Source organism: Hemibagrus wyckioides, linkage group LG02 (assembly GCF_019097595.1).
Source record: "Hemibagrus wyckioides isolate EC202008001 linkage group LG02, SWU_Hwy_1.0, whole genome shotgun sequence".
Lineage (NCBI taxonomy): Eukaryota > Metazoa > Chordata > Actinopteri > Siluriformes > Bagridae > Hemibagrus > Hemibagrus wyckioides.
Window position 1 is genome coordinate 10,713,764 of NC_080711.1, and position 72,089 is coordinate 10,785,852.

At 38.1% G+C, this 72,089-nt stretch overlaps 1 protein-coding gene across 2 annotated transcripts; it reads right to left on the reverse strand.

The window, feature by feature from the left end:
- Positions 1-9,814: 9,814 nt before the first annotated feature.
- nptx2a (neuronal pentraxin 2a) lies at positions 9,815-23,677 on the reverse strand. Of its 2 annotated transcripts, none has more exons than XM_058405330.1 (5): positions 22,801-23,677; positions 21,318-21,531; positions 20,457-20,701; positions 15,991-16,170; positions 9,815-12,319 (listed from the first exon to the last, which is right to left on the reverse strand). In XM_058405330.1, exons 1-5 carry the CDS (start codon positions 23,389-23,391, stop codon positions 12,092-12,094), a joined length of 1,458 nt encoding a protein of 485 aa, XP_058261313.1. In that variant the 5' UTR covers positions 23,392-23,677; the 3' UTR covers positions 9,815-12,091. The 2 variants fall into 2 exon arrangements, with proteins under 2 accessions (XP_058261313.1, XP_058261304.1); XM_058405321.1 differs by having other exon boundaries at positions 21,318-21,534.
- Positions 23,678-72,089: the final 48,412 nt, after the last annotated feature.

Genomic DNA, 72,089 nt, shown 5'->3' on the forward strand with positions numbered 1-72,089 from the left:
CTATAAACTGTCAGATAGTGGCACTGTATTTAGGACTGCTCCTTGCTTGTGCTGGAATCGAGATCGTGAGAAGGACAGTTCATGAAGCTGCCAGCCTCTGTTATAGATTGCTTCGTGTAGATGTCTTGCGTGGCAGGAAAATGTGTCTCCAGAGATGCAACAGGGATCTGAGAAGTCATTTCCATATCAGACTGTAATACTTACGCTTTGGTGAGTATCACCTGTTGCTGCTCTAGATGGTCCCAAATGAACACCCTAAATATTTACACTTCCACACACATCTACCACTTGTTTTAATGGATAAACTTGCAGAATACTGTTTATTTGTACATAAGCACTGTTGCTGCAATCATTGTGTCTTGCGCTCACCCTAGTATAGTAATCATCCTCAATATGCGCATTCTGAAAATCCTTTCATTGCTACATGTCAGTATGCTCTCTATAACACACCTATAGGAAGAGTTGAGTATGGATGTGCACATGCTGGCCCTCTTTAATCTTCTTCAGTAATGACGTGGTGTTGAGGCACCAGTTTGTGTGCTTCTCTCACAGTGCAGTTTTGTTCCACTGTCACATTTCCATCCTTTGATTGAGAGAAAAAAGGAGAGGGAGGGGAAGGGAAAGGACACTGCTTTTGTCATGGTGATGATGTGGAGATGTCAAAGTCTCAACAGACCTCTCCTGTTGATGTGCTTTGAAATATTCCCTTTGCAGTAGCAAAGGTGTCATTCAGGCTGTGCTAAAGACTGTGGGTTGCAGGTGAATCACGAAGCTGGAGTAGACAAGATCCCCAAACTAAAATTGCCCCTACACTTCCTAAGCCATTAATCCAGATTCCCATGTCTCCTCCATGTCTTTTTAATCTCACCTTCTTTTCCTCTAGCTTTCTCTCATGATATAAATGTCTATGAAAGCATGTTTACAGAGACACAGTCTCAGGAGAGCATGCTGCAACCGGAGCAGGAATGAGATCATTGGACTGCGATCCCATTGGCTGCCGGAAGGAAAGTGATTTCTCCACCCAAAGCCCTTACTTATTTGATTCTGTTCCTGTTCCTGAGACTGTGCATTAACAAATACAAGGCCATAGGCAAGGAACTGAGGAATGTGTGAGTGTAAGAAGGAAATGGTGCAGGCAAAAATGAAACTGTGAACTCATTTTATGAGCTATTTTTCATATTCCCGCATAATTGGAAGACAGTTTTTTTCTTTAGGCTGCACCCGTTAGGGGTGTCCACAGCGGATCACTGATCTTCATATTTTCATTTGGCACAGTTTTTTTTAAGCTGGATGCCCTCTTTGCCAGAACCGTCCCCAATTTATCTAGCAATGGGAATGCAATGCAATGTCTTTTCTAGCCCCGGTGGGGTTCCTAGCTGGAAATGGAACTCAGGCCATGGTGATGAACGCACCAAAGCATAACCACAAGTACTCCAGGGACCCACTTGGATGCCAGTTAAAAGAGGAACATAAACAAACCACCCATTAGAGACACCTGCACACCTGGACCTTTATGTAATGTTATGTAAAATTCACGTTGTGCACTGCATAGTCATGCACATACAAATCAAAAGCTTCAGTTTATGTTCACGTCTGAATGAGGTAAATAAAAGTGGCCTTTTATTTAAAAAAAAAAAAAACCACTTAGTAGAAGTTCTGCCATCTTGCTGATGAGAGAGGTCAGTGGTTTGAGTTGACAGGAAGACTATGGTAACTCAAATAGCCACTCTGGTGAGCAGAAAAGCATCTCACAAGCTGCAACAGTTGAAGACCACATCAGGTTCCACTCTTGTCAGCCAAGAACAGGAATCTGAAGCTGCAGTGGGCAAAGGGTTATTGTCAACTATTACAGGGCATGGGTTACTGTTGACAATTCATAACAAAAGTGGCCAGTGAGTGGAAACAGTGCTGAAAAGTTTCATTGCAGCACACAGCCTTCTCTGATCTGACCTTGAAACCCTAGGGAGGGTTTTAAGTGGCTCACTCACAGATCAGTCAAACGAGCCCTGGAACGAATGATCGATGAGTAGCACGGAAATCACTGCCAGTTTGCAGGCTCCCCTGACTCCTCCAGATGTGAAACTCATGGCCCGATTGACTGACCTTCAGCAGGTAACTTGGCTCGCTTTGGGCTACCCCTTTCTCTGCTGACCTGGAGCCAGTTTCGTTTGCTGAAAATGAATCCTTAGCCATTGAAAAGAGAAATGATTTTCTCCTAGCATGAAACACAAAGCACTGCAGTGGAATTCAATACCTGCCTGCTGTTCTGAGATGGGTATTAACCAGTGTATGTCACATGTTGAAAACACAGCGATACAACTAATGAAAATGCTTTTCTTTCAAAACACGAACAAGACTGTGAAGAAGAAAGAGGAATTGTGCAGCTTGGAGTGTTAAATTAGAGTTGTGGAGCATTTGTCTGAGCTCTAGCTTGTCAAACAACAAGCAGTGTACAAAGGAGGTGAATGATAAAGTCTGTCCAGTTATTCAGTTCATGATTTATTTACCATGTTTTTTCTCTTTGTGTGACAGCCTGCAAACACCCTGAGGGTTTTGACCAAAAATTGAGGTTTTCTACTAGTAATATACATCCCCATCCCCACTTCAAGAAAACCATTGTTTTTCATTTAGGGACATAACATTTCCTTGGTGCCTGCAAAGATCATGCCATGTGAAGATCCAGTTTAACAAATGCAGCCGTAAATGCAATCAATCCTCCTAAAGGCTGCCTTGATGACCAGGATAGATAGAATAGTTACATCTGGTAGTAAGCTAGACATAATCAATTCAGTTTGGCATCAGAATACTAACTCACCAAGTGGCCACAATGCTTCTGAGCCATCGCATAATCGAGAAAACAGAGAAAATTATGATACAGTGCAATCTGTGAAGATCCCGCTGGTCAAAAGATATAAATGTTTAAAATTTAGCCAACAGAATAGAACTAACTGAACTAATCAGTGATTTTCCACACTGATGTTAGCCGAAGCAGAGATCAGTCAAGAGAGGAGACGACTACGCAGCTTGTGTTTTAATGTTGGGAATGACTTTTACCTCAGGTGATGAGACAGAGACTGGAGGTGGACGATGCTCCTAATTACAGTGAGAACTCGTTTCCCATTGTAAACGTATTCATAAGATAAGATAGATAAGATAAGACAAGTCTCCACTGATCACAAGGGGAAATTAGTGCTCCAGCAGCATAAGAAAACAAGGCATAAATAAACATAAGAATTTGAGTAATAATAAACTAAAGATATTGTAAAAATACTTATTGAAATATTAAAAAAAAGAAAATAACATTTAAAGATAAAACATTACCATAAGGATAAACATTAAAAATATATACATCATGCATAGCACAGATAGAATAGTAGACCTATATAATATGTATCATACATCAATAGCCATGCCATTGTGCCTGAAGTACAGTACATTGTGTTGCAGTTCTATACAGTGTAATGGTTGTGTATACAATTTCATCCACATATGAGAACGTTATTTACTGGTGAATTAGTTACAACTGCTGTATTTTGTCCAGTGCATAGATCTCACAGTGATGCATGGATAAAAAAAATGGATTAGAGTACATAGTTGTACAATCTGAGTTGTGAGAAAATGTCAGAATTTGCCCGCATAGTCACCGAATGCGACATGTTTATCAGACTCAGTGCAATTAGAGAATGTTTTAAAATCATGCAAAGGGCTTATGTAACACACGGCGGCTTATGCAACAGCAAGTACTAGGGAAACGTGATACAACACAATAAGGCTTTCTTTTTTGTTCAACCTGTAGGCAAAAAAATAGACTTAACAAGCAGTTATTTTTAGTTACTGTTTTTGCACCACATAACTAAGTAGTATTCTGTCTTAATATGACTCTTTTCCCTTTCAGATCGAGATCCTTTATTTGAATGTTTTTCTACCTATAGGTTTGACTTACTAAAGATTTGAATGTGTTTTCAGTCTTGCAAGAGTTGTAAATGTCTTTCATGTTTGCCTCATATGGTTTTCTGTATTAAGTTGGATTTATGCTGAATTTATTGACATTTCTACTTGGATGTATCTTAGTCTTGGCCTTGAACAAGAGTTTGCACAAATAATGTTTCTCTAGTCTTTCATTTCACATACCCACATTTTGAAAAGGAATAATAATTCCATCTTCTAGAATGGAAGAAAAAAGAAAAACATAGTCTAATCCTGGCACAATGCACAAATGACGCCAACTAGTTACTTAGCATTGAAAAATAATTTGATGAGGTTTTCAATCTCAATCTTTCTTTGCGCTTTCATTTGGACTTGATCTTGACTTGACCCCTTAAGACTCTTATGTCTTGATCTCAGCTAGTCCTGTTCTTGAACTTGTCTACAGTTCTTGGACTTGCCTACAGCCCAAACATGACTTTACTGATCCCATGAGAGACATTCCTGTATATTGATCCCATGAGAGAAATTCCTGTTCCAGCTATAGTCATTAACAAAATACAACACACACAAATAAAGTATAAAATAAATAAAAACATTATTTTTTTTTAGTTCATTTAAATGATTTTCACCCTATTTCGAAGTAATGAGAGAGTTTCTCATTATGGCTTAACAATACATGTGGTGCTTGTACACCCCACTGATGCTTACAGCATTTAGAGAACATATTCCATATATAGTTTGATATATTGTACAGATTTCTGTCTTATCTATGCAACAATTGGTGGCAAACTGCCTTACAGCCTATAAACATAACCACCATTAACTCCAGTTCTTAACTGTCTACAAACATGTCTGCCTTGGATGTGCATGTTGTTCACAATCACGTTTACTCATGACATGCACATGGACCCATCACCACTCACCTCTACAGTATAAGCACTCACAGTCCCCACAGTAAGAGCAAGGTATCGTTTAATGTCTTTTACCTAACATACAAAGCCTGCTTGTTATTCTGGTTTGGATGTGACTTTGCTATTGTGCTTTGGTTTTGAGAGTCCGCCTCTCTGAGTGTATACAGTATTGTTTGCTGATCACATGACTTGTACCTGCTTTTGACACTGACCTTACCCTATGTTTTCGAATGGTTTACCAGCCTGCTTCTTTAAACTCTAATTTACAAACATGTTTTGCCCTTTGGGTCAGTTTGACCGCAGCAATTTAAACCTCCATAATATGATTTTTACCCATGTTTCTTTGTTGACTACCTCAATAGCTTTTTAAATAAAACATAACCCCGCCACCCCATTCTCCTAAACACCCAGAATTTCTATTTGGCGAGACTATAGAAAAATTTACAAAACCCCATAAAATCTCACTGATTGACCTCAAATTGGACAGATCTTTGTTTTTGTTTGTTTTTAATGGTTTTATTTTTTTTTATTTCTAAGTACATTTTTTTTGGTATTTATAATATTTGGAAAGTAGCACAATTTCTGTTTTCAAGGATGGTAACGTCTTTTCCTCGGGGTCTCTCAGAAATGATGTTTTCCTCTCCACCATGTTGTGTGAACTCTCTGTAGTTATCGCAATACCAAAGGTACGTTTATGTTAGGTTAGGGCCCTAAAGCAGAGGGATGTTCTTGAAGTTTATAAAATTGATAGTTATAGTGACCTCAATATTATCCAAAACAACCAATGCAGATGAATGTATTTTCAATGTGTTTTATACAGCTAAAACAGCCTGGGGTTAAATTGACCCCAATGATCACTGATGCCACAAAAAGTGTATTATCAAAATAATTTTGATTACCTGCTTGTCCCCATTAAATTAGGAAAAGTCATTAAATATGAGGCAAAAAAGTGTCAAACATATATTTAGAGACATTAAACACTGAATGGGGTCAAAATGACCCCAAGGACAGTAAGTATATATATAAATATAAATATAAATATATATATATATATATATATATATATATATATATATATACATACATATATATATATAATATAGATTTCTGTCATTCTATCATTCACAGAGACTTGTATAATAAACTCAGCCAATCGATTTTACTGTACCAAGACAACTAAAAAAACTTTTTTGCTCCCTAACTTTAAATTAAACTCTTGGGCGTTGGTGTGCCTCTGTTTAATTTTCATTCTCTAAGCACCCAAAGGCTTTGCTGATGTTGACCTGAATTTAGCAGTGTTTGCCATTTTGTGCCAAAATGCAAAAAAAATCTGCTAGCTGACGAAGGAAGTGACAGCTAGCTAGCTAGATTTATGCAAAATTTCCAGATTTGATTTGAATGCAGATAATCAAACAGAAGGTTATAACTACAGTGTATTTATAATATTTACAAATTACATCACTACTGCAGGCTCTGAGAGGCCAATGTTATTAAGTTTGAAATGTCATTTGCTTATGAGGTTCTGCCCCTTTGAGATCTCTACCAATCCTCATAAACCAAAATGCATCCAGGGCGGAGAAATAAACTGTCCAATAATTTTTTTCCCTGCCCGTTTTCCGACGAGTGTTAATTTTTCATCCTGTTATAACACAAACATGCAACAGACCTCGATAGATGCACAGGCTCCAGTGAATGTGTTAGCTTCAAAGGAGATTTTTAAGCCGTCTGCACTGTTCACCAGAAAGAGTCTGAGCTAAATGAGCAATCAACATTGCAGTGAGATTTGATCTCAACATTGCCAAAATATTGGATTCCACCAAGACGGATGAGTAATGTGGACGCTTAAACATTTTAAACATCTCAGTGCAGCATTTTAATGAACTCTTCAGGAAAGCTGGGCTTCCTGTGTAGAGCAATCGCAAACTCATCTCTGCTACTGAGAACAATTAGCACATGCAAAAACCTAATTTTCTCCTTTGACAATGTCATTTACACACTATTTATGGCTTAAAACAACCACACAAGCACACTGACTACACACACACATTTGGAATCTAAGTGAAGCAGAGCCATAATGTGCAACATGTCTGTGCAACATGACTGCAGACACTTAGCACTTATTTACATTCAGTTTAGCAGACAAGTTCATTTTTCATAGGTGGAAAGGTGTCATCTATTAAAAGCAGCATGAATCAAGGATATTGTGCTGTCTGCTGTTCTGTCAGCAGCGGGCTTCTCCCATCAGTGACCTCTGACTGCAGTGACACTGAAGTCCTTGATTCCTTGAGGCAAAGCTACAATCTTGGTGGCATGCCTGCCCAGCTTGCATCAAAACACAACATTTCAGAATGGATTTTGCACCAGATCACTCTGTGTTCCCAATGAAAGGCATGATGATGTGCAAATGCCAGGGCAGCGAGAGCATAATTACATGAACGAGGGGAAAGAGCACAAGCAAAACCCAGGGCCTATTTAATCTGTGCATTCTTTCCTGCCTCGGTCCCAGGAGAGAGGAGACAGGGCAGGGATGAAAAGCTCACATGGGTAATCCAGGTAATGCCCTTATCCGCTGCCATCAACATTTGATTAATTCTCCATGAGAAAATCACCTTGTGGTCACTCATCACATCTGGTGGGCGAGATTAATGTCAGCAGATATTTTAGCATTGACTGTAGCATTTTTTAACTGCGTGCCATTAATAGTTGCACTGGTGTTCTGGATTTATAGTTATGACAGAAACGCTCCTGCCCTTGTTGGCCAGTGGGAAATAACGAGAACAATGCTATACCAAAAGGGGCTTTCCTCAGTTTTTAAGCAGAAACTTGCTCAGTAAACAACTTTTGAAGTTCATGCACTCTGCTTAACTTTAAGGAAGTACATTATACACCTGTCTCTTTAAAATGCTAGATTTTTACACGGAGGCACAAAAAAACCCCCAGAGACCACATTTTTTTCAGGTCTTCTGACAACGTCTGGATTAAAGACCTGAATAAGGATGGCAGTAGGAATCAGTAGGTCTTTAAAAGAACACCCAAGGTGAACTGACTAGCTACATCAAAATCATACATGATGAAATGAGAGAAGATAAAAAGAAGAGGCTGGCGCATAAGGAGAGACTGGTTTGCAAAGAAAAGCACAGTGATATCTACAGGGAGGATCCAGTGCTCTGTGCTAGAACAAATTAAATGAGTGGTGTTTGGTTGAAGGGATATTTTGGTATGTAATTCTTCATGGAATTTCAAAAGCATATATAGAACTGCGTGAGCTTGAGGATGGTACACCTATTAGAGATCAGCACTGAGGTCAAGGCTCTATGTCTAACCATAATTGTGGTGCATGCATTTGACTTCTCAGCTTCGAAGCCTCACTTCCAAGAACATTCGGTCCAAAGGCAATGGGAAGACTGTGGCATTGAAATTCTTCCCTTAGAGAAAAATGGCCATCTGCTAATGAATAGATAGAGAAATCCTTGATATCTTTGTCCTATATGGGTACATTTACGCCATAGATTGAAATATCCTGTTCTTTCAAGTTCATTAAGTCCAAACGTATTAAAAGTAATTAAATACAAGCATCTCCTTGCTACGTGTTTAGAAATGCAGAATCAATATTTACAGTGTAGCAGAATCTTTAATCTAGATCTGTAGGTTTGAGGGAGTTGCAGTTTCATAACTCTTGTTGAGTTTATTTATATGGATATACAACAAATTGCCAGCGTTTCATCGAAACTAATTGCATGTCAAAGCAGTCGGGATCATCTTTCTCGAGGTAAATGTTTGCTAATTGAGATGAGCAGGGTTTAGGCGACAGAGCTAATTAAGTTATGAGTTGTGAGAAAGCAAATTCTGAAGAAATAACAGTGACAAGCTTGGTACAAATATAAATGAATGAATAAATGAACGGATAGATGAATGAATGAATGAACTAATGAATGAATGAAACAACTACAAGCAACACTAAATTTCTCTCTTACTCTTGGCCAGACTATTTTTTGATTTTGCACTTTTAGTAACATTTAGACCCAGGACAGTAATGAGAAGTCAAAATAAAAAGAAGTTAAGCAAAACCAGCTAAAGTGTGAAAATGTTTTTCATCATTCATTGTGGAAATCAGCATTGCTGTAACACGTACTGACTACATTGCTCTTTCCTGCATCTCAGACTTGTTCTACTATGTCTTGATCATACCATTCTTTATTTATTAGATAGGGCTTAGAAATGTTGATTGAGCATCATATATAACAACTATATTACTATATTTGAAGGCAGCAATGTCTCATGAAGCCCAAAAGCATTATAAAGCCTAAATTATAAACGTTTAACAGAATTCCTGATTCTGAATTGGTCAGAATTGATGAGTATTAATTCATTTTCAGCTTTGACAGCAGTGCCATCTGCAATGCTGATGAGGGAATAGCTGTTTATCAGAGCTTTAAGGTAAATGCAAACAGGAATTTAATTTAATGAATGGATGTCAAATGTAACTAAAAGCGGATAAAAAAAAGAATTATGATTATGTCGTTGTGCTATAAGAGGATTTAATGGAAGGATAGTCAACCGTCTGTAGAGAGAACGATCTTCCACTTCATATCAAGACGCATCACATCATCAACATGGTGATGTGATGCGTCTTGATATAATAAGTGGAAGATCCAAAAGCAGCATGTCTCAAGGTGTTTTAATCCTTACGGTATTTACAGATTTGTTTCGTTTCCCTTAGGACATTGCCAAGTTGAGGATTTATCACTCAGTAACAAAAGAGAACAACAACAAAAAAAAAAAGTAACCTAAACTTATATCTTATGCAATCTGAGTTGAGATTTGGAGATTTGTTGAACATGATAAAAGAAAAAGAAAAAACAAGCCCAGTACTGTCTGGAGTGTTTTGAAAGCTTGACAGCGGATCAAACACACTCTTTCCCCTTCAGATAAAAATATTGCAGTACTTTTACACATTTTTTAAATTATTTATTGGGTGCAAAAGGATATTCAACCACATTTCAACACTGAATTGTGTGTTGTTCCATATCAGGAAATAAAGACTGATCCTTGACAAAATCCTTGACAAAACTAAGAAAGCGGTGGTGCTCAGAAAAGGCCGTTCAGTTTTCCAGAAATAAAAAACAACAACAGCAACAAAAAAACAGATAATTAGTCAAAACAGATATAACATAAATGACATAAATCTTTACGTTTCATCATTTTTTCCATACACAGTGATAATAGCTTTGTTCACTGACAACAGAGTCAGTTGTTCAAATGAAAATGCTCACACATTCAGTAACCAAAAGAAAAAACATCTCCAAACCATCTGCATTATTTTATACCAGTATTCTCTCATTCTTAAAGGACACGGGCCAGCAAGTGGCAACAACAACAAAAAAAAAACTACTTTCTGCTTGCTTACCGCATAAGAAGCAAACGTGACGGCTTACTTTTTCGCTCTACAGCATATAAACACATCCACATCCAACCATCCTTCCTACATTTGAACACAGATCCATTAGAGGCCTGGCAGGTCCTAGTGGTGTAGTAGGCCACAAAAGCATGTAGAAAACCTGACAGAAAGCTCGGTATACATTAAACTCTCACACGGCGTAGCTATTGCACAGCTTTATTGAAGCATCACTGTACAGTTCAATAAATACTCTAAAACGAGCAAGCGTTAATGGACTCTGTACAAAAATAATGCATGGTGCTCTTTCAGCTTTTGAGGGGATAATGCATTCAACCTAGCTGTCGTCGTAAAGGAAGAGAATGCAAGCAACCTCTATTTCATTAAAATCCATCAATACTTCTTTTATATCACCACAAAAAAAGCTTATTGGATTTTTTTTCTTTTTTTTTCGGTGCTTTGTACATCATTAAACAAGTGTTTTTTATATCCACATCCATCTCCTCTAGCAGACTACCAGCTATGTTGAGTTGAGATTTCTCTTGCTTGCTCATTGTTTGGGGGTAAACAGAGACCCCAGTGCATTACTATTTCATAATGTAATAAAATAATAAGAATTTACAAATCAGCTCTTTATTTTCATCTAGTTTACTTTCTTTGCTCCCAATTAAGCCCCAGTATACAGAAAAATAATCAATGACTTAATCCTCTTATTTGCTGCAAAGTAGAAGTGCATATAGAGGTTCACGGAGGTGACGAAATCTGAAAATGATCATCAAACATAATTGTGAGACGTAGAAACGTAACGTTAAATAACATTAAATAAATGTAACGAAATTAAAATAAATACAAACATAAGCAACCCCCCCCCCCCAAAAAAAAACGTTCAATTTTAATGTAAATGTACAGAAAATCAAAGTTTGCCTTTAATTCTGATATAATTACGTTTCCATCTGACACAACCTTCTTATGTTTATCATCATAGCTATTTAAAGAGGGTCTGGAATTTCCGAAGACCACAAACAGAATTACGGGCTACACAGTTATTCTGGTTCAAGTCAGACTCATCTTCCTTGACAAAAACCCATTTATAAAAATGTATAAAAAGTTTCTGTGACAGTTTTATTCATAAAGCTAGTATTTTGAAAAACAATCGAAGGTGAACATTCTTTGAAATATTCTTCAACATCTCTCCCTTTCCATATCCTCCAGAGAACGCTCTAGAAAGCGTATGCACCCTTCCACTAAGCTCCTGATCGATTGTATCCTGTCACATTTGGGTGCGTAGAGAGCTTTGCATATTTGAACAGAATTTTTCATTCATGCATGTTATAAAGAGCGGAGTGCTTCCGCTCAAGCCCTGTTTACTGAAGGTGCATTAAATGCTTGTTTCTACAAATACAGGACATTAAAATGAATTCAAATGTAAGCCTTCATGCAGTTCGATCATACAGCAGCACTCCACTCTCCAGTGATTCCTCTGCTCAGAATAAATTCTATGCTTTTTTTTTTATACTTTTTTTTAAGTCGTGTGCAACACAAAAACATATCTAACATTGACAAGAAGCTTAAGCTTGTACATGTTCAAATATTTTTTAACTGGAATGTTCAGAATGTTTTTCTTTTCTTTTTCTTTTTTTTTTCACACATTTCACACACCACAATAACTTCGATCATTGACCTTGTTGACAACAAAAAGAAACAGCAAAACAGAGGAGAAGTCCACCAGAGAGAATGATATAAGCACAGTGAATACTGTTTCATAAAACGACTGTCTCTCCACAATGGTCCCAAAGCAGCATGGTGAGGTGTTTTACCTCTGAAAAATAATATTGGATCCATATAGGAAGGGTCAGTTTTATGAGTCAAAAAGACGGTCCTCGCATATCTCCAGTGCTGCTTTTGTAGCTCCTCCGAAGACCTCGACATTGGCGTCTATCCAGGGCACTACGTTGCCAGGCATGTAGGCCGAGCAGTTAGCCATGCCAGAGATGTCTGTGGGGCGGAGAACCCGATCCCACATGTTGAAGTGGCTTAGCTCTCCTACGAAAGCCTGTGTGGCATCAAACCTTCCCCCTACAATATCCTGTTAAGACAGAGAAATAGAGTTAACAGGTCACCAAACATCACAAACACTACAAATACTCTTGTGGAGTATATTAGGACAATGGTAGCGGAGTATATTAGGACAATGGTAGTGGAGTATATTAGGACAATGGTAGTGGAGTATATTAGGACAATGGTAGCGGAGTATATTAGGACAATGGTAGTGGAGTATATTAGGACAATGGTAGTGGAGTATATTAGGACAATGGTAGTGGAGTATATTAGGATAATGGTAGTGGAGTATATTAGGACAATGGTAGTGGAGTATATTAGGACAATGGTAGTGGAGTATATTAGGACAATGGTAGTGGAGTATATTAGGACAATGGTAGTGGAGTATATTAGGATAATGGTAGTGGAGTATATTAGGACAATGGTAGTGGAGTATATTAGGACAATGGTAGTGGAGTATATTAGGATAATGGTAGTGGAGTATATTAGGACAATGGTAGTGGAGTATATTAGGACAATGGTAGTGGAGTATATTAGGATAATGGTAGTGGAGTATATTAGGACAATGGTAGTGGAGTATATTAGGACAATGGTAGTGGAGTATATTAGGACAATGGTAGTGGAGTATATTAGGATAATGGTAGTGGAGTATATTAGGATAATGGTAGTGGAGTATATTAGGACAATGGTAGTGGAGTATATTAGGACAATGGTAGTGGAGTATATTAGGATAATGGTAGTGGAGTATATTAGGACAATGGTAGTGGAGTATATTAAGATAATGGTAGTGGAGTATATTAGGACAATGGTAGTGGAGTATATTAAGACAATGGTAGTGGAGTATATTAAGACAATGGTAGTGGAGTATATTAAGATAATGGTAGTGGAGTATATTAGGACAATGGTAGTGGAGTATATTAGGATAATGGTAGTGGAGTATATTAGGACAATGGTAGTGGAGTATATTAGGATAATGGTAGTGGAGTATATTAGGACAATGGTAGTGGAGTATATTAGGACAATGGTAGTGGAGTATATTAAGATAATGGTAGTGGAGTATATTAAGATAATGGTAGTGGAGTATATTAGGACAATGGTAGTGGAGTATATTAGGATAATGGTAGTGGAGTATATTAGGATAATGGTAGTGGAGTATATTAGGACAATGGTAGTGGAGTATATTAGGACAATGGTAGCGGAGTATATTAGGACAATGGTAGTGGAGTATATTAGGACAATGGTAGTGGAGTATATTAGGACAATGGTAGTGGAGTATATTAGGACAATGGTAGTGGAGTATATTAGGATAATGGTAGTGGAGTATATTAGGACAATGGTAGTGGAGTATATTAGGACAATGGTAGTGGAGTATATTATGATAATGGTAGTGGAGTATATTAGGATAATGGTAGTGGAGTATATTAGGACAATGGTAGTGGAGTATATTATGATAATGGTAGTGGAGTATATTAGGACAATGGTAGTGGAGTATATTATGATAATGGTAGTGGAGTATATTAGGACAATGGTAGTGGAGTATATTAAGACAATGGTAGTGGAGTATATTAGGACAATGGTAGTGGAGTATATTAAGACAATGGTAGTGGAGTATATTAGGATAATGGTAGTGGAGTATATTAGGACAATGGTAGTGGAGTATATTAGGACAATGGTAGTGGAGTATATTAAGACAATGGTAGTGGAGTATATTAGGATAATGGTAGTGGAGTATATTAGGATAATGGTAGTGGAGTATATTAAGACAATGGTAGTGGAGTATATTAGGACAATGGTAGTGGAGTATATTAAGACAATGGTAGTGGAGTATATTAGGATAATGGTAGTGGAGTATATTAGGACAATGGTAGTGGAGTATATTAAGACAATGGTAGTGGAGTATATTAGGATAATGGTAGTGGAGTATATTAGGACAATGGTAGTGGAGTATATTAGGACAATGGTAGTGGAGTATATTAAGACAATGGTAGTAGAGTATATTAGGACAATGGTAGGTCACTAGAAAGTCAGGAGTTCAAATCATTTTGCCACTGTTGGGCCTTTGAGCAAGGCTTAGCCTTAACCTTCACCCTTAGCCTTCAACTGTTCAGAAATGAGTAAAACAACAACAAAAAAAGCTAAAATTTATTCCGAATTTTTAGATTCCTGTAAAGCTGCAACAAGTGTTAAAGCAGTATACAAAAATGGAATTGATTTCAAATGAATAAAAGCTTAATTTAAAAAGTCTGTAAGCCCATACAAAGACAGCATGTACAAATCTTTTAATAATTTAATACCAAGACCCAATCAAAATAAAGCAATTTCCTGTAGAATGTCTATGCTGCAGGCTCCTGCATAGTCAGCAGTAGCAATGTCTGAGAAAGTGAAGACAGATGAGCATCCCAGTCCCAGTTTATTATGTATCTTATCAAGTTGCAGTTGCCTATTGTGTTACAACTGTCTAAACTTATTTTTCATAGATAATATGTAAGAGGCATCTATTTTAGAATGTCAACTATGTGGCAAGAGCTATAATTATTGATATGACAAGGCAGGTATCCAGCTAAAGTTCATATACTGATGATAACTGAGGTGGTTTTTATTTCTGCATAGAGAGTTAATTCATCTGAGGCCCAAAAAATGGAATTTGGGTCTGTTTTGTTGTGTCCATGTTCAGCATTGAATTTTCTTTGTCATGTCAGACTCCACAGTGATGGTTAATGGCTCGTATGAAAGTAGACACTCGAGGCTTTAAGAATTTGTAGTTTTTCATAAGTGTTTGTTTATATCTAGCCTACTAGGGGCAATAAATTTATAAAAAAAAGTTCCAAAAAACATTTTTTTTCCACACAAATGTTTATATCTTCAAAGTAAATGGTGATATCAAACCCGTTTCTACTCTCTGAGGCACCCCAGGTGTCTTTTCATAAGCATCTAAAATTTAAAGGTGTTTTATGCAGCCACTAAAAATTCTGTGTATCCCAACAGAACCAAAAAAACAAACATCTCACACTCAGACTTGTGGTGATAAAATAATTCATTTGTTTGTACTGATTGAAAATATTCCATCATTTTACCGCATCAGTCTGCTTCAGCGTGAGGAGTAACATTTGCCATTAAAATCTTTTCTTATTTGCCATCATCATTTTTGTAATGTTTATTTAATATTGAAAGCCTCTCTTCTCTGTTGCTTTTTACCTCAAGTCTTTCCTACTTCCCAAAATTGATTTATTGCTTCTTGGGGTAGGTAGCCAGCTTATTGATCATTTCAGTTTTATGTTTTGTTTTGTTGTGTTTTAGAAATTTGACCTAGCAACAGTAACCAAGTGTTGGGAAGAGCTTGAAATTGGTCAATAAAAAATATACGTTTTGAGGGAGCATCAGAAATATTAACTAAATATTCAGTGAATGAAATCTCTCTGCACTCTATGTGTACTGTACAGTCTAAAATCCATTTGGTTACCTAAAGCAATAGCTAAGTTCAGTGACCTCACTCCTGTCTTTGTGTACCATCCCTAAGGTATATACACACACATACATACACACACACACACACACACCACGTGGTATAGCAGTGGCATAGCAGCAGTATAGTAAATACAGCCAGATGACGTTTTCCACTCATCGCGTGTGAAGACTCACTCACTATTTATTTCCTGTCTGTCCCTTAAGGGAGGTTAAAAGTCTCTCTTTTGCTCGTACCTGTTCTTGGCCCAGTATGATCACACCTCCAGGTTTAATTGGGTGCCATGGGGCCAAGTTCTCCCCAGTGCCTAGCCTCTCGCCATCCTGATAGGCCTCCCAGAAGCCATCTCTGGTCGTCCAGGTAATACAGATATGATGCCATCGCCCGTCGCCTACTGATAAAGGCAGCTGAGCCACCTGAACAAGAGGATGTAGTATTAGTTGTATAGAGATGTATAGAATTATGCAGAAAGCACAATATTCACCACTAGCAAACATGACCAAATTTAAGTAACAAGGCACCATAAAAATTGCAGAGCCAGCATACTTTATATGCAATATATCATTGTTTAAGATAGTTGAGAGTTCATCGATTAGACATTTTTCTAGCTACTTCTATACCAGGAATTTATTTGTCAAAACATTCCCTCGTGTATGATTTGTCATACCCATTTAGTGGCACTGTGTTCTATTGTTCCTTTATACACTGTGCAGAGCACAGCAAGAGACTTAATGATGCTCTCACACTGTGACCCAGCTGTGGAACATGTTAAAAGGCAACATACAGTGACCTGCAACAAACTACAAACACAAGAGCATGCCGGAAAAAAGACAAGGACAAAACCGAATACACCAGGACAAATGTGAAAACACAACAGCATACTCAGAAACACAACAACAAGAAACCAAATGTGTGCTTCAGCAGCGAAGTAGGAAATACAACATCAACGTTAACACAAAATCATAGGCAACAGAATGTGCTTGCTGCTCATTGGCTTATAGCATGTGTCAGTCTATGAGAGTGTGTGTGTGTGTGTGTGTGTGGGGGGGGGGGGGGGGGTGGAGACTAAAGGAAGCCAGGTTCAGAAGAATGAATTACTCCTTATTATAATAACTTATGCAACTTAAAACTATATCATACTTGCTAGAATGATTCAATATCATAAAAAGTGCTGTTATGTATATACCTGTAACACAATCATTTTGAGAACTTTTTATATGAAAACCATGTAGTCAGATAATATTTCTCTCTCTCTCTCTCTCTCTCTCTCTCTGTCTCACACACACACACACACAAACTCACATGTATAATGCAGAGAGCTGAAAGCCAAGCTGCCTTTCTCAATAAACCAAGCACCAAACTGATGCAGCTGAGGAGTGGCATCATGGGAATTATTCAGGGAGCCAAGCTCACTCTCTCATTTTTCTCTCCCACTCTCTCAACCCTCAGGGTGTATTCAACAGGAGCCAGCTATACAGATATCTAACAAAGTCTAACGAATCCCAAACGTCTCATACAGAAAGTTAATAGTGGAGGTGGGAGGATTTCATGTTTGTAAAGGATTACGAGACAATAATAAGTAATAATAGTTTCTCGAACGATAAATAAAAATCACTGACTGATAGATATTTTATATAGGTAACATGGGATATAAGAGCCAGAGCAATTTAGACTTTAGCAAGTTCCTTTTAGACTTTAGTACAGCAGGCTTAGTTTATAGGTGAATGTTTCCCAGTATATGTTTCATCTTGGCGCCAACATCATTCTAAATGAATTGTTCAGCAGGCGTTATTTTTCACATAGCACGTAAAATGGACTTTGCAATCTCCTTGCTTCATTGTCTTGGATTTTTAATACTGTGACCAATGTCACGGCTAAGCAGAGTTAATATTTGCACCGACTGATTTGCGCCAACCGAACACTCGATATCAATGCTCTGGAATGTGCATGAAAGTTTCCATCAAATGCTCTGTATCAGATGTTCTGCTGCAACATACAGTTATTTAACCAAGTTAACCTCCACCACTATGCTCTTGGAATATCAATAACCTTATTTATTTTAGCATATTGTGCATTGCCCACATTTGTATTAGACTTACTGAGATGATGAATCTAATCCTCTCAGTGTAAACACAATCACGCTCGCAAATCACGTGTTAACATGCCACAGTAATGTGGTTATTTTAAAACTATGGAAAGTCTACTGTTTTCTCAGTAGGCTGAAGGATTTACCGGGAAAAACGATCCGCATTGTGAAAATACTTGCGTTGTCATACCCTATTACCCTTATGACTTAAAAGCCCGATTGTGTTTGCAGAGAAGAGGAGATGTTATTTCATGAGCCGAGTTAAAATTATTGAGTACATATCGATCTTTTTCCGACAGTGTAGTGGTAGAGGTAAGATTGGTTGAAGTATACTACAGCAGAAAGTCTCATAAAGAGCATTCAGTTAAAAACTTATCATACTTATTTAATATGTAGGAAGTGCTGCAAATACGTTAGATATGCACATTTTTCCGTGAGGCCGGATTAAACTGGGAATCATGGAAACACTGGTTGTGAAGTAGAAATTCACACTGCATATGACATCAACATCCACACCAATTTAAATCAGTCAATCCGCTCATCTGCATGTTTTTGGGAGTAAGCCCATGCAGATATTGGAAGAATTTGCTCAGACTTGAACCCAGGACCCTGGAGCAGTGCTACTATACATGACAGCTTAGTCAATTTTTTTTATTGTTAATGTAAACAAAAAAATAAAAATAAGGGCATTTTCACACTTGGTTTGAATACTCAAATCTGTACTCAAGATTAATTCTGGGCTTTGATGGGGGCAGGAAACACAATCACAGCTCTGCATTGACATCAAAGAATTCATTCCGAACCGTAGCTTGATTGCACAGACCATACGTCACTTTGTGCATGCAGCTTTGCAAAATGTTGTGCTCTAGGTTTATCCATATTTTGTTTTCATTTTCCTGTTGTACACACATTGAAGAAAAAAAATAAAAAATGCTTTTTTGGATGCAGGGCATGTCATCATGCAGGAATATCTGAAAACAAGGAGCTGATCTTTTATTCAGGCTGACACGAGACGTGCCTTTTTCACCGTGCTGTCAGTGCACCACAAAGGTGAGCTAATTAAAGTGCTATGAAACTATTGCAATCATCATAACAACCATTTCCCTGGAATCACAAAAGTAGAAACAGGAAATAATATTGCAAGGTAAAACAAATCAGCAATCACACCGGTACACGGCCCTGAGTGCAGAAAGCCTCCACACTTGATGTGAACTAAACCACGGTTCAGCTGAAGTGAATACCAGAACATAGTTTTTTAAGAGGATCAAATATCAGATCTCTGGACTGTTCCAGGGCTCAAGAACAGCGTTCACACTCCACTAATCATAACAAATTCACATGAAAACGCAGAAAAAGTCTGAACATGATTTTAGTCGCTTATTGAATTAGCCTAAATTAACCTAAAGGAATTTCCAAATGCATTAATTTCTCATGTTTTATCATCATAACACAGCTACTGTGTTTCTAAATCAATCTATTTCATTTTCTGCATGAAAATATCATTAATCAACATTTTTTCACAACCGAATGGACCAAATCTCTTTAATATGCAGTAGTTACATGTATAGTCTGTCCCTTAAAAACAAAGCATCTAGCAGCCACAACGAATTTTGATATCTTTCTTAATATATCCTAATTGGGCAGATTATCGCCAGAACAGTGCAGACATTACCGTTCTTAGTAAATTCCAATTAAATCTCAGACAGCCGCCCGATTTAGATATTGTTCAGTAGAAATCATTTTAAATTAAGTTTGTTATTTCGGAGTTTTTGACAGACTCATTAAAATGGCTCCTTGTTGATCTTCATTTCAAATGATGACTTTTTGCTGTGAAGGTAAAAAAAAAAAAGAAATGCCAATAAAAGTTTAATCTACTATAATGACCTATTCTGCGGTTGTGTTTCGACCAACAGATGGTGCACTGTGGAGCTGTTTACCAAATGCTCTCGAATCCCTCTTTGAATTCCCACCTCATTCTTTTGATCGCTACCTTTGTAATGCTGATTTCCTCGACTCTGTGTAGTTGGGGCTTGGCACTGCCTAATATCAAGTCTCATGCTGCTTCAAAGCCCTAATGGCAGATCAGGTTGGAAATATGTGCAGGCCACTGTGAATGTTGTGTCTGCACTTATAGCACAGAGAGACACCCTTGGGAATATGTTTCCATCTGCACTTACATTACCTAATTACTGTATACCACAGCACTGTTCTTTATTCTGATTGTCTACAAAGTGTTTTTTTTTTTGAGATTTATTTTCTATTACAGCAGCTCTGATTATAGTGCTGGCTTTAATTCAGATATGTTTATTTGAATAAACTCATTCTAATATGTTATCATTTCTATAGCAACAGCTCATTCACAGCTACTTATATGGTGGCCACGCTACGTAATCTTTCTTATTAATAAACAGATTTAGATGTGTTTCGTTATTTATTTATTAAAGTAGGCAACTTTACAATGGCTGGGTCCCTGGAACATCTGGTTAAATGCCTCATTCATGGTTCCAACCCATTGGCTGTTGTTTTGCATTGAACTGTACCACAGTCTGTATTAAACTCTCAGTGAGACAGTATAATATTCCAAGGAATGATATAAATATGTGAGAAATGACTAACCTTGTCATTGACAAGTAGCTCGATGGGATTGTTACCCCATTCTATTAGCACAATCTCATTAGCTTGCCCAGGGACTCCATAGGAGAATGGCGTTCCAATTCCAGGACTAGCGCTGGACTTGAGCCACATGCACATGGTGAAGGCGTACATTTCTGGTAGGCTCTTCTTGATGCGGCCATAGAGGTAGTTTGTGCGCAGGGGCAGGGAAACCTTGAAGTCCTCTGGGGATTTAAATGCGCTGTTACCTAAAGGGAGAAAAAAAGTGGATGAGGAAGGGATGAAAGGTAGAAATGTCATTTGGGTTTAACCTCACTGAATCACTTATGTCTAGTTCTGGCATTGGGCAGATGCCCTTATACAGAGTAACTTACTATCTATATAGCTGAACAATCAAGGGTTAAGGGACTTGCTCAGGGGCCCATCAGTGGCAGCTTGGTGGACCTGGGATTCAAGCTCACAACCTTCTGATCAGAAGTCCAACAGCTTAACCACTAAGCACAGCAGCTGCCCGTTCCTATCAGTAAATCTGCCATATTTGTGCTCTCAGTTATGAAAATAGATATTAGCCTAATGATGCCAGATCCTCACTCAGCAAGCCAGATGCTATATATATTTGCAAACATAAGGTTCTTTCATATGGAACTACCACCAGAAGAACCTCAGTTTCCTGCAGTATAACATTGCAGAATCTTGGTTTGAGCGTTGTCTTAAGATAACATTTAAAATATGAACTAATCTGAAAAATAATAAAAAATAAAACTAACAACAACAACAACAAAAAAGAAACTTCCTGGATCAATCTACATAGAAGCTCCATTCCTATTGTAATTCAGTCCAAGTAGGGATGTGAGTGTGCCGTACTTCTCTCCAGCTCTGTGATCCTCTCCAGCAGCGAGTTGAGTGTGTTCTCTGTGTGCTGCCGGTGGGCTATTGTCTCATTGTATAGCTGTGTCTTTTCCTCCTCAAGCTCTGCTACTCTTCTCAGCAATTGGCTCTCGAGGTCCCCCAGCCGCCGCTTTAGCAGGTCACGCAGCTCGTTGGGGAACGGCGCACCAGATGCATTGGCATGCAGCTGCTGCTGCAGGACGGGAAGGATACAGCTTTAATCATATTCTGCTGCATGATGGCTTTATAAGTGAATGTGAAGAGTCAGTGTGTCAAAAAATGTTTTCTCGCATCGTGCACAGGTGATGATGACTCAGACACTATGCAAATCTGAGTGTGCGTGCCTAGATGTTAAATTTCTATACACGTACATATGCTTGTGTTTGTGCACTTCTTTACTCTGGGGTCTCACGTATGGTTTAATTACATTGTGTGTGAGCATTTTGCTTCTCATGTTCTAAGATCACACAAAACAAAGCATTTTTGTGACATTTCTGTTCCTGCCCCAACAGGGTGGACCTCAACACAATCTACAATTTGTGTAGATGTGTGTAATATTCAGCTAATGATAATTTAGTTCCTCATTATAGCATGCTGTATTTTGTGCAACTACAAGTACTACAAGTATTTTGATCAATTCCCATCTGTGTTTAAGTCTCTGGTGAAACTATTAAATCAGTCTTGGGGAACCCTTGAAGGCTCCATGTAGAGTCATTCCCTATCACAAACTATTACAAATAAACCTTTTCAAGAAGCTATGAAACCTTAATTCTTCAATGAACCATTAAAAACACATTGCACATTGTGCAGGTGCCAGAAAACCACTCTAGCACTAATTCAGTAATGTCACTATGCAAACACTCAAACAGTGATTTTGCACCGAATAAAATCGAATCGTTAACAGAATCGTAAAATCGTATATACCGCATAAGGTAACATTGTTCTTTACTATACTTAAGTGGTGGAGCTCTAAGTCATACTTTTGTCGCGCAATTTGAAGAACTAGGCAGAGCACTGAACATATTGCATAAAGCAACAGGAAATAAAGATGTCCCATAGAGAAATAGAGAGAGAGAGACAGGGAGTGAGATTAATGGGAGCGTGCGCAGAATGATAATCATGATGTTTGCCAAGTGAAGAGATTTTCACATGGTAAAGCAAACGCTACGCATGTGCAGTCACACACCAAAATTTACTAAATTGTATCTGGGGTGGTACCATCGTGTATACACCTTTTGCACCTTTACCTATGCGCATAAAGCTTTGTATACAGGTACTTTAAATCTTGCAAAGGTGCACTACATATACATTTGCATGTAAAGCTATATAGCTATATAGGAGCAAAGGATAAGTCACGGCGAACAGTGCAGTTTAATTCCCCAATATCTGTAGCACAAATTTATTAAAACACAGTTGTTTTTTTCTTCCCAACAAACACATTAAGCGCATTTTTCCTCACCTCTAAGTTTTCCAGCCGGTCCTTCAGCCCTTGCATGGTCTTGCCCAGCTGCTCGATGGTTTCCACGGGGTCGCGCGGCAGATCGCCCATGGTGTTCTTACCGAAGTCCTTTCTGCGCGCGCCTCCACGCCACTTGCTGTCTCGCGCGTCTTGCGCCGCGGCCTCGCAGCGCGAAAGTTTGGAGTTGAGTTCCTTAATGGTGCCCTGCTGACTCGCAATGGTCCCCCTTTGCTGCAGCACGGTCTCCCGGAGCTGCACGATCGTGCTCCTGAACTCGTCCTCCTGCGGACTCGCGCTCTGCACGCGGTTATCCGTGTCCACCGGGCAACTGAGGTCGGCGCCCGCAGGCACGGCGGTGCACACGAAACGCTCGCCCTGAGGCTGGCCATCAGCAACCGCAAGGTTTCCAGCAGCCAGCGCGCGAGCGCACAGGAGCGCAGTAAAGAGCGCGATCATAGCTGCGGCGCGTGAGAAGCGGTTCAGTTTGTTTGTCACGAGCGCGTACGCTTGGAGTGTCCAAAAAGCCCTGCTTTTATTTTTTAAAAGAAAAAGTGCAAGAAAACGGTCTTCTTCATGAAAAGTCACTAACATCTAATTTGTGTCGCCTGTAAAAAAAAAGAAGCAATATATCAAAGAAGTACTTTAAAGCCAAACCAATAATGCCTCTTTTTGTACAGCGCTCAGCAAGTGTCGGTTTCTCAGCTGCAAACAAAACGTAAGAACGATTGCTTAATATGATCTGGAAAAAATATCCGAAGAGTGGAGTTATACAGTGATTACTTGGATAAATATTCCACCTCACAGTTACTTCCCAGTCTCTGATGCTGCAGAGAGACAGCTAGCCTCACCGCGGCTTTACGCATTAATATATGCTCGACTGATGGAGCGCGCGGATTGACTAAGCCTCATCGACGTCATCGAGCCACATCACAAAATATCGCCTTCTCCCTAGGTTAGCGCACTACACCACAAATGAAATAATGCCTTCCACACACTACGAAGTGCCCCATGTATCAGACTTGGTGACATTTAGGGTTCAACCTTTTTATCCCCAGATGGAGCGAGTCATAAATTACGGTCTGATTGCGCACGTGATCACAGCCGGAATACTCAGCATCACTTTTCTTTCTGCCAGATGTACCTTGAATGAGGTCACTTTTTTAAATGAAGTTATTTTTAAACATTAATCTCAGCTATCACGAGCGTCACGCTTGCGCAAATGGCATTGCTAACAATCGTCTATCTCTTCTTTATTAATGAAAAATATATTCATCATATTTTATTTATCTTTCTCCACATCAGTACTACAGTACTACTTCGTGTCCATCTGAACTTGGGTTGCAAACAGGTTACATATTTTTCCCCAAAAAAAATAACAGTAACAACAATAACCTGAAGTGACCTCACCCCCTAGAAAAAAGCAATATAACTCTAATATACTACTACTGCTACTACTACTATACTATACTATTATAGTGTATAGTGTATTAGTCTTTATAACACAGTGCACTTCACATCAACAACTCTCTCTCTCTCCCTCTCTCTCCCTCCTTCCTTCCTCTCTGCCGATCTCTTTCTCATATACATTCTCAGGTTGCTGAAATGATCCCCTTTTTTGCAAGCCAGCTTATCCTAATTGTGTTTTATTTGGAGAGATAAACATTTTTCCCATCATCAAAAGAACTAACGTGTTATAGAGGTTAGTATGACAATGACTAAATAAACTGTTAGAAAGCATGAGAACATTTATTTTTTGGCATTTTTTTAAATGATATATGTGGCAGTTTGCTTTGGTATAATGGGAATGAAACACTTTGAGATGTTCTCTTATAGGAAAATAATAATCCACTTTTTTTAATCGGCTTTTTATAGGCATATTTTCCAATAACAGCATGCCTATGTTTTATTCCTTAATTAACATAAACATATAATAAATAACCAAGAAATTGTAATTATGTAGTACCATGGTCAAGGCAATAGTAGATCCAGAGCCTTGAGCTTGGGAACACAACAAGCTGTGTCCCTAATATAGTAGGTGAAATTTAATGTCCAGATTCAGTATTTTTAAAACAGAAATACCTTGATGACCTACTGCTTCCACTGGGATTCTGTAGTATAGAGCCAGTTGGCCCTGTGCTATCCCATAGGGCATGAAAAAGCATGAAAAAGCATGAAAAAGCTATCAGAATCCCAAACAGGGGAAGGCAGTGCGCTAGCTCTGTTTTTGTATGCTATATATTTAACGTTGGTCCTTGCTGTGAAACCTACTTGTTTAACAACACCTGAGTAAATTGTTAACTTGTTGAAAGTTTAAACAAGAAAAAACAGGTTATTATGATCTTGTAGGTCACATGACAATGTCAACATGGTGGCTGTTGTGTGTACATTGTATTCGTATTACACACATTTATCAGTGTGTACTGTATCAACGGCTGAACTGATACAGTATGTGATTTTTTGACACATGCGATGTTAAGGGTGCTGGATTGGCATCCCAGCAGTCCATGCACACATACACACACTTAATAAAAATTCCATCTACTGGTATGTTTTGAGGCGAGGTGATGAAACCGATGTATCCAGAGGAAGCCCACACAGACACAAAGAGAACATGCAAAAGTGCTGCACCACGCAAATAAAATGAAAGTCGCTATAAACAAAGTATTGCTAAATGTCAATTTGGGGGTTAATTCGGATGTCTGTCGAGTCCAGTCACTGTTTTACAAACACGTTGCGCACGTGTGTATTGTCACAACCCGTGATCACAACTCAAGACTGACAGCAGTGCTATGAGTCAGTGCTCTGACACACGCCCACCCATCCGCCCATCTCACACTCATCCACACGCTCTTCATTTCAGCACACACCCCCTTAGTGCCCCAAGCCCTCTCTCAAACAACCAAATGAGAATCCTGAGCTATTACGAGGTGTATGGATGCATATATACTGGCAACTTTCTGGTCAACAATGCTGGCTAACCCTTGACACTGTTCATGTGTTTTATCTTATGCATCGTCTGTATGTTTTTGCAATGGATTGCTGTGCTTAAGTTCCAGCCCTGCTCTAGATCAATGGAAAGCTTTGAATTAGAGACTCATGTGGCTTAACAAAGCTATGATGCAATCCTTTTAGACCTAACATGTAAGAGCTGGAAAAAAGCAGCAGGCAAATTCTGTCTGTATTTGTGTTGAAATGTTTTTTAGAGACGTTTCAGATATTTAATATGAAAAATTTAATATGGTTACATTTAGGCTCAACCCTAAAATTTGATCATTTTGGCCTGAAGCTGTGCTAAAGACATTTATACTTCTGTGCTCTCTCCACACGTTATTAAAATGATTAAAATTATTATTAATAATAAAGATTTATAGCTTTTTATAGAGTTATTTAAGAAGTTTTATAGAGCAGCCTGGACTCATTTCACGGCCAGAAATGTTTAATGTGTTGAGTATGAATACCTCCTCCAGCACACAAGTATTAGAAAATATGGGGTATCAAATCATAGCAGTTATAATGCGACTTTAGTTCGCATCATTCTCCATTATTATGGAATTGGGAAGATTATCACAAAATTTCCGAGGATTTGTCTTGATAACTTTGGGATACATTATGTTGAAATTTTCTTGTTTTGGTAGTCAGTGGTAATCTGTATTTCATAAGAAATTGTAAGGGGTTTATGGACACAGGAAGTGGTAGCAATAAACAAACTTTAAAGTGGAGCATTTTAAGTAGTTCTTCAGATTGTATCTTAGCGCACAAGAGCATCTTTTGAGTGCTGCCATCAACACGAGGTAAGATGATGTTTAATTACTGCTGTCATACAGCATTTTCTTTTATGTCTAGGTTATTTAACTATTTACAAGATGTGTGGGTTTGTTTATAGCTCTGAAATTTACAAGCTCTGCATCCTCACTACTCACTTTGTTTTAATTGTACCAATATAATACATCATTCTAATCATCATGCTGTAGTCAAGTCAATGGAAATGATCTGACTATCACTTGGGTGTGATGTCCTAACACCTGACACTCTCCAGCACCCACAGTGTAGAGGTTCTTCCTGCAAGCCTGTATTGTTACATAATTTAAAATTCTGGGAAACAGAGTTTGTGGGAGATTTTTTTGAGGCTGGCAGTGATGTTACAGTTAACATCATAACCTTTGCTGGCTCAGCTCACACCAAATATTTTGCTGAATGAATGATTTCATACGGTTAAATTTCATAAAAATGCAAAAATCCAGGCAAGAAGGAAAAGAAAAAAAAACAAATGAAAAAGGGAGAAAGGTGGCTTTCATAAGGAACTAATATGACATTTTGTGAGATATTCTGAGCTCAGCATTGATTAATTTGACGAAAAATGTTGAAAAATGCTGAAATTGCAATCCATTTTTTTTTTGTTGCTGCGTTTCTTTTTTTTTTCGTTTCGTTTTTTTGTTGTCTTCATTTCTCAGAGTACCGAAAAGCATGGTGAAGGCAGTTCATGCACTTACTGAAAACTGTGGTTTGAAAAAGCATGTGAAGGTGAAGACCTTAACTAAAGAAAGAAGCAACATTATAACTATCATTCTTGGTATTCACGTGGTACATCGCTGTTGGGAAAAAAATATATATAATGCTTGTGTAAGAATCTGAAACATGTAGCACTAGCACAATATTGTAATAAAACTGTCAAAATGCAGCTTTTTTAAACCAATAGTCATTTTTTTTTCATCTTAAATTCAATATGCCGGGAACAAAATTTGCTAAAACATAAATTGCACTGTAAAATTCTACTACCCAATATTATTACTCAGTCTCTTCAGGAATTCATTTAACACAGGAATTTAACACAAAATCAAGGCTTTAAATTTTTCAAAATTACTACAGATTATCCACAGACCTGAGCTATGTGAATGTCATCACAACACACACATAGCCAATTCATGTGTGTTGAACATGAGAACAGTAATTACATATCTGTCTTCATGGGTGATTCAAAGTAAGCAGTTTTTCACAAAAATGCACAATGCACTCAAGTTGAATTGTGAATTTTTAAAAGTAAATCACAGCAAACCTAAGCATTAAGACGCAACAATTCTAAACACAGTGCATTTGATCACACTGAGTCACACTGAGAGGCAAATATTATTATTAATTATTATAAATGTTATTATTGTTAACACAGATTCAAAGCCTGGTCTGATTCCTATATGCAGTCGTCATACATTGTTTAACAAATGCTTAACCTTTAGAGAAACTTTAAGCACTATATAAAATGATGTGTCATATGCCTTCCTTGGAAGAAACTTGGTGCTTGAAGCACGCAAATATAACAGCACATCTAATTACACTACGTTATTGCTGGTTGTATGTAAGCTTCCCACACAACACAAGGCTCACCATCAGGGTGCAAGCTGGAGAGTGGACTAAAACAATGTAGGCGTTCACAATTGATCATTATTGTACAGTCAAACTGTGTGAAGTGTGATAACATTACTCACCGACTTATCCAAACGCATGCACGACAACAAATATATCTGAGGATGCATGCACATGTCCAGGGAGTGTGAGAGGCCTGAAGTGCTAGTAGTATTCCTGAGGAGATTCAACTTCCTGAACTCAACTCCCAGCTGTACCGTGTAACCCTGGAAAAGAATTAATTCAGTTCATTTTTATTTGAGTTTTAGCAATAGGTGTTGTCAGAAAGCAGCTTTACAGAAATTACATTTAGATTCCTCTTGAGTAAGCCAGAGGCTACAGTGGCAATTAAAAATTTAACTTTATTTTATTTTAAAAAAACATGTCATGAGAAAGAAATCTTGAGAGGAAACAGACCCAAAAGGTAATACATTCTTCTCTGCATGAGACTAGTGGAATTATATATTCTTCTTTTTCTTCTTCTTCTGCAAATGTATACTGCAAATTTAAACAGTAATTAGGATGGTGAAAGGATCTTTGGTGTGAGCCTATCTGTTAGATTATAGAAAATTCTCCCCTTTGAATCTTAGGAAGATTGAACCATATTGAAGGGGTTTTTATTGAAGCTTCATACATATAGAATTTCTGTCTCTCATTCTCCACCAACACTTCTTCCTCACCCACTGTAACTTCCCTGAATGCCTCATTACAACCCCCATTCCTACCCCCTGAGCCTGGGTGCATAAGGTCATGTATGGTCTGGAAGTTTCAGCTTCTACTAGGAAACTACAGCAATCCTTTAGCTAGGCAGTACCTAAAATTAGCTTACAGAGATCCTTCAAGGTATAAGCTATTGACTATATTTGAAAAACAAACAAACAAACAAAACATAATCTTCATCACATACACTTTACGGTGTTTGTTGAACACCCCATTCCACCAGATTGTTGGTATAATAACCTGGTATAATAACCCATTGCTGTTAATAATAACCTCCACTCTTCTGGGATTTACTCATTCAGCCACAAGAGCATTAGTTAGATCAGTCATTGATGTTGGATGAGGAGGTCTGGGGTTCGATGAGCATTCCAGCTCATCTCAAAGGTGTTCACTGGGGTTGAGGTTAATCTCTGTATGAGCCACCTGAGTCTGACCTCACTATTTGCACAGGGTCATTGTCATATTTGAGCATATTTGGACCCTTTGGAGGAGTGAAATTGTAATGCAATGACATACAAAGACACCGTACACAATTATGTGCTTCTAAATTTATGACAGCAATATAGCTGTTAAGCCGTTAAGTGTAGTCTTTATTATTACAACAGCAGTTCTTAGGCACAAGTCTATATCATCCAGGTGAAATAAGCCACTGGAACTAGGGTGAGATTTTGGCATAATCTATTTGTTAGGAAGTACAAATCTTTAGGGTATCCATGTGGGACCATCTACAGCGGCAGAAAGTGAGTCATAAGTGCAGAAAGCTCCAAGCAGTGGAAGAGCATTAAGATAAATTAGTCAGGTCCAGAGGACGAGTGGATTTGCAGCAGCAGCAGAAGTGTGTCAGAATACAAAAGAAAAACCAACAATGTTTTGCACTAATCAGTTCTAAGGTGGTTATATTACACACTACTGTCATTTCTACAGGGATGTCATCATGTTACATGGATATTTGTGTTGGATTTGAGCTTTCTGCAAGTGTAATATTCAGAAGAAAACCAAAGTGTTCACAACAACAATACAAATCCAATCTAAATAAACGAAGGTAGGAATGAATAAAAATAGCTCAGTGAATGTGGTGGCGCTTTTAGATGTATTTTAAGAAATGTGTAATGATGCATAATGAGCAACAAGAAACGACTACATTAGTGTCACTTCGTCACATTAATGGAAGAGGGAACAGGCTCCTGCTAATGCAGCTGATCACAAAAAAAATCCAGGGATATGACAAATATCTGAAACAACAGGTCTGTGCATGAAAACCTTTTTATCTGTATGATCGATCTGTTAGAGGATAGCTTCTTTTGTCCATTTTGCATTGTGTTTCTCTGTCCTGATAATGTAGAGAGTAGAGCACATTTGTTTTTAATTAAGATCCACTCCCTGAAGAAATAAAGGCTTCCTGGCTGTTCTGATGAATCATTATTGAGCATAATTTTCTCTTTCAGGAATCAGACATGCCTTCGGGTTTAAATGATGCCATGGACACAGCGAAATTTTCTTGTCCAAATGCAAGAGTGTGTTTGTATTAACGGTGGATTTTTTTGAATGTAGCATTCAGAAATCTCACTCATTTTGTCCTGCTCAAGCTCATAGCGGCTCCGGAGTTGATCTCAAGAACATGAGCACAAGGTGAGAGAATTCACCTCCGGGTTGGATGCCAGGGCACAAACTCATTCACACCTTTGGGCAGGTTAGTGTAACTAATTCACCTACTGACATTTATTAGACAAACTCAGAGAAAACATGAACAGAAGCTCTACACAGTCATTAACCTGAGGATCACACACTGCTGCTTCACTGTGCTGCCAATACAATAAACCTGACATAAAAAATTCTAAAGCCTTATTAACCCTTTTTACCAGTACACTAGCATTTCAATCCACCAGCAGAATGTAGACTTTTTCTATCAGTACAAAGAAATATATATATATATATATATATATATTTGCCACAAGTCTGATATAAAATATGTCAGGCTTTCAGTGCGAGACTTTTATTTTTCCCTCTGTTGAGATTTGGGATAACCTTACACAGACTTTTAGTGGTTGAAGATAACACCTTCAGATTTTAGATGCTGATGAACAAGCACGCAGGGCGTCTAAGAGAACAGAAATGGGTTTGATATCACCATTTACAGACATTTGTGTGAAAATAAAACATTTGGTTTGATGTTTTTTTCTATGAACTCTATGGAACTACGGAAAATGTCTAGGAATATATTGCCCCTTATAGGCTAGGTAAAAACAGAAATACTACAAATTGTCAAAGTACAAATTCTCAAAGTTCTGAGCAACTTCTTTCATATGAGTCATTAACCACTACTGTGGAGTGTGACATGACAAAAAAAAATTCAATGCGGAACATGGGCACCACAAAACAGACATAAAAAAAAAAGTTTGGCTTACGTTAAAAGAGTTTTCAGATTTCAGCTCTCATTAAGTCAAGTCAAGAAGATTTGGAGGAGTTTCTTCAACCATATATAGCTAATGCAATACATAGTGTATTGAAATAACGTTCCTCCAGGACCATGGTGCTACATGAAACAACATTTTTTAAGTTTATGTTACATTTTTGTTCTGCAGTGTCCTGACATGGGCATAAAAACCTGATGATAACCCTTTCATAGAAATCACCTCCATTTCACGTAAATAATCTAAAGGTTAAAGTACATTTCCAAAATGTTATGCCCTGTAGAACAAATGCAAACACAAGTAAATGCAAGGCATCATGTGAAAAGAAAAATGAAGCCACATAGAAATGAAAATAGAAATAAATGAAAAACAAACCCACATGCACTGCAAGTGAAACATTCATTTATTCCTTCGTTCATGCACTCATCTTCAGTAAACACTTTCTCTTGGTCAGAGTGGCAGGGGAAGTAGACCCTATCTTAGGAATTATTTGGGAGGAAGGAGACCTTTGAGGAAAAACTCATTCTGATATGGGCAGAGCCTGCAGAGAAACTTCACACAGGCAGTAATCTGAGCTCAGAATCGAATCATCAGCGACCCTTCAGCTGTGAGAGAGGAATGTTACCTGTGGCATCACCACTATATCACCTATTTTCTTGTTTTGAATTTATCGATGTAGTAAACAAAGAATAGATATGTGTAATCTCTAAATGGCTGTAGTGTGTGAATGGGTGTGTAAGTGGGTGTCTGTTGACAGACTGGCATCCTGATCAGGGTGTACACTGCCTTCTGCCCCGAGTCTGCTGGGATAGACTTCAGGTTCCCTCTGACCCAGTAGACTAAGCGGTGTAGAGAATGGATGGATGGATAGATACATATGCATGCGTGTTGTACATAAACAAAAATCTGAAAATGGCCCAATATTCTTTTTCATTTTAATTGGATTTATTTATATTTACTGATCAGATTTAAGACTAGTCTTACCCTTAAGCCTGTTGGTCTCAGTATACTCCCTGAGCAATTTGGAAATCCGACTCTTTATTGGCGCTGAATCAGAAAGAATGGGATTCTTCCTGTCCATGAACTGGGCTGATCTTTTCAGCACACTCATCCTTTCTACCCTGAAGACTGACAGATTATAGTATCAAAATAACAACTTTGTTCAAAAATAAATAGCTGATATGAAAGAGAGAATGTGGTGCTGCACTTTGCTCTGGTTTATGTGGCAACACAAAACCATGCCAAGAGAAGCAGCTGCTACTAGGATTGAATGCTGCTGTGTAGCGTATTGGAGGATCTGGGGCAAGTATACAGCTAATGAAGCCAGGGGCCTCGGGGCTGACGTTAATAACTAGTTAGAACTAGTCTTTCTCCTTCTTCAGTCCTTCTTTGGTGACATCATAGACCTATAGTGTTTGAGTGATTAAAGGCTTGGTGGTGTAAAAGAGAACGTTTGGGACAAGCCCCAAGACATCATCACATTTTCGTTGCTTGTTGTATTCAGAACGTTACTTACATCTGTTGATTGTTTCACTGATTGATAAATAATTATTAGCACTGCGGCGCTCTGTATACAATTGTGTGGAGGAAGGCATCAACTGGGAATCAGCCAAATTTATGAATTAGGTAATTATACTTGGATGAATCAATTATTATATTTAATTTATAAATAATAATAACAATTAGTTTGTTTTTCATTAGTTCTAACTCCGCTGCTGTGTAATGAGAATAATGCAAGATCATTTCAGACATTTCTGGGACATTTCCTCTCCCTTAATCTCCCTTAAAGAACCACAAGACTGTAAGTGTGCCTTTAGAAGCAGGACATGTAAGTATATTCATAAATTTATCCCTATTTTCATTGCTAATGCTCTCAATATGGCTGAAGATGGATGAGTGGATTTTTAAATTATACTTATAAATATTCCCAAACTCTACTGCTTACTATACCCAGCTAACAAGCACAAGTTAACGATTACAGGATGTCTACGAGAAAATTTGATTCATATTTAAAAAAAATGTTCCCAATCTTTACCACTTACTAACAAGCATGAGCCAACCTGACGTAAATTCGGTGAGGATTTCTGAATCTAAATGATCCGAAATCCTGCTTACTATAGCTAGCTAACTAGCCTAACAGAAACGGACAGGATTTCTGATATTAAATGTTCCCAATTTTCCTGCTCACAGTAGCCAGCTGACTAGCAAGACCTAAAGAAAGAATTCCTGAAAGTGTCACGAACGCAGACTCTTGGAGAACGGATGACGAAAACAGGAACAGCTCACAAAATGAGAAGCGAATAATCCAAGAAGACATTAGGCAAAAGCAGAGGCAGGCAGGGACAGGTTGATCGATGTTGAAACCGGTTCAGACAGGCTAAGAAAAATGTGGTCAAGAGCAGAAAATGCACTAGTAATAAAGAAAAAGGTTAATCAAAAGCAGAAAGGCTGATTTGATTAAACTGAACATAATCTTCGCAAAGAAATAACTGAGACAAAGGTGCATTTAAACAGTGCTAAACAGGACATATTAAAAAAACCCAAGCTGAAAACAATTTGAAGGATGGTGACTGGGAATGAGGGAGTGTAGGAGTGTGAGTCCACTGCGGCCATGTTTGTAGAATGCAGTGAGGCTGTGATGTCTGCAGATATGACAGGAAGGGATTTTATTTAAAGCATTTACATTAGTATTCATAATCTTTACTGCTAAGCCAGGTCAGCTAGATGAATTGCGTTCCATATGCATAAATGTTTTAAGTTTCCATTAATACTAACTACAGGATATTATATCACTATATTTTAAAAGCTTTGTGTATAAACCTATAAGCACACCTACTCAGAAACATTTAAAGTTGTAACTCATGGCCCCCTAATGTTATAGCCGCTGACATATTTTACAAATGCATACAAGTAAGTCTGTCTATATACAGAACAGGAAAGATTAGTAGCTCAACACCTTAATATGTGGCTTATTACTTGTAGTTAAAACTTTGAGTAAGTTTTATTTATTTTTTTCCCATTTGCAGTTTTACTTGTTTTTCAGACAGCTTGATTCTTTGTTTTCTGTAGCTGCACCAACACGAAGACTCGCAGCATGAACCTTTAGCATGAGCACATAAGTCTTTGCCCCCCCCTCCTTTCCCCCCACACAGCAAACCCTATGAGTTTCTAATTAATCGAATGAATTAAATATTAAACCATGAAAGACAGATGTTCATTCTAAGAGTACACACATAATTGATTGTGAGTCGCAACATTTCATCTCGCACTAATTGCCTTGGTAAACGTCCCAACAGTTTGCGAGTATCCAGAACAGATTGTAGTGATGTTGAAAAGCACAGCAAGTGATGTAATTGACTGTTGGGTTTGTGGACACATGATGCAAGACGAAGAGAATCAAGACATGAATAACTGATACATTTCTTGCTGAGGGAAATGCAGAGAAATGTCAAAAGATCTAGGAACAACCTGGTAAATATTTCTGAAAACCTTCAGCTCCATTTTAAATTTCAGTGGAAAATTCGCAGACGGATAAATAAACCCAAGCCAAGCTCTGAGCAACAAATCTTCAAGTCTGATATAAAGTTTGCTTCCTTGGAGCTAAGTCAATTGCCCAGAAGTTTGAGTCATTTGCAACTCATTGTGAAATTATATAAAAAAAAATAGCTGTCATCTTGGCCTCACCAGGTGGCCAGTTTTGACTTATATATCCCGGCAGTGCAACTATCCTGTTTGTGAAAAGGGCATCAGAGCTCCGGCTTTTTTGTGCCACCTGGAGAGAGGGAGTGTACGGAAATTGAGAAGCGCTAAGAGTCAGCTCTCGGTATGCTAGTCCTGTTTAGCGGAGCTCTGCAGATTGCGTGCGACAGATTGGCCGCCCCCGGTGTTGCTGCAGCAGAGGATGACTGTAAAGCGCTCTTGTTCCCAGCCTGCCATTGCGTGCTCACAGCTAAATGTAAACAGCAGCTGGGAGAGTGACAGCGACGGTGACTGTTATGCAACCAGGCTGTGCCTTTGACCAAAATACCAGGGTTATGGACAGAGCCTGATTATCATAATTACAGAGGCAGAGGTCTGTTGTGCCATTTATCAAATAAGCCCACATGGCATCTCCACCTACAGTTCTGTCAAAGAATCAGGCAAACCCAGGTCTGAGATCCAGTGTTAACCATCACTCATCGCTGTTATATCCTGTGTTCATTTCCTCCGGGTTTGGATAATCTCCTTGTCATCGCTGATGCTAAACATCCTGTTTTTAGCCGAGAATATTAGGACTTAGGACAATCTCTCAGCAAGCCTGCTTCTGACATCAGCAAGCGAGATCCTGAGAATGACAGTGTGCTGTTACAGAAAATTAATCGACAGCAGGGTGGAATGATGCGGTCTGAAGTGAAGCTGATACCACCAAAGTTACAGATACTATTCTCTTGATTATTTAACAATAACACCACATCCTATACCGCTTACATTACAGCAATTTACCAAAAGGAACAACACTGCATACTTTTAACCTTATAGTTACTTTCAATGTCATATAACAACTATCCTATCACCAAATACTCTGTTTTTGTTCTCTTTTGAAGTTAATAAGACCAAAAAATCCACAACACTTAATGCCTCATGTTACTGAGTAAATGGAAATCATAGCCATCTCTCCTGAAGACTCAGGAGAAAAACCTGCTGCTACTGGAGACTCCTTCCTTTAATAATTATTAAAAATGTCTGTATACAGTAGACAGCTAAACAATATCAACAACTTGATGTTGTTCTTTGTAAAATAACAGCATGTTGTTCAATCCGTTTATTATTAAACTTAGATAATAGATCATGTTGGATCAGTGGTTCGCATAATTGCCTCACACTTCCTCAGTTCCCACCTCTGCCCTGTGTATTGAGTTTGCATGTTCTCATTGTGCTTTGTGTGTTTTCTCCAGGTACACTGGTTTCCTTCTCCAGTCCATAGACAGGTAATATGGCTGACTGGCATCTCTAAACTGTCAGCAACTGTCTAAACTGTGGGGCAGTGGTGGTTCAAGTGGTTAAGGCTCTGGGTTGTTGATCAAAGGATCAGGATTCAAGCTCCAGCACCACCAAGTTGGACAACTGAGCAAGGCCTTTAACCCTCCCTGCTCCCGGGGCACGTTATCATAGCTGCCCCTGCCCTTGGACCGCAACTTCCTCAGCTGGGATATGCTAAGTAAACAATTCCACTGTGCTGTAATGGATGTGTGGCAATAATAAAGGCTTCTTGTCCACAGTTCTGAATGTGAATGAGTGTGTGTGTGGGATTGTGACCCAAAGGACTGGCACCCTGTCCAGGGCCCCTGCCCTGAGGTCAGTGTCAGAGGCTCCAGGTTCTCTGTAACTCTGTGTAGTAATTTCAGGACAGAACATGAATGGATGGATGAATTATGGAGCCTCTGCATACATGACAACAGAATGAGCGCATTCAGATTTAAATGATTTAAATTGCAGCCAGAAACACTGTCAGAGCTGCTGTTATAGAAAAACAAATCAGCATGTTTTGGTAAGAATTTAACAATGGAATACCTAGTTGCCTTATAAACACTGAGCTTCAGTATAAAAGTTCAGGATGCTTTACAGGTGTTGGGGTTCTCAGGTTTGGTTTCCTCATCAGTCTTTCATCAGCTTGGCCACAGCAGCTCACTGCCTGCGGCACACTGCCTGGCTGAGCTCGAGCTGTGGATTTTAACACGATATGCTTTTCACATCCCACCAGGCCACAGCTCCACAGTTCTCTAATGCTCTTGGCAATGACCAGCACGGCCAATACGGGCACTGCAGCTCTCTGAAATCTGAGCTACTGAAATCTGGCACCGTCACTGTCTGAGTCACCAAGCTAGCCAAATACAACATCCTTATCACTCCAGTACAGCAATTTAATATTGTTTTTTCTTGGTTACGATACTAAAAACGCTGTCGAAATTGAGTTGTTGATGTCTGCAAGATTTCTGCATGGCTTGCTCCCTTTGAGGTCTTCAGGGCAAATTTAATATACCATTCACGTTAAAATCATGGTAGATTTCTGAAGGGAAAATCTCAAAACACGGTCAAGCCCAGCTTGGAAATGGGGGTGAAATTCATAATGCATGGGTTTGGCATGCCCTTTCTGCAAGCTGGTCTCTCTGGAGCTGGTCCCTTTTCGCACAATGCATGACAATGGTGTGTGTGTGTGTGTGTGTAGAGCATATTGCAGTGAGCTTCAAAAACCCAGAAGTCCAGTTGCAGTCATATCTCATTCCTATCTGTTGGTACTCTTCCAGATTGCTCTCAAAGGCAGACAATAAAAGACCATGTCAAATGGATTGAGCTTGTTGCACACAGACAAACACACACACACACTCACACACACACACTCACATACACTATACTTGCTGTACCTCATACACTGTCAAACACATTCACACAAATGCATGCACCTGTATTTTTCTTTTTCTCTGCAGCACTAGTACCCCAGGGTTTCTGTTTTCCCAGCAGCCTTTTCATCTCTATTTTTGCCTCACCTCAGAGCCCTGGAGCACTGCTGCAATGATGGATTGTCTGTTTTGATGAGAAATCGGTGACGTTTTTATCCATTCCGAAAAACCAGTGACGCACGTGAATCTGTTTTCCAGCTGACAGTATTGTGCACCTTATGAGGCAAAAAAGACCAGTGGATGAATTCAGCTTGGGCTCTGTCATGTACAAATGATTGGTCTAACACATAACTTAATAAACTCTCAACCACCCAGCACTTCATGGGTTTATTACAGCTTATTTGAACGTAAGAGAGCAGAACATCTCTCAGATTCAGCCCTCATTGATCTGAATCTTACGTCATGTGGTTTCTAAGGGGAATTTTGATCCCATATAAAATGCAGAGGATTATTTTAAATAGGCCGTCTGCGAAACGTTCCCTCGCTCCATATGTGACAAAACTTGCAGTGACTGTGTGTTACTAGAGGAGCAATGATCTGTTGAGTGACTGAGAAGTTGATGAGCTTTCAGAGCTTCTCTCCTCTTTTTAATGAAGAGGGGATTGTAGAGTCTGACCTGCGATGAACCCAAACACATTTTTCGATTCCTCCAGGATGCTCTGCATCTCTGTTTGTTTCTGTTCTTTCCTGTGAGAGCTCACTAACATTTCCATGAGCATACCTCTGATCATGACAGACATCTTTGTTTGATTATCTTGAGCTTTGCTTCATGGAAAAAGAAGGCACTTGGAGGTAGTGTTGTCAAAAACACATTTTAAGAAAATGTATTTTGAAACATACTCGCTTTGATCTAGACATGATTCACCAAGCACCGTGATCGAATATATGATCAGGGTAGAAATTATGGAGTATTTTAATGCTAACAAAATGCATTGTTATCCCTGGCATCACTGGTGCATCTTTGGTACTTATTGGGAAAGGCTTCGCATAGATAGTTCGATTGAGGAAGTATTTTCTATATTATTTAAAGCAGCACCAACATGGAGGAAATCCATTAAAACAAACATTTCAGAAGCAGCGTACAGGCTGCCTCCCTCACTCATATGCCTGCTTGCTATCGCTCTGCTTTGTTGCATTATTAATCTCCATGGAGAGGCAGAGAGCTGAGAGTTTCTACATCTCCAGTTGTGCTCATTCTAGCAATTTAGCTTTGAATTTTTTAAAAAAAGGGTAGCCTCTTTTTACCACATTGCATGTATCCACACAGTTCCCATAACATTAACCGTATTTTGTAATGGATAATGTAAAGATAAGTAAACTGAATCTTCTTTAGTGGAATTGGATGCACATTAGTTTCAGAGTGGTAGCCATTTGAACATCTTGAACTTGCAAATTTTTTTTAGCTTATTTAGAAATACACTTACAAATCATTAAGATATAGTTTCTCCTCACAACCTTTATGGTTAAATAAATAAATTCCTGGTCTTGGCAGCTGTATTTCAGCTGTCCTTCACTTTTGGCTTACTATTTAGCAATTTGTCTTAAAGTGTGATTTGGTAACTTCTAGGAATTATTTAGTAACTGCGTTAAAACTTAAAGTAAATGTGTGAAGTAAAAAGAGTGTGAAATATATATGCCCGAACCTGCCAAATAGTTGGGGGAGTTTCATGTAGTTAATGAAGACAATGCTTTGTTTTGGTTGTTGAAAATAAGTGAGCATGCATTTAAATTAGGTAGGACACCAAAAATAAGTAGCCAAACAATAAGAAAATGTGGAGAAAATACGAGGAAAGGCCACAGTCACTACACAGCAATTCTCTCAGTGATGAATGAGCACTTACACTGTTCATTTGTGTTTAGCTGGATTTCCAAAACAATGCATTGCGTGATGGAGCAACATGAGTCATTTCATTTGTGTTCATTTATACAAAATGGTTTTCTTTCAAATGGAAACATTCTCAAAACTCTCTCTCTCTCTCTCTCTCTGCCTGTGTGTTCTAATTTTCATTACCTGTACTAGTTTGTTCCATGTTCAGTGAAAGAAACAGAGAAAGAAAGAAGGAACATCTTGTCATAGAATATCTCTATGTGGTGACCAGAACATAAAAAGACCTTTGAAATCAGCTTCATTTTAAGCCAAAAGAAATCCTATCATTCACTTTAATTCTAATGATTCATTCTCTCAGTTCATTCAAGATATAAAGCAGGAGCATCAGTCAGAGAACACCAACCTATTTGTCAATCGACACACAAGCACATTTCCTTTACATTAAAAAAAAAAAAAAAAAACTATTTTGGAATTCCAGGCAGGAATTAGTGTGAGTATTGAAGTCCTGAGATGGCAGAACTGAACTGTAGCTCTGAAGCTACTTTCTCCTTTTTACTGTCAATTTCTTCAGCTACCTGCTCCGGAGGCAGCTACACTTCGGAGATGGGAGTAGCGTGCAATCAAAAATTGATGAGCACGGTTATCAAAGTGGCTTCTGAAGGCACCAAAACAAATAAAGACTATCAAATTACTCAGCCTGAAGAGATGCTCTAATGGTGTAGAAAAACAGGTTAGTTATGGAAAAAAGAGAAATCCTTTATTTGCTAATTTGCATTGATTATTGATTTTCTATCTTTGTGCAACGTTTCACATCATATATCAAAACATTATTTCAGCCACTTTTTCTTTATGGAAGATAGTAATAGTAAAGGTGCAGCTTGGAATTCTTCATTCCCTCAGTAAAAATAGCCAAATAGCCTTCTCAGCTTGCAATTTCATTCAGTCAACTTGGGGCAGTCTTCTCCACGACCACATCCATCCTCTTTTACAGAGTGACTTCGACTAAACATGGCTGCACACACTTAAAACGGTGTTCCGTTCCCCTTTGTTATTTTTTAATTATCTTAAAGCAGTATTGACTTTAACTTAGTTAATATACAGACAAAGTACTTGGTTAAATCTATAACATTGACATTACTAATGACTGTTCTGAAACAGCAAAAAAGTGATAATTACTAACATTACCCGGCTAGCTTGTTTCTACGCTACTCACTGCGGTCCGCTGTCTTGCATACTGCCGATGCTATTTGTTATTTTCTGCAGTTGTTGTGCTGCAATTTCAGTCCAAATGACAGGGGATATAACACTAACATCACCTAATAACTATTTAGCCTATGCCGGAATTTCAATTTTTTTTTAATTTTCAACTTGTGTTTGCTAACAAGAAAATATAATTCTTTGCCAAATTATTGTATTTAAAAAATAAATAAATAAATAAAATAATAAAAATGAGTAAATGTAAACAGTTTCCAGTTTACATAGTATTGATAAAATGGATTTTTTTTATACCCCTTTATTTCTAAGCTTGCAGCTTAATATCAGTACTTTCTGTAAGAAAGGCAGTGTTTCAAATAAAAATGTAACCGATTTGGCCTCTGGCACATTTGGAATCTGGCACATTTACAGGAATGATTATTAATGTGCCCTCTCCCTGTTAAATAAACCGATAAATAAATAAAAACAAAATAAAAAAAAAATTGAGCTCTCTTTAAGCCTTGTTAAAAATCTAAGTTTAACAAGGATATTATATGCTACTAAACACAGGAAGAGAGAGAGAGAGAGAGAGAGCAAAAAGTAAAAAGATTAGGTCTAATGGAGGTTAATAATCAAGAAGAAAGCGAGTGGGAGTTGTTTAAGGTGCATACATCTATTACTCATACAAGGCATAAGCTAAATGATTTTATGATCTTTCACTATGACTGAGTGATTGTGTCACGTAGGTTATTAAACATGTAAGCGCTATATTATAAAGCAAGATCGCATGTTTTCTGATTGCTCCACGTAAGTTTGTTCAAATCTGTAGTTTGTGTATTAGAACATGCAAATTATAAGCTTGACTTTAATGCCTTTGCTTGATCTATGTCTGCTTGAAGCAGATGGATAGCATTTCCATGTGATCTACCTATGATCACCATTCCATGTGATCTACCTACCTACCGCTTCTCCTCTCAGCTAGCCATATTGATTTAAAAAAAAAAAATCAATTTTCACCTGTTGCTAGTCATTATGGACAGAGATTCTGGGCTATTAAAATTTTTTCCCTGAGGTAGACTGTCCCCAGATCTCCCTAGTAACAGCTTAGCCCCACAATACATCTCATTAAATCTTCGGGCGGTGCAAGCCATAAAAACCAAAACAAAACAACAAAGAAAAAATAAAAAAACAAAAAGCAAAATTTTCTTGCTAATCAATGTCTATCACATATCATCAAACTGAAATCAATGGTTTGCAGGCAAGAATTCCCTTTCCCTCATTATAAGCTGGATCTATTTCTGGAAAAATAAAGAAACTCTATAACTTAATCAGGCAAAGTGAAATTAGAAACATTTTCAGTTGGGTCTGCTTTTTAGTTTTTAGACATCTTCATAATTACTCCTTGTTGGCTACATAATTGCCCTGATGGTGATTCTCTCATTTCTCATTACCCAAAGAAATTCACTTCTAGCGTCTGTTATTAGGCACAATCCCTTGGGACACACCCACTCCACATCAGGAAAAGCTCTTTTCATTCTCTTGGTGTGAAACTGAAATTGAAAGATATTTAGGTTTGATATTCCACACAAGTAGCTGAGGAGTCAGTTTTAAGCCACACTATATATATATATATATATATATATATATATATATATATATATATATATATATATATTTTCAAAGGAAGACAGGGAAGATAAATATTTTGTAAACTATAATAACTATAGTGTAGTTATTTTATATCTGTACTTTTGTGGGTCACCAACAGCCTGAACCAAATTCCATGAGTGTGTAAAAAAACATACTTGGCCAATAAACCCGATTCTGATTCTAATTTTAGCTGTAATATATTATAATATTATCTCGCAACAAGCTGGTGGAAGCATTATTATGTCAGGTTTGTCCGTCCATCTGTCTGTTCATCCGTCCAAGATTCCTGCTAGAGCAATATCTTAAGGACTTGAACTGAATTATCATTCTAACCAGCGAGGTGAACCTGATTTTTTTTTTTTTTTTTAAATCAATCCAAACAAATTCAAGGTCACAACAAGGAAATAGAAATAGATTTTTTTCTGAAATATGTCTGAAATAGATTTTCTTCGGTAGCTGCCTTCCAATTTGAAGTATATTTTAGGTATGTTTCTATATATTGGCAGTACTTGTACGCCAACAAGGCATACTTGTTGCTTACGTATTTTCTTTTTGTTACACAATCCAGACCAAAATACAGGTAGAATAGAAGAATAATGGGAGAATTATTAAGCTGAGATCCGTAGATAAGACAGATAGATAGATAGATAGATAGATAGATAGATAGATAGATAGATAGATAGATAGATAGATAGATAGATAGATAGATAGATAGATAGATAGATAGATCCGGACGGACGGATAGATAGATTTCAAAGAACCCCAAAAGTAGTGTTTAGAAGCAAAATTTTTCAGAGTAATAGCAATAATAAATGCATTGATGCAGGTGTAGGCTTTACAATAAATATGTCCAAAATTTCCATCAATATTATCACTCTTTCCCCAATACCTTAGAAAGTTGTATTAATCTCTTAGAGACCACACTCTCAGCAGAGAGGCATATATCCTTACATATTTTAGCCAAGAACAGAATCTTTACATATATATATATATATATATATATATATATATATATATATATATATATATATATATATATATATATATATATATATATTATTATTATTTTTTTTTTCTTTACTTATTCTAGGAGAGTAGGTTCACTATGCAGGGTCAGTCATTCTGGTGTTCCTGGAACTATGAGAATGTGTCTTGTACAACCAAGGTGAGACGGGACAAGGGCACTGGTAACCCCAGCTCTAGGTGCTGGGTCTTAAATAGCTTTAAAATTTATTTGAATACAGGCTCAGACAAGTTCTTAAACACCTGCATTAAAATTGAAATCCTTGTAGCTAGTTGTTCTTTCCTGATTGCTATTTAGTCCTTTTTTCTAGCCTTAATTTAACTGGATTAAAAGTGAGTCAGATGTAACCTTGACCTGCTGGTTATTAACATATAAATGATATACCTTATATAGTGTATACACACTTTTAGTGATGTTGTAGCACAATTTACAACAATTTAAACTTTTCAAAATGCATAACTCTGTGCACTGAGCTGTGACTAGTAAAAGCATGATGTTAAGCTAAACAGTTAACAAATGTTATTAATCATTCATTTCAATTTTTAAGTAACTGATAGGTTGAACAAATTGGTTCATAGAACTGAGGTCTTGTGAACAGAATTATGGGATTTTCTACACCCAGAAGGATACTTACAGTGCTGCCTTCACACTTGGCCAAAATTAAATACCTCATTGGATAATTGCTTAGCAACTAGGGCAGTGCTTATCTTGGGGCTAAATAGTTTGCAAAAGTGCTGACGATCTAGGAAGCTGCCTTATGATAGGAACCAGTGGCAGTTTTTTAAAAAAGGAAAGCATAGATCTCTCCTACTGATGTAGAAAAAGCGTGTGTGTGTGTGTGTGTGTGTGTGTGTGTGTTCTTTTTTATCTGTTCAATCTGTTAGTTTGGACTTCTGTTTAATCTTCATAAGTTCAAGCATCAGAATTTTCATAAAGACAGGTTGTCAAAATTAGTAGTACCTATAATGTTGCACTAAAAAAACATCAGCTATCTAGCTGCTGATATTTCACTGAAGAAAATAATGAAAGCTAGCTACCGTCATGCCAATGCCAGAATCGGCGTCCAACTGTACCACACAGAACACAACGTGGCCTACAAACATGTCGGTTACGGATACACACAATACCCATGATAGATTCCAACTCTCACACTCATTTAGGCTTTTCACACTGCGCTTAACCCCGGGTTATCATCGTTCTGGTTTCGGGTAAAGAAATGTCTGTGTAGAAAGCTAAGTGATAGGTAGATCTATAAATAAACAAAATCTTACCAACATGAATGCAAATATATTGACAATATGGACCAATTGCAAAAATTATAATAACAAGCTAGACTATTTGTTTAACATTGTTATGATTTAGTCTACTGACCCATACTGCAGCTCTGAGCACTCTGTGAGTCTGACTGGTGCCTATGTGTTTAAGTTCAAGTTTGAGATGTCAGACATGCTCACTACATTTACATTCATTTGCATTTGGATGACACCCTTAACCAGAAAAGTTCTTTGAAGCCTCTATCAATAAATTCATCCTGATACTGGTTCACTAGGTCATGGACTAAGAACTTGATTGCCTGATTGCCTGTTGCAATCAGACCAGCACTCCTGTAGTTCCATAGCTAAAACAGAGAGTCTCAAGAGGAGCTTCTTCCCTCAGGCCACTAGACTTCTCAACATGGACATGTCCATCTTACAGATCCCTTAGGAGTCCATTTTATGGAGTAACGTCTTGTTTACTCCGTTGTTATTCTGCACGCTGCACTTTTACATGTAACTCAATTAAACAATTAGTACATCAATTTCCATTCTGTACTATTTGCACATTCTGTTACTAAAAATGCAAATCATACTTCTAGTACTTCTTCATATTTCTTCATATTTCTATTCTTTATATTTTGAAACATTTGCAGTCTAAATAACTTTGTTGTTGAGGTAGTATAGTGTTCATAAGCCTAGATCCAACAGAGTCAGGTAGACACAAAGAGCTGTTCTTTACCAGTACAGAATAAATCCAAGAGAGAAGAACTTTTATTAGTGTTTCAATGATTGGCAGCTGGTTATGAGTCTTTGAGAGCTCTCCCAATCATCATATGGGCAGGACAGGTATAGAGTGTGCTGTCTAATAAATATTCAGATTTCTTTTAAATGCTAAAACCTACACGCCCATACATAATTGTCTCCCATTGAAGCAGTAAGTCCGGGCGGGACTCAAAGTGACATATTAAAATCCTGCTTTCTAATGAGTATTAATCTTTGCCATTAAACAAATAGTCTCCTTGAATTTGGCATAGGATCCCAGTGAAGCCGTGTGTCAATGAATTCCTACAGATGGGCTTCAAAAGAATCTTTCACACCGGCTGTGCTGTCCATCGAAACAGTTTGCGATGAATGAACAAACAGAGCGATATTGCAGTGAGATTTTGATATTTTGATTTTCTAAAGTATTCAAATGCACCAAGAGTGATGAATAACATAAACACTTTGGTAAACATTTCACTGATGCATTTTAATGAACTTTTAGGGGAGGCCATGCTTCCCATGAAGAATTAGCTGTGATAGAAACTCCCTGACAATGTGGATATTCCCGGTCATGTAATTTGTGCACTACATAACGTAAATCACTAGTTTAGTGTGTAAATCATGTTTTAAAAAAAAATCCCCATCGTTTGTCTGGCAAGCAAGCTACCTACAGATGACGCACCAACTCTACCTCATACTGAGCTATTCATCAGCTTTTAATAGCTTACTGATAAATGTGTGTGGATTTTTAAAAAAATTGGCACCACACAAGCATATTAAGTTGGCACTTGGCTTGTCACGCTAAAAGTGTTTCATCCAGCAACGGCGGCGTTATTAAAGCAGATCGGGAAGGACTGATGAGCCTACGATGAGGAGCTCCAGAGGGACACATAAAAGTCAAGGCGGATTAATCATTCATGCTAAAGGTGCCGTGGAAGGCGCCAGTGCCACTACAGTGGGTCTTAATGAGCCAGCCCCGTTCTGTTTCTCTAACTGGCCGCGCTGGGGCCACTACATTCCCAGCATGCACTGTGCTTAAATATTGATTGCTTCTCCCTTTTACCCAGGGCAGCCGGTACCAAGAAGTCCTTCTTGGGCAGTTGATAAATCAAATTGTTGTATTTCAGCAGTGGGTAGGGAACTGGGTGATACCACAGAGGAGATATTACTGAAAAACAGTGCAACAATGGCTTGAGAGCAGAGCTGTAGCCTTTTAAAATGTAATATATTAAATATTAATTATTGCATTCAATTAAAAGTTATAGGATATATTACACTATCACCAATCTACATGCCAAGTGGTATTATATTACCTTGTAATTACTGTCACAAAACACCCTCAAATGAAGCACAAATGGATTTGGCAGAGTATCAAATGGAAACCCATAAATGGCTCAGTAGAGTATAGCATTAGGGCTGCTGCAGCGCTATTAGCATTAGAAATTTTGAAAAATCAAGTAGAAGTGCAAATGCCAAACAAACATCATTATCATTTCATGTGTGTGCATGGATTTGTAAAACATAAAAAAAAAGAAAAACTAAAATATTATATTACTTTGGTGGATTATATTGTTACTGATATTCCTCATGAAATGAGATGAAATTAGATTATTTGAAAACAATGTCTTGGGTCTTGTCTAGTGTTTCATAGTGGTAGGGTTCATCTTATCTTGTTGTTGTTGTTGTCTTTTGGCTGGGGTCACCACAGCAGATCATCCGATCTGCATATTAGATTTTTGCACAAGTTTAATGCCAGATGCCCTTCCTGACGTAAACCTCCCATTTTATCCCAGCTTGGGACCAGCACTGAGAGTTAACCGTGGTGGTGAGAGCACAGGATCCTGCCACTGGGGCCACCAGGGAAATGGTAGGGTTCATATTTAATTTAAAAAATATATGAACAAACAAACAACCCAGAAAATTTAGGCCACACACACTTCATACTTTGTGACCAAATCCTAATGCATATAGATACAAATACTGGCACAGATATAGATAATGACACACCTAATCTAGGAAGATTGTTTATTTAGGGCAGACTACCGGGTTTGTACTAGATATTCTAAAGCCATTTTGACTGATCTACAGCAAATTGTGCTTGTTGTACTAAATTAGCTAAACAGAACAAAACTTTTACATCTATTACTCAATCCATTTGTTTTTTCAATTCAGTTCATCTTTCACAAATACCGCTAACGTAAAGAAAGAGCTCACACAAAATAATAAACACCCATGATCTTAAGCACACTGCACAGCCACCCGTAGATACTTGGCAGTTTAAAAATTCATTTGGTTGCCCCTACTGACATTGTTCCATTAATATTCATTCAGCTCTTTAAATGATATTCAGCACAGAATGAATGTTTGAGAAATGTCCTGCATATGCCTGGTTCTGCTGAGAATGTACATGTAATATGCATGCAGAGTTTCAACTCAGTTCGATTCTGATGGAAGAGACTGTGGAAGAGTTGTCTCTGACAGCAAAGGTTTTTGCCGAGTTGCCTAAAGCTGGAGTTAAAAAATATGTTGCATATACCAAGTATTTTATGTGACCATCATCACACAGTGACACAGCCATGCTGAAACACAGTGATCGCAAACAAAAACAAGTCATGCAGAAGGCTGAAAGAAACGCTGTGAGATGAAGACAAGCTGTATCTTCAGGCACCTCAAACAAACACACACACACACACACAGACACGCTTCTTCATCCTGGCAAATGGCACCTTCATGCAAATAATGCATGAGATAGGTAAGTATGTACAGTAAGCGTGACAGTCAGCCTTTTAGTCTCAATACAGCACATGAGATCAGCTTGTTAATAATGTGCTATGCTTCAGGGGGAAAAAATATTAAAGAAGTAAATGCTTTTGTACTTCCTGCTGGTGGAAAGTAATTGGTGATGAGAAGGTGTAAAAGCAATTTACAATGGGCTCTGCCTCGGCAACGGTCCTCGCAGAGCTGTTTAATGTGCTGTTCTTTGAAATAAATGAGCTTTAATGCCACATTCCCAGGTACCTGTTTCAGTGAGACATGTTGCTTTACACAGTGTAGCAGGCACTTATCTCTGTGACAGAGTGCATATACTTACTTTTCCTGTAGAACAATAGAAGCCAAGGACAAAAGAGTTAAACCAACACCTTTGTGACATACTATATATGAGATATATGAGGCTTGTGCAGCTCATGAGGAATCATCTGAAACAGTCTATTTCTCAGGAACTGCGTTTGAAATCACACAGATGCGGGTCAGAAGGTTTAGGTAATATTGGCATCAATAGGAGAAAACATGTGATCTCAGTGACTGTGGCATGGTTGTTGATGGTTTGAATATTTCAGAAGCTGCAGACCACAGATATTTTCAAGCACAGCAATGAGGAAAGTGTGAGGAGACTGGTTCAGCTGACAGAAAGGATACAGTAACTTACTACTACAACTCTTTACAGGGCCCAACAGTGGCAACTTGAACCCCCAATCTTCCAGTCAACAACCCAGAGCCTTAACCACTTGAGCCACCACCATGGGGAATGTTTTCTTGTCACACTTTGGACCCCTTACTAGCAATTGAGGATCGTTTGAATGCCACAGCATTTGCTATCCGAGCATTGTTACTGACCCTGTGTATATCTTTGTGGCTATTTCTAGAATGATGTCTCAAAGAACAAGCCACCTCAAACTGGTTCAATGAATTGAGTGTATTTGCATAATGGTATTTCCTGATCTGAATCCAACAGCTCATGTTTGGGATGTGGTAAAATGGAAGATCTGCAAATTATAATAAATATATTTAGCTAAATTGATTTTTTCCCCCAGAAATAATGTGCTTTGAAAACATGATATGGATTACTTTGTAAATCTTCTGTCTGCCTGTAAAAATCCATCATATAAGAAGCCAGTTTAACAAATGTGGTTATAAGAAACGATCTGTGAAAGAACATCCTTGTTAGCTAAATGTCTCATACATAGAAACGATACAAAAATGAATACTGACTATTAAAAAGTCCACAGTGCCCCTTTTGCCAAAACAGATTGCTTACACCTTCTGTATAGATGATAGCAGATAAACTTTTCAATCTATAAATTATGTAACAAAGAAATTCAATCAACAAAACAGAACTGACCAAATGAATCAGTGATTTTCAACCGCCAATGTTAGCACAACCATCGATCAGTCCTCACGCCTTTATTTTTTTAACTCAGGTGTAGAGAGAGAGAGAGAGACAGATGTGGATTATGCTGATTATCAAATTTCACTTTCAAATGCTGTAACTTTGTTTTCGGCTAAGAAATATGCAAACGAGAAAGATGTTTCAGAAAATCCCGTAATTTTTAGAACCTATATATAATTGAAAGTGTAATTTGAAGGCATTTAGTATTTTTTCCCAGGATGCTATGCAAATGTAGTGTTAGCATTCAGCTCAGCAAATGCTGCACTAAATAATAATCCTGCTTTATAAACCCATATTTTCAAAATGCATTTTATTTTAGCCTATTTAAAATAACTTTTTGCTAACAATTCGGTTTTGAAAGTTATTATTTTCTTTTATAAACTAAGATATTTGATGTGTATAGTTTCTGGCCCAGCATAGGGCCAGATGCAACAATATTCTGTTGTGTTAATCTGAACCAGTTCTAAATCTGTTTTGGCACAGAGCCATAAATCCGTTTAGTTCTGGTATTAACAGGCATTATCAGGAAAGTCCAGATGAGGATATGCTATATATATGTTATGTGGGTTCATTCAAATAATTAGAAAAAATAAATAAATAAATAAATAAATAAATAAATAAATAAATAAATAGTAATCATCATCATCAACATCAACAGCAACATAATACCAACATAATGAACAATAAACATTAGTATAACCCTTGCTTGGGTTTCAGCAAACTAGCTAACTAACTAGTTAGCCTACAACTCAAACTAGCTTTTTTAAAACCTTTTTTAAACCTTTACCACTCCTATTAGAATTAACTAGCGGAGGATATACTACCTGTTTGTTGAGCTCAGACAAAGCAGCCACATAAGTAATAAGCAATCAATATTAGCCTACATGACTCCTGCTTGTGAAGCAATAAACAAAGCCAGAATGATCTATGACTTAAAGTCAATTTATAATAAATAAAACTGCACCCCAGGATTCTGATAGAAGTATTTAGTATAAAGTTGTATACTTTCATTATTTAACCAGGGATAATTAATCATTTATCTGGTACTTAAAGGGATTTTTTTTCTTCATATGTCAACATTGTTTAAAGCTAATTAGATTCAGAGTTGATCACCAATGCCATGTTCTCTGAGCCTGCTGCAGATTTGCCAGGGCTGCAAAGGTACTGAGAAATTATTCTGAAGGAAAGATTTGTCAAAATCTTCTCTTATGCATTAAAAAGTAAAAGTTAAATGTTAAAATGTTGTGTTTTTATGTGAGAAGTAATGTTTCTTATTTATTTAAACATGTTTTGAAGATAAATTAAGTAACAGTCCAAGTATTCAGTAACACACAGGTGTCAAAAAAAAGAAAGAAAGGAAATTTAATTTAATTTTAATTTAACATTTTGGGAAATGTAAAAGAGCTGGGGTTACCAGTGCCCTTGTCCTGTCTCACCTTGGTTGAACAAGACACATTCTCATAGTTCCAGGAACACCAGAATGACTGACCCTGCATACTGAACCTACTCTTCTAGGATAAGTAAAAAAAAATGTAGTAAAGATTCTGTTCTTGGCTAAAATATGTAAGGATATATGCCTCTCTGCTGGGAGTGTGGTCTCTAAGAGATTAATACAACTTTCTAAGGTATTGGGGAAAGAGTGATAATATTGATGGAAATTTTGGACTTATAGTAATATCATATTTATTGTAAAGCCTACACCTGTATCAATGCATTTATTTTTGCTATTACTCTGAAAACTTTTGCTTCTAAACACTGCTTTTGGGGTTCTTTGATATCTATCTATCTATCTATCTATCTATCTATCTATCTATCTATCTATCTATCTATCTATCTATCTATCTATCTATCTATCTATCTATCTATCTATCTATCTATCTATCTATCTGAAGGAATAATTAATCATCACATTATAACACCAAGTCAGTTCGGCTTCAGGAATATCAATCTGTCCAGTGAGGAAGCATAAGTGACTGTGAATCAGATTCCCCTGATTTGGTGAGAATGTTATCGACAACATATTAGAGACAACAGCAAGACAACCCCCAAAAGCACCCCATTGTTGAAAATGCAGGTGTTGGCCACAGACAATTGCTGTCTCTTAATCCTTCCTGATTGATTTGTCTCTTGTTTTGTGTTTTGTGTCACTACTAGCATAAGGCAGTAGCTTCAGCCCAAGCAGGTTGCAGAGGTAGCCCAGTTCCTCCAGGATGGTACATCTAGACATGCTGTTGCAAGGAGGTTTGGTGTATCTGAGGAGATACCAGGAGACAAGCTGTAGAAGACAGGGCTGTAGAAGGGCAATAACCCAACTTCTTTGTGTGAGGAGGAACAGGATGGACACTGCCAGAGCCCTAAAAAATTACCGCCAGCAAGCAACTGGTGTGCATGGTTCTGTCTATGAGGGTGGCATGAGGAGAGCCAACATCCTCTAGTGGGACCTGTGCTCACAGCCCAGCACTGTGGCATTGGCATTTGCCAAAGAACACCAGAATTAAATTCTTTTCACAGATGAGAGCGGGTTCACACTGAGTGTATGTGACAGACGTGAAAGAGTCTGGAGATTGTGGGGAATGTTAGGCTGCCTGGTACATCATTTAGCATGTGATGGTCTGGGAAGGAATATCCTTGGAGGATCACACTGACCTCTACATGCTAGTCTTATTGCTAACGGTACTGGGATGAAATCCTCAGAGCCATTGTCAGACCTTACACTGGTGCAGTAGGCCTTGGGTCACCCTTGGTGCATGGCAATACCCAGCCACATGTGGCCAGATTGTGTGGGCATTTTCTGGATGCTGAAGGCATTGATCCCAATGACTGGCCCTCATTCGGAGCATCCGAAGCCACAAAGTCTAGGAGTTCACTGATACCCTGATCCAGGTCTGGGAGGAGATCAGGACACCATCCTCCATCTCATCAGGAGCTTGCCCAGACAGTGTCAGGAGCGCATACTGGAGTGCATACTGGCACATGGGGGTCATACGCACTACTAACTTATATTATGAGCTCCTGCCATAAAATTAATGCAAGTTAGATCAGCCTATAATTGACATTTTTTACTTGTGTGATTTTGTGACTCAGAGGATGATTTTGGTTTGTGTTGACCATTGTTCTCAACGAATTGCACAATATACATGAGTATATTCAGATTTTCAGCTTAAATGTTTCATTTATCGACATCCAAAGTGTGATTTAAGTGTTCTGACATACTGTATATCGGTGGGATTTTACCATACATGCGTGAAAACTAAGCTTTCACGTCTTGGCTTTCCCATGTACACGTATGTCTATAATAAGAGCATTTTAAGGTACCTGGAAGTTTGATACACGTTGTAAGGCGTGCTGTCAATCTGATGCCCCTCTTCTGGCCCTACCTTGTTCGAATGTATGATTGAAGAACTGGATTTACAGTTCAATCATCCTAATGTCATGTAAAGTCATGTAATCTATGTCCCTGGGGTAGCAGAGAAAGATCTATGACAGGATACAGGTATAAGTTTGGTGTATATTTTTCCCTGTGTGAGCAATAGAATACTGAGGAGTGAGTGAAAGATTCATTGTAGCCTCATTCAACAGGCGTTTCTATGGCAACCCAACATTTTCAAGCAGAGACTGAAGGCCGCAATGCCTTAGACGACCAGCTCACATACACTTTGATCTTTTCTTTCTATCTCTCTACATACATACTTGATGAATGCTTGCTTGCCTTACGTCTACGAAAAACAGACATAAGAACTGTTACACTCACTATCCTGTATCAACGTGTATCAGCTTCAACGTCAGCGATATGACACAGAGATAAATAATGCTTTTGATGATCATCCTTGGGACAGATCTAGATTGTCTCTAAATAGTTTTCCGCACTCACTGGTGTGAATACACACTTACGACATGCAGAAATGTGCTATGCATGATGTAGGAGAGTATGCTTGTTGTAGTGGGATCACTTTTTAATCAGAATTAAATATGTAATCCTCTAAAGGCACCTACAGAGAGAGCCTTAGGCAGTGGAGAGGGGCGGAAGTGCCTCTCTGTTTGCTTTCGAAACTGCCAATGGCCTTGCTGTACTGTGTTCCTGAATTAGACAACAAATCCTCTGCATAAAGTTTGACTAGATTTTTAAATCATTCTACTTCTTCTTCTTCGTCTGCTTTATCTCTTAACTCTTCATCACCATCTGCCTTGGACACCTCTCTCTCCCTTTCACTCTCTGCACCAGTGATGGAAGGATTAAAGGATTATGGAAGGAGATGGACGATTTGTGATGGAAGCAGTGAGGTGATCACAAAGATGGGATTTGACTAGGACAGAGTATAGACAGAATTTTGGACTACTTATCACTCCAGTGCTCCTTACAGCAACACTGTACATTAGACAAATACACTAACATGAATGATAGATGTGAAAGTATTCAAAATAAGATCTAGACCAGAGTAATGGAAAAATTACACCATATAGATGGTTACAAGAATATATGTAAGAGTAGAAAAATGTACAAAAGGGGAGTAAGGGCAGAGAGAGAGAGAGAGAGAGAGAATACAGAAAATGCAAAAGAAATATTAAAAGAAGGAAGGTATATAAAAAGATCAGGATCAGGTAATGAATACTGTCACTAGGTGTATATTTATAGTAGCTGGAATAAATAACAAGTGGATAAAAAAATCAACGGCTTTTTGAGCTTCTTTTGGACGGCTTGATCACACAAGCTGGATATTTTGTCAGGAAACACAGGGCTAGTTTGCCTCCTAGTGGATTAAATGTGTAGTCCAGTTCAAGCGTCAAAAGATGGTCCGATGCATTCCTTCAAAGATATATTCAGACAGATTATTGATGCTTTCTTAGGACGCTCAGACACGCTCAACATTTCTGTATTGTGTAAAAAGAATACAATATCTTACAATCCATGAGACAATCTTTAAGCACATGGAGGACTGGATTTGGTTCTTAAGTGTAGAAAATGTATAAACTGTGTATTAAAATAATGTAGTTAATAATAACAATGATTTATTTTGTAACATGATTTATTTATCAATTTATTTATTTTTGCTTGAGTGTGTTATTTTTGTATCGCTGCATGTATTAAACTTGCTGAAGCTTCTGGAATTTCATAAAGTTTTGCCTTCCAGAGAGATTAAGGACAAATACACTTTCATTGACAGCTGGAATTAAAGCAACATGATCCAGCTCAGTTCAAGGTACACAAAGATAACATGATGGTAGACTGTACAGCTCTCATAAAAAAGAGGCTGTCTAAATAGAATGGTGAGTGAAATTGAAAAGAATTTAAAAGGTTTTCACAACCTAAGTTAAAAAAGTTTCATTTGACTGAATATGTTAAAAAACCAGGATCTGTACGCAAGTCCTGAGCTCACTCTCATAACTCCATGGGTGGCTCAGGTTCCTGCTTCATCACTGAACTTTGCCACGGTCTGTGTTAAGTTTTACATGTTCATCTGGAGTGTGTGGGGGTTTTGCAGTTTCCTCCCACCTGCAAAAATATGCCAGCAGAAAGTTTGGTAACTCGAAATTGGTTTGAATTTAATCTACATCTAAATCTAAATTAGTTAATGTTGAGCATATTGGACTGAGATCCTGTTCATGGTATATTCACACGTCTTATGCAGTGTTCCCATGCTGAAAATAAAGCTAAATGAATTTGCTTGGTTTTAATTTGAATTAAAAGGAAGAGAAGGGTGCAAGGAAGGTACACATCAAGACTATGTTCTGGCATAGGCGATGGAATGAACCCCTAGATATCCAAAGAGCTGAGTGTCTGGCTGTCTTACAACGATACATAAAGACCTTCCTGTTCCTGCAATACTTACACTAGCACTTTGTCTGTGCTTTTCTTGCTATGTAACATGCTATGTTTCTAGCATGTTCCTGCTATGTTACCTCCCAAAAGAGTATTTTGAATGATGGTATTCTTATTCTGTGACCCGGTGAACCAGCATCGATGTATTCATTGTTTCAATGCATTCAAAAAACACTTGGATAAGTTGCTTTGGATACCAGCACCTGCCAAATGCCTTAAATGTAAATGTAAATGAATTTGTATATCGGTTCCATGTTCCATGTGAACAGAATGTGTTTTCATAAATCCGACATGATTTGTAGAGACCCAGCTCTCTGGCATTTTGCCACATCCACACCTCTGCTGCATTATTTTAGAAAAGGAAAGAATAGAAAGCCTTTATAGTCACTGTATAGCTCTGCATACAAGGAAATTTGGAGCACTGCTCCTGTCGGTGTCAGGTAACAGACACATAATAATAGCAAGAGTAGGAAGAAGACAAAATTTACATAGAGTGCAAATGGTTACTGCAGATGCTTGGTTTGCATTCATTTACTTGTACAGTTCTAATTCATATCAGTGCCAATGTCCTCACCAGACTTCATAAGGTATTAGTTTATGTAAATATATGTAAATTGATCACACTCACTCTACAATAATCCAATTTATTAATTAGAAACTTCAATTTAAATTACTTTCATAACATTACTTACTTTCATAAGTAATGAAATCATGTTTTGATGAAAAACTTAATATTTTTTCTATATTATATGAAATATGGTCTCTTGAATTTGGCTTGAGCACATATTCCTTTTTTTTCAGTGACCATGACCCAGGTTAAAAGTGATAACAGAAAAAGGAACGAAATATCAGTTCTGAGATTAGCTCCATCACAGAAATATGAGCAAACCAAAAGAACAGGGATTCTACCATCATGGTGAGCTGAAGAGATGTAGCTATGTTAAATAAGAATAATACACACGCAAATAAGTTTTCAGGATCCATTTATAACAAGAAAATAGTAGCTTCATTTATTATCTTGTTATCTGCCTTTCTAGTCTCTCACCAACTTAGATTTGAAACAAGTAGTTGTTAAAAAACAAGATTTTATATATATAGCTCCATACATATATACTCCATTGTAACTATGTACAGCACCTGGGTGTAATATAGCTACACATTTCATGCAAGAGAGGAAAAGATGCACTTTTCCAGTATGGCTATGACAGCAGAAGAAATTGATGAGAAGGTTGACATCTTCATCAGCTGTGCATACACAAAAGGAAGAAAATAAGTCACCATCACATTCCACGGATGATGGAGAGACTTCAAATCTTTGACAGATGTGTGACAATTGGAAAGCGGAGAAAATAAAATGCAGCGGTTCATCTGTCATAGAGATGCAAATGAGATTCATAAGCTCAGGAGAACTCAGTGGAGTAGTTCGAGAACAGCAGTGGACCTGGAACGATCAAAAATGTGAAAGAATGAATAAACCGGGCAATATGGTCAGCTTTCAGACTCCCTGTATGCTTTTCATTCAAGTATTAATCAGCATCTCTTCTAAAGCTAAATCCCAGGAAATCTGGTAATCCAGATGGTATCCTTTCCCCCTGCCTTTTAATCCTTCAGACAAATTTAGGATGAATACCAAGTGGGTTTATATTCACTACACATGTTTATTACATGTGGTGTAATATCGTGACATTCCATGAGAGGTAAAATGAGCTATAAACTCAACAGGACAGCATTTCCTACTGACCACAAAGACTGGTTAAAGGAATACTGAAGTCAAACAGGACATCTAATGTATGTAAGTTTTAAATATGTGTAAAGCCTTCAAGTAATTAAAATTCATTAGATGAACTACTTGCGTATTCCATTAGATACTTTACTTATCTTATTTGCATGACAGCATTTGCTTACTTAAATTTCCTCAAAGGTTTTTGGCTACTCAACCCCGGCGCTCTGGAATGCATCAGAAGGCAGTACAGTTCACACTACAAATGTTATTTAGCTCTGACTCAGATTAGTCCGTGGAGACCCATTTCCCAAACTGAATGTCTTAGAAAAAGCAGCTCTGAAAAAGCTTCAGCCAGCAGCTTTAGAGGAATACAAGAATCAGTATGCACATGTACCACTTTACTGACATATAAAATGCATAGCATTTACGACTGATTTCAATTACCTTTCCCCCAGTTTACAGATATGGACAATAATTAAACCGTAAAAAGGCAAAGCAGCAAACACGCTCTCATTCCTCCTCCCCCGCGCAGCTGACTGGCAGCATCCTCTCCTCATCAGCACCTAATGAGGGAGGACGTTTTTCACTTCACCCTGTAATTGGCCCTGTGGAGAATTTTAATGGAATCACTCAGGGAAATGGGTTCTTAACTTGCCGAGTGCCCGCGCCCCCTCCTTATCCTCCTCTCCTCCGTCTGCTCTCTCTCTTTCTCTCTCTCTTTCCTTGCTCTCCAACCAGGTTCAAGGTGCGGCGCCTTTTGCAAGTATGCCCCACTCGGACGCCGTGCAATTAATCGCCATCATGTTTGCTTCTGTGTGGCCATGCTGTAAATAACAGTGACAATTTGTATTACAGAACTCATTCCATGCATGGTTAGCCTGTTTGATGACTCTTTGCTAATAGACCAGAGGCCTGTATTGGGGAAGAAACCTGATGTACCTCCTAAGAAACAAAAAAGGGCTAACTCAAGGGCTTCATTCCACAAAATACTCCCTCTCATCAGAATCTTGTCTCATGAACCACTGAATCCCACCCAGAATGTCATTCAGTTAGGTATGTAATTTTCTTCTAGCAGATTAGGCAGGCAAAAGGGTGGAACTGACAACACTGGACATTTCTAAAAATGATGCCTTGCTGGGAAATACTAATCAGATTGACTCGACCCAGTTCCATAGCGAAAAGGATGGCATATCCAGATGCCTTCATAGCACTGATATTAAAGCAGCCTGTTCCGGGTGCTCTGTGGGTGTGTGTGGGGGTGTGTGCTGCTTGATTTGATGACAAAACATTGTTAGACACAAAACTGACACTAGAGGGACTTGCAGCTCTTTTCATTGTTTTGACAGCATGTAGGAAGTTAAGATGGTAATTGTAAGTAAGAGAGAGAGAGAAAGTGTGAGAGAGAGAGAGAGAGAGAGAGAGAGAGAGAGCGAGAGAGAGAGATCCATAATGTCTGTACGTTTTTAGGTTAGAACTCTTCACCTCTTCTCATCTATTCCTCAGTTCGTGTCTCCTTCTCTAATGAGATCATCCTATGCCTAATCACCTCCTATTACCCTGACAGACAGAGAGCCTGTCAAAGTCTATGTGAATGTGAAGCAGTGATTGTGTGTGTGTGTGTGTTCACTTTCCTTTAAAATGACTTCTAAATAACCCTACAGTAGGAGGACAACATTAATGATCTAATACATTGAGTGTGATATAATGTTTTGTTTTGTTTTTTGTTTTGTCATTCTAGAAGTTTGATGTATACATAAATTGTATGCACTTGCAGATTTTACCCCCCCCCCACACACAAAATTGTCATTATTTCAGATTTTCAAGGCTTCATGCTTCTGTAATGTGTAAATAAAACAAAATGATGTATTTAATTCTAAGTTTAAAATCTCTCCAACAGTCATTTAAAATCTCTCCATTATAAATCCTATACCATCTGAATATTTATAAATTTCCAATAACATGTCATTTTTTAATTTTAAAAATCAATATTAGCCCTACCTTGTGTATAACATAATTGCTTTGTACACAATAAATAGTTCATTATGTCTAATGTGTAAAGTGTAATCACTTTCAGTCTAATGGTTAATGACAATAATCAAGAATTCATTCATTTTTCATTTCATTTCATTTGAATAGATCATTTCATTTGATCAGATTCTACATGATTTTAGTATTAGTCCTTGGACTAACGGGAATATGGGTAAATAAAGATGGTTTGTTGTTAAAGGCTGCTGTTTGGTGATCCTGTGTCTCAAAGCTCCTGTACTGTATATGAATAGACCCATGAATTAATGCAAGAATATAATGCCACGTGACTTATACTGTTTAGTCAGAATTCACTTGCTGAAGATTTCTTTGAATTATAAGAAGTCCCTTTCATTAAGTTTTCATTTGCGTTCTTTTACGAAGAAAGTTATCTTTATCCTTGTTATGTTAAACGTAGTGTTTGCTTCTGTCTTTCCACCCACGCAGGTTGAAAATGTGCATATCACTGCTGCCATGCATGGGCGTGCTGTTTGCGCTCCTTAGGCCCTGGGCATCAAGGTCAAGCTCCACACATTGGTTTCTGTGTTTCTTCCTGTGCCTTTGGACTAAAGGCATTGCTCTGGGCTTGCTTGAAAAGAAAAGTGTCTGAGTAGAGCCAAGGCCACTCTGAAAAATCATTGTTAGAAAATTGAGAAATGTGTCAGAAATGGAAGTGCATCTCTGGGTTTGGTTCAAGGTTGTGAGAGAAGTTAGAGACTCAATTTTTTTATTTATGGTTGTTTCTTGTGTGAATTGTAGCTTGTGGATAAACAACAACAGCAATAATAAATAAATAAATAAATAAATAAATAAATAAATAAATAAATAAATAAATAATATTATTATTCATTACTCATTATTATAATTATTATTACTACTACTACTACTACTAATAATAATAATAATATTTTGTAAGTGAATGTTATGACGACTGTCTATCAGCAGGGAGGGAAGTTTCATTAACAGAATCACGTCTTGTGTATTTGATCAATTGCAATATTCTTTACTGTTTTGATAGATACCATTTCTTTTTTGTGAGTTTTTCCAGGCAAGATGATGCTCACTGAGTCTGTATTATTTAGTCAGGGAGATTGAGTGTTTTATCAATGTCTGTGATGAGTTTCCCAGTCTTTTCTTTTAAGGTGCATTTGAATTCACACCCCAGTAGCCACATGGTAATGGAAATCCTTCCAAAAATGAGAATTTGATGGTGTGTGCATTTTTTAAATTTGAGTTCACTCAGTGTTTGAACCCAGGTTTCTTGTGACAACTTAAGACAATCGCTGAAACAGCTATCTATCTATCTATCCTTTATTAAATATCTAACCCTTCCTTGGATGAAGACGTAGGATGTTTGTTCAGAGAAGGAATCTTATCTCTAAGTCATGAAGATTGACCCTAGAATCCAGGGCTTTTGTCAATTCATTAATAGAGATATTGTGCTTAAAGAACATGTCTGACTTGCATCATGGTCCTGAGAGATAAAATTAGTTCATTTATTGCCAATTTAATGCCCTGGCTCATTCCTGTATAAATGGATTTGATTAGGTCATGGGTTTTACCCCTTACAATGGTTTTTGGTGTCAAATACAATCAAGCACATTTTCGAGCATGTAACAATTTTATTGGAGAACATAATTTTTAATTATGTTTTGTAGGCCGTAATGTAATCAGGGACATGGTAATCTGACTGCTATTCATGAGACAGTGCTTATTGAGGGATATTAAATCTGCATGGAATCTTACCAAAATCTATTTGGATACAGAAAAATATTGAAATTATGAGAGTGTATTTTGGTTTAAGCTTTGGAAAAAGAACACAAACTGTAGTATAGAGATGTCTTACTATCTCTTAAAATATAATGTGTTCCAAGCAGAACCAAATAGACTTATATCACATTTTGTCTTTATACACTATATGAATTCATCATGAACGGGAATCTGAAATTATGTGTACTCCTGACTCTCACACACATATATGGTTCCTCTCCAAACTGTTGTCACAAACTTGGTAGAACACAGTCTTTGTATTCTGTAGCTTTAAGATTTTCCCCCACTGAAGCTACAGTACATGGCCCAAACCTGGTCTAGAATGACAATGCTCCTGTGCACAAAGCAAGGTCCTTAATGACATGGTTTGATGAAGATGATGTGGACACACTTAAGCTTGACCACAGAGGTGTGATTTCCACAATCACTGAACACCTTTGGGTTGGATTGTAATGGCGCCCTAGGCCTCCTCACCCAAAATCAATACCTGACTTCTCTGATGCCTTTGTCACTAAATGGGCATAAATATAGCAGCAGGATGGGTTTGAGGGTGAAGGAAGACTCTTTAGTGGGATGGTCAACAAGCACATATGACTATGATGGTTAGGAGTCCACATACTTTAGGCCACAAAAGTAAAGTAAAATTTGCTATCTTGTCTAAAATTGGTTCATTCTGAATTTACTGGGGTGTAACAAGAGACTATACAGAAAGGATGCTGATTTTTCACAATCTGGCTTTTCTTTGTGCAGAAAATCTCTCTTGTAGTTAGACAGGATGGCTACTTTACTACTCTTTCTGTCTAATCATCTACACAGGAACTTTGTAAGTGACAGTTCTTAACCTGGTGTTTCTTGGGCCTATTTGCAGACTGAATTTAATTGGGTAGCTAATGACAGTGTTGCTGTAACTGGCATGGCCTGGGATTTGGGGAATGAGATCTGTAGTGGTGTGAATGTTTGGACTTGTTTGGTCAGACGGGTGAATTATTACATAAAAGGGATTGAGAAGACTTCAGCTTTCTCTGAAAAAATGTCCATTCAAACTTTCTTATTAAATTCTCTTGCATCTATTACTATGATGACCTTTGCAAATGATTTGCTTGGTAACTTAGGAGAAGAGATGAGGATGAAGGATGAGAAAACCAAAGCAATGGCTTTGCTGAGACAGTACAGCCAAAAGGCCAAATGACATAGTACAAGTTTGCTATCCACAAGAGATAAAATTAGAGAGAAACTAAAGCAAGGGAATGTACTGTCTTTATTCTTTAAGTTGATTCTTCAATCTCTAAAAAAAACAAAACAGTTTTTCCTGAATCGTGGCCACAATTATGTGAACTATCCTCTTAAAAATATTCCAGACCATCCTGAAAAATTTCTGACTTCATTTTTGTACTTTTGTGACAAATGAATTAATAAGCACATTGCAGTCACACAAAGAATTTTAATTTCTAAATATAAATATGCTTACATGTTGGGATTATGAAAAGTAGCAACCGAAGCACTAATGGCCATTTCCTTCAGTGATTACTGCTGTACTACCTAAATCATGTTTCCCCAATAAGCAGGGTTTCATGCTACATTAATGCCAGACTCAGTGATGAGTGTTCAGGATTGAAAAACACTAACTCTTACATAACATCCTTGTATTATTTTGTATTTAGTCTCTTCAGTTCAGCTCTGATAAACCTCCAAAAACACCATATGCAACTCACTGACATCCCTACTATGCATACTTTGTTTTCAAACAGCTCACACAGCGCTAACCATATGTTATAGAGTTTTCAAGCTACCAGACCAGAAAGAGACAGTAGCTGTTTTTGCACATGGCTTGCTGAGGTAGAGGCATGGTGCTGGGCAGCAGGGTCACTGCAAAAGGTTGTCCAATCTGCATAATTTCATATTAATGTTAATGTGGGGTGTGATTGGACTGTGCCTGCTGGGCAGCCAAGCGATAAAATTTCTTATTTCATGCTCTCCTAAATGAATTCTTTTCCAGGGCTTGTGTGGTGTGTGCATATGTGTGCATGTGTGTGTGTGTGTGGGGGGGGGAGAGAAACAATGTAGATAATTCTTATCTCTATGGTTATCAAAAGTCATTATCTTTGCATCATAAACATGCAGCCACATATGAGCCACAAGGAGAAAATCATTCTGTTCTTAAAATGGCTTGTCATACCGGCATTTTTCACAAGTAATTAAAGAAGTAAACAACTTTAGCATTGAACAAATTTAAATCACCTCTATCAGATGCACTAGCTAGCATTTGCTAGTCAGAAAAACAAACTGAACTTACAACAACAATAAATTTGTTCCACAAATCCATGCTGATTTCCTTCCAAGCTAAGAGGATCTCAATTTAATGGCACTGGTCTCCACTTCTGTTCAGAATCACTCTTCATAGGTAAGGTAAGTAAAATTTGGTGATATTGACAACATTGTTAGTGTTAGAAATCAAGCTGAGACTTGTAGAACAAAGAAAGGCCTTATTTATTAAGGAACAATGCATTCATAGCACTTATTCATCCTTAGCTATCAGTAATCAAGATCAGGCTAATAGTTTGTTTATGTTTAAGGAAATAAAACTAAAGTCATTTTTAAATAAAAAAGAAAGAAAGAAAGAAAGAAAGAAAGAAGGGTTTTAATCTTAAACAAATTTACACTTATAAATATTTAGAGCGCTAAACAAACACGTTGTATTACGCTCCTAATGCAAATGCTTACTGAACCTGTGAATCTCATAACTGCATTTAAAATAAAACATTTTTTTTTGCTTTTGCACCGTTAAAGTACAGTTGCTTTAAAATATCATAGAATGCTAACTGAGGCAGGTTTTCACTAAACTTATGCAGGCCATGCACGCCCTGGCTTTCTGACATTCACGCAGACAGCTCTGTCAGAAGCAGATTAAATGCTTTTGAACAAATGAGACGACAGAGCTGTGTAGAAAGTGCAGCTGTTCTACATATTTTATTTACTGGTATAATAAATTTTACCATGAGTGTTGAATTGAATTGCAACATATTTCAAGGATCCCCATGCAATCTTTGCCTCCTGTGTGTATTCTTAAAGCAGTTGGTTCTGCCACTGTACAATCACTATGCTCTCTGGTCCTCTGGCTGCAGGTCCTTATTGTGACTTTAACCTAAATCTATCCATCAACTAGTATTCCTGTGTGACTTTCAGTTTTTATGTGGACACACCTGAAAAAAAAAAAAAAAAAAGCAATCGATTTCCTGCCAACACGGAACACATTTGCATTAGTAGTTTTTTTAAACGCAAGACATATCGAAGGCATCCTTGCAAAGTGTGGAAATGGAAAAATTTTTTCTTCATGCTCATTTGATTTCTACACAGGAATCGTAATGTTCATAGAGACCTGCTTCACAGTACTGCTGGCCTAACCATTGCGAAAGTGTATTACTCAGAGATCTCCTGCGGCAGGGCTGCCACATAGACTGGGAGATATTACCATCATTGATTCTTCCTTACAGGGACTAATTGACTTTTTCTTTGGCCGTTCAGCTTCTATAACCCTGCTGTCTTCCCGAGGGCTGATCAAAGCAATGACAGATGCTACTACTGGGTTCTGATTTGAAGCTGTTCTATTCAGTTTCTGATTTAAATATTTTGTATTGAACGTCTATAGAATTGTCAGGTATTGTGGCAATAAAAGCCTGTGTTTTCTTTCAGTGCAGATTGTTTTGAAATAATCTGCAGAGCATGCTTTTCCTGATATTACTATTCCATTGAGATATAAAGGTGACTTGCATCCATTTCTCTCTCTCTCTCTCTCTCTCTCTCTCTCTCTCGCTCTCATCCATAACCTGAAACATCAGGAAAATGATTTTATTTTGAATAACAATTAAAGAACAGTTTATTTATCTTCTCCTGCTCCTGGCCTCAGTGGGAGTGTGTGGGTGAGTGTATGCCTGTCTTTTACTCCTCCATGTTTCTCTCTTGGCAGATCAGAGGGAAAAAAAATTGATCTCAGTCAGAGAGATCCATGTCACAGTTGACACAGCAGTTAATATCGATATAATATAATGCGTCGTGATAATGTGCTGGGCTCGATTATTTTACCATTTCATGGCTAAAACTGTAAACAGATTGCAGGATTTATCCAGCTATTTCTTTTTATGAAACTATTATAAAACAATATTAATATGATTAAGTTTGCTCATTCTAATTGTGAAAGCATTATTCAATTTACAGATCATTTTGCTTCTTTTTTATAAAATAATAAAAGCTTTGAATAAGCATAAATCCGGTCCACTATATGGCCAAAAGTATGTGGACATCTGACCATTACAACCCCATGTGTAATTACTCTGCAAACAGCAAATATTACTATTATTTATTATTAATTAATATTAAGATAGAGATCTGTTTTATTACTTATTATTATTATTATTATTATTATTATTATTATTAAGTCTATGATCACTTACTTGTTGATTCATAATCATACATATTTATAACATTTCTAGTTGCATTTCATAATTCTCAAACAAGCAAGTACATATTAAACCCAGTGTAAACATGTAATTTATTCATTTTGGGATTTAACTTTTTAATGGAACAGATGATAAATCCTAATTATCTAACTTTTTGAAAATGAGTAAAAGTAAACCAAGTAGTCTTCTCAAACCATTCTCTCACCCACCAACCCTTGGCCAGAAGTTAGAAACTTGCTTAATTGGTAGTTGTGCAAAACCTTCCAGTCTGAGAAAATCATGGATCATGGTGCTCTGCAGGTGTTCAGTCTCCACAGCAGCAGTGTGACTTGCTGATCGAAGCAGTGGCACAGACTGTGAAACCTTCAGTAATGAGGAGACACATAGGGACCAGGGACTGCAGAGGGCTGAGCACTAACAAGACTATCTACGAGAGTGGTACTACTGTTATCCCAGGAACTCAGGCTTCAAAGTGACTTGTGTAAAGCCAACAGGAGATTGGCAGACAGCTCTGTCCAACACTGATTGTCTCTGCTGTTACTTTGCAGTCTGGATCAAAATCCCATTCACGCATGCGGCACGAAACCTTCATTATCTTTTATTAATAACTTAGTTGCCTACTGCACCTGACTGGTAAAAATCTAACTTTGGTGCTAAATGCCTAGGAGAATGATCGTGCCGGACACCCACACTTATCCTCACATGACCAGCTGCAGTGTATGTGTGTGGGCGCAACAAACAACCAAAATCACAGTTTCTTCACTACATGTAGTAAAGCATTGACAATTAATGTTCTCACTCATGTAATTCAGCACTTATTTACCCTCAGTATTCAATAATATTGATCAGTATATAATTGTAGCAAATGTGTACTGAATAAGTATGTATGTAGGGAATTCAGTAACACTTTACGTAGGGTAGTGTTCACACAGACACTGTGTATGACATCTGACAACTGACATAATCATTTATAAAGGCTTATACTGACAGGTGTCAAAGCCTGCATTTTTAAAACCTGAGTCAAGTGATAGATTTTTATTGACATAGTTAAAGTGAATGTTATGGTCATACATCAACCTTATAAACACAACATGACACCTGCATCAGTTCATTATGGCAGCTGACTTCTTCTTCTTTCTGCTTTTCCCATCAGTCACAGCGAATCATCTCTCTTCAACCTATCCCTATCTTCTGCATCCTCAACACTTGTACCCATTAGCTTCATATCCTAATTTATTACATCCATATACCTCCTCTTTGGTCTTCCTCTTTGCCTCCTGCCAGGTAGCTCCATTCTCCTACCAATATACTCACTCTCCCTCCTCTGGACATGTCCAAACCATCTTAACCTGGCCTCCCTAACTTTGTCCCCCAAACATCCAACATAAGCTGGCCCTCTGATGTACTCGTTCCTAATCCTGTCCAACCTTGTCACTCCCAAAGAGAACCTCAACATCTTCAGCTCTGCTACCTCCAGCTCTGACTCCTGTCTCTTCCTCAGTGGCACTGTCTGACATAAATTTATTAAGACTTATAACAGATGTCAACTGCTTTACATACGATTGTTGTTTATTTTGTTGTCAGTTTGACATAACATTAGATTGTGTTATGACATTTACAACCAGTTAAAGAGAAGATATTACACACATTCATGTCACTACAGAATACCCATATCAGTCTTTTATAACCAGCAACATAAACCTACATAAACATTTATAAAAGGTTATTTTAACAGGCTACAGCTGCTTGTGTTAGTCATATTGACAAGGTACACAGAGTTTCATTTTCTGACAGAGTTCTGACAGGTTTATGTCGACACAAAGTGACATGACATCAAAATTTCATGAAAGGATTTCAGTAGATGTTATATACCACCCATGAACGCTACTCTAAAGCAAAGTTATATTCTAAATATATATACATCGATCAGCCATAACATTATGAGCACTGACAGGTGAAGTGAATAACACTGATTATCTCCTCATCATGGCACTTGTTAGTGGGTGGGATATATTAGGCAGCAAGTGAGCATTTTGTCCTCAAAGTTGATGTGTTAGAAGCAGAAAAAATGGGCAAGCATAAGGATTTGAGCGAGTTTAACGAAGGGCCAAATTGTGATGACTAGACCACTGGATCAGAGCATCTCCAAAACTGCAGCTCTTGTGGGGTGTTCCCGGTCTGCAGTGGCCAGTATCTATCAAAAGTGGTCCTAGGAAGGAACAGTGGTAAACCGGCGACAGGGTCATGGGTGGCCAATGCTCACTGATGCACATGGGGAGCGAAGGCTGGCCCATGTGGTCCGATCCAACAGACGAGCTACTGTTGCTCAAATTGCTGAAGAAGTTAATACAGGTTCTGATAGAAAGCTCTCAGAATACACAGTGCATCGCAGATTGTTGTGTATGGGGCTACATAGCCACAGACCAGTCAGGGTGCCCATACTGACCCCTGTTCACTGCCGAAAGCTCCATCAATGGGTATGTAAGCATCTGGACCACTGAGCAATGAAAGAAGGTGGTCTGGTGTGATGAATCACATTTTCTTTTACATCACATGAATGGCCAAGTGCGTGTGCATCGCTTACCTGGGGAACACATGGCACCAGGGTACACTATGGGAAGAAGGCAAGCTGGCAGAAGGAAACCTTGGGTCCTGCCATCCTTGTGGATGTAACTTTGACACGTACCACTTACCTAAGCATTGTTGCAGACCATGTACACCCTTTCATGGAAACAGTATTCCCTGATGGCTGTGGCCTCTTTCAGCAGGATAATGCACCGTGACACAAAGCAAAATGGTTCAGGAATGGTTTGATGAGCACGACAACGAGTTTGAGGTGTTGACTTCAAATTCCCCAGATCTCAATCCAATCATGCATTTGTGGGATGTGCTGAACAAACAAGTCCGATCCATGGAGGCCCCACCTCACAAATTACAGTACTTAAAGGATCTGCTGCTAACATCTTGGTGCCAGATACCACAGCACACCTTCAGGGGTCTAGTGGAGTCCATGCTTCGACGGGTCAAGGCTGTTTTGGCAGCAAAAGGGGGACCAACACAATATTAGGCAGGTGGTCATAATGTTATGCCTGATAGGTGTATAAATAATTTAAAAAATTTAAAAAATAAGCTCTAGCAATCCTGCATTATCACAGACATTATCTTTCTGTCATTAGTGGCAGATGGCACTAGATCAGACCTACAGAACTTATAAACAGACTGTGACACTGAAGAGTTTCTGTAATAAGAGCCTATATAATATCCATCCATCCATCCATTTATTTTCTGTGCCACTTATCCTACATGGGATTGCTGTGATTCTGGAAGCTATCCCAGGAGTCTTGGGGAACAAGAAGGGGGACTTCTTGGACAGGGTGCATACCCATCACAGGGCACAATCTCTCTCTCTCTCTCTCTCTCTCTCTCTCTCTCTCTCTCACACACACACACACACACACAATTTAGAGATGCCATTCATGCCAATGCATATTTTTGGACTGGAGGAGGAAACTGAAGCACCCAGAGGAAACCCCCCAAGCATATGAAGAATGTGCAAGCTTCTCCTCGTCAGTATAATATCAAACAATATAATATAATATTGTGTGCAGAAAAAGACACTTACCTCTCTGTGACAGCATAAAAGCTACACACTAGAGGGAGCTCTTCCTCTTCACTGCTTACTCAGACCCAATCAGACTAACACTAACACTCAGGTTTTTACACCCTTCTGTGGTTAATTAACCTCCAGCTCACTATGAGTTTTTAAATACTCCGTGTGCCATATAACAGATGGGGACAATCATATTCATGTGTTAGTTTTCTAGTTTGGCTTGATGAGTCTGTATATGTTTTATATTATTATTATTAATTTTATATTATGTGTTTATATACAATATAGATACGATGAACAATTTGCATTGTCTCTATAAGCAAATTTTGAAATCAGTGGTTTTAGGTTTGATTTGAATGCAGGCTACTTTGTAAGAGAATACAGGTAAAGTACAAGAGGTGCTTTCTGAATATGGAGAAAGCTCTGCTGCCCCTCATGCTGGCTGCATGAAATGCTCGGTGAATATGTATGGACAACCAGTGTGAGTTCACCATGCTTTCAGCACAGAACCACCACATGAGCACCTCTCCCCATAAATGTGAGAGGACAGCTATAAATATTCATCAGCTGAGAAACGGCAGGGATTGGAGGAGCCAATGACATGCACGGTGTTACCACAGGGCAGCCAGGACGCTGTACTAATCTGTCCTTTTTCACTCAGAGGACAAGCTCTTGTTTGAGGCTGGCAGGGATGCACAAGTCATCACTTGCAATTTCAAACAATGCAGGAGCTCTTTTCAAACTACATCCAGACCTTCAGGTCTTAAAACAAACACTTAGCAGAGTTCTGGAACAATCTAAACATCAAGTCTGCCATAAATGGAGAATCATTAAATTATTAAAGTGTTTTCAGTCCTCTCCTGTTATCAGGGAGCAAAATGTTCACGTTGTGTGTTCCCTCAGTATTTGACTAGAGTGCTTACATGCAAATGCAATGTTTATGAGTTCAATGAGTCATTTTCCACGCCTTCATCTACTTCATATCATTGCAACATTTGAAATGTCTGTCACCTTCTGAATCCTTGTGAGTTGGAGCCACAATGCTCACTGATGTTTTGTGCTGTGCTCTCGTCTAATGGTTTTTGACTGGCTGTTCACAGGGGACTGGGATAAAAAAACAGAGCTTTGTGCTTTTGTTAATGTCACCCACACAGGCCTGCTCCACACTGGAGTGCATTACATGGATAATGAGGGGACACCTACAGAACAAGTATGACAGAGGAAGAGAGAGTGTTTATGTCTAGTCTGGATCTCACCTGCAGTCACCTGTAGTCTGTTTCTGTCATATATTTATGTTTTGATCCGGTGTGCATTTTCCCAAGCAATCTACACTGGGAAAAAATCTTTTTTGGGCTCAATGAATGTTTTGTAATGCTGTAGTTTGGGCAAACTCTTACTCTTTTCAGATTGCCCACTACTTTAGTCTCTCATTAGCTGGATTGATTCTTACCAGCCATTTTATTTGCAACGCCTGAACACCTGCACATTCATGTAATTATCTAATCAGCCAGTCAAGGAGCAGCACAATGAATAAAGTCATGCAGATACAGGTGAAGAGCTGTAGTTCATCTTTAATCTTGATGGTTGTTGGTTGATGTTGCCAGATGGTTGGAGTATTTCACAAACTGCAGTCCTCCTGGGATTTTCACACAAAACTGTCTAAAGAGATTATACAAAAAAAAAAAGCGCGCACACACACACACACACACTTCCATAATAAAATAAATAAATTAATTGTTAAAAGTTTGTCTGATAGTTCCTATGTCAAATGGTTCTGACATCGGACTTGGCAGATTGGGAGCTCAAATCCTAGGGTCACTGCTGTGCCCTTAGACAATACTTTTAACCCGCAACTGTTCAGTTGCCTAAATGTGCTATGCTTATTTGCTCTGGATAAGGGTGTTTGCTAAATGCCACAAATGTAAGTACAGTGTTATTTGAAATTAGACCTTATTATATATGCATTGGTGCAAGAATCAGTTTGAGAGTTTACACTACTGATAGTGTTTGAGAGAGAGTATGTGTGTGTGTGTGTTTGCTGTCCTAGCCACCGGACTGAGACTAATATGCTGCATTGATTCTTGTGTCATTGGTCCTCCTCCCTCTCATGCCCGCAAGGTCTCCCTGAGCTTGATCTCATTTCTCTCTGCCCTAACCTTCCCTCATTTTATTAGCACTAAACGGTTATCTACTTCCACACATTCATGCATCCCAGGCCCTCCTCACACCATGCCCTTACTTACAGCCAGTTCTTAGCCCCTTGTTTTAGCGAAGTGCAGCAGAATCAATGCTGACTGTGCAGCAGGAATCTAACGCTTCTTGACCCCTAGTTGCTGACGGGATGCAGAAGTTCGGATTTACTTATTTCCATGGCAGCCGGAGGCAGGTCTAATGCACTGCTCTACCGCACAGCTGGCAGCCTGGAGAAAATGTCCCACGGTAATGACAAGCCCTGCTCTATCTGATATGCTAACAGGTGAACATTACTTCATTTCCTCTTACAGGTAGTCTCGAGTTTGGTACTGTGGTGCACTTCCTGGACCACATGACTGCTATCACATTATCAGTTATTTATTGAAACTAAATTAACAGTGTGAATGCTACCGTAGTCAAATGACTTTGGGGTTTCAGTTGCTAGCTAGTTATGTTCTTGGCTAGATGATGTTATTCCATAGCTGTTTCTTCACTAGCTAACAAGTTGCCCCTTACACATCCTACGCATCATTTATTTAATCAACACTACAATCACTACCTAACATCATAAGGTTAATAAATCAACGAAATTACTGGCTAGCTAATCTAGTTTACTGAGCTATTGGATCAGATGTTGGATAGTGAACTGTAAAGTGCTGATATCTTCATGGGATTGAATGATTATCACATGGTTTATGTTGAAGAATTGAAAAGTGATGATACCTGAAGAGTGGTCCAGGGATCTGTCTCCACTGTCTCAGACGTTGCTGCTGCTGACTAAGCTTTTGGCAACTGAAGTGAAGACTTTTCTTCAATAAACTGTTTTATTTTGATTGTATTGGAATTGAA

Coding starts and splice junctions, on each gene's coding strand:
- nptx2a (XM_058405321.1), bottom strand. CDS start 23,391: ATGTTAGTGACTTTTCATGAAGAAGACCGTTTTCTTGCACTTTTTCTT. Junction 21,535..22,800: donor ACCGGCTGGAAAACTTAGAG/GTGAGGAAAAAT, acceptor CCCGTCCTGCAG/CAGCAGCTGCATGCCAATGC. Junction 20,702..21,317: donor GATCACAGAGCTGGAGAGAA/GTACGGCACACT, acceptor TTCTCCCTTTAG/GTAACAGCGCATTTAAATCC.